Source organism: Corvus moneduloides, chromosome 1, assembly GCF_009650955.1.
Source record: "Corvus moneduloides isolate bCorMon1 chromosome 1, bCorMon1.pri, whole genome shotgun sequence".
In the NCBI taxonomy this organism is placed as follows: Eukaryota; Metazoa; Chordata; class Aves; order Passeriformes; family Corvidae; genus Corvus; species Corvus moneduloides.
In genome coordinates this window covers 122122876-122194964 of record NC_045476.1, presented here as the reverse complement: position 1 = coordinate 122194964, position 72089 = coordinate 122122876, and the positions used below count along the sequence as shown (strand labels likewise).

The 72089-nt window shown below is 38.8% G+C and overlaps 1 protein-coding gene across 1 annotated transcript; it reads left to right on the top strand.

Moving 5' to 3' along the window:
* The first annotated feature begins 14728 nt into the window (after positions 1–14728).
* Positions 14729–51462, top strand: ALKAL1 (ALK and LTK ligand 1). Its single transcript, XM_032125137.1, has 6 exons — positions 14729–14814; positions 15690–16033; positions 41637–41690; positions 45612–45692; positions 47868–47944; positions 50801–51462. Exons 2-5 carry the CDS (start codon positions 15700–15702, stop codon positions 47930–47932), a joined length of 534 nt encoding a protein of 177 aa, XP_031981028.1. The 5' UTR covers positions 14729–14814; positions 15690–15699; the 3' UTR covers positions 47933–47944; positions 50801–51462.
* The last annotated feature ends 20627 nt before the right edge of the window (positions 51463–72089 follow it).

The following is a 72089-nucleotide window of genomic DNA, read 5'->3' as shown; positions in this document are numbered from 1 at the left end:
AAAAAGTTTTTCTGCTGCATGTAAATTTGTATTTGAAGACATTATTGGGACTATAGATTAGGGAATTAGTCAAAACAAATTTGGAAGACAAAAGTTTTTTCCAATTTTTAGTCAATGGCATATAGACCTTCCTAAACACATTGAAGGAAATTAGTTCCTCTCAAAAATTAACTGATGTATTTTTTCAGAAGCCCCAAATTTCATCCATATTTGTGTTCCATTTACAGATTGGAATTTGAATTATTTCAGCTGACATCCTTTCTTCTAAACAATCAGTGTATATTCACCAAGTAAGATGAAAACTGATATTCTGTGTAAAAGCAGACGTGTTGATCAAATAGCCTAAAATTTCCTTTCTCATTCATTTAAAATGCATGTTTTTCATTTACTGCTTGGAGCAGTAAAGAAAACTTTGTGAACTTGAACCACAAAAAAATTTAAGCCTACTAGCTTGCAGGAGGAAACTGCTAAGCACAGACCAAGGATTTCAGGGTATTCTGCTGTGGAAATACAAGGCAAATGAAGCTGCCTGACAAGATTTATGAATGGTTGTTTGAATTCTGTAAGAGAATATTTTCATAGAGTTGTAATCCTTTTATCTTGAAAGGATTGTTGCTTAAATTACTGTTAAGAAAATCAAGAGTGGGAGGCAACAGAGGCTTCCCAGTATTAAGGGGATCAAAGCATGCTGGCGTCAATAGATATATTTATGTTGCAGGTTTACTAAGTTATTGAGGTATTTCAGAAGAGAAGAAAACTTCACTATCAATAAAAGAAATATTATATTGCTAACTTTAGTTTGAACTTATTTATCTTTTTAAAGAATGTCTTCTTAATTTTCCATTATCTAATAAATTTGCCGTCAACAGCAAATTGGGAGGAGCTGTCAACTTCCTCAAGGGCAGAGAGGCTCTGCAGAGAGACCTCGATAAATTAGAAGCCTGAGCAATCAACAACAGTATGAAGTTCAGTGAGGGACGTGCTGGATTCTACACCTGGAACGGGGCAACCCTGGATGTGTGTAGACTGGGGAGGAAGATGCTGGAGAGCAGTGCTGCAGAAAGGGACCTGGGGGTCCAGGTTGGTGGAAAGTTGAACGTGAATCAGCAGTACCCTGGCAGCCAGGAGGGCCAACCCTGTCCTGGGGGGCATCAGGCACAGCATCGCCAGCTGGGCAAGGGAGGGGATTGTCCTGCTCTGCTCTGCACTGGGACAGCCTCACCTGGGGGCAGGTCTGGATGCCACAGTATAAGATTTTAAGGTATTAGAGAGCGTTGAAAGGAGGGCTAAGAGCATGGTGAAGGAGGGGAAACCTTTTCAGGAGAGGGTGAGGTCACTTGGTCTGCTCAGCCTGGAGAAGAGGAAACACAAGGAAAGCCTCATTGCAGTTACAGCTTCCTTGAGAAGGGAAGCAGAGGGGCAGGCACTGATCTCTTCACTCTTGTGACCAGTGACAGGACTTGAGGGAATGGCCTGAAGCTGTGTCAGTGGAGGTTTAGGTTGGATATCAGGGAAAAGTTTTCCACCCAGAGGGTGTTTGGGCACTGGAACAGCCTCCCCAGGGAAGTGGTCACAGCACCAAGCCTGACAGAGCTCAAGAGGCATTTGGACAATGCTCTTAGGCACAAGGTATGACTCTTGCGGTATCCTTCACGGGCCAGGAGTTGGACTCAATGATCCTGGTGGGTCCCTTACAACACAGCATATTCTATGGTTCTATGAAATAATGTTCAATTATTTTTTTCTTTAAAAGAAAACAAAATACAACATTTTTCTGTACTTGTTTAAGGCTTAGGAGAAGGAGTGGTTTCCATATCTAAGATAACCAAATCTTCATATGAGGAGGTTTCCTTCATCTTTCACACTTCTTTCTTGTTATAACTTCCCTTTGTTGTACATACAAGGGGAGGAAAACAGTTTCTAAAATGCAGTAATTGTGGGTTTGTGTCGTTTGTCCTTCAGGCCAGTCACTTGTGCTTTGAAGGCACAGAATTACACAGAATCACAGAATGGATCAGGTGGGAAGGGACCACAGTGGGCCATCTGGTCCAACCTTCCTGTTCAAGTAGGGTCATCCTAGAGAACTTTGAACAGGATTGCATCCAGATGGTTCTCCAGTATCATCAGGGAGGGAGACTCCATAACCTCTCTGGGCACTCTGTTCCAGTGCATGGTCACCCATGCAGTGGACACCCGTGTGTCTCTGCCTCAGTCTTCTCTCTCCCTGCTACTCTGTACATTGGCTAGACAAAACTCTGGCTGGTTGGTCCAGCCAGCCAGGACTGCATTCCTCAAAATGCTGTTTATGCTTTTGGTCAGCTGAAAGCAACATCCTCAGGATGGCTCTGCTGGCCACCTCCACCAGTAGCTGCCAAAATGGAGAGCTTGCTCCTCTGTTTGAAGCAGTGATGTACATATTACAGCATTTTCAGCCTTTGCTATTCTATTTTTTTAGTATTCCGTTAATTTGCCCTTTGGTTTAAAGAACCAGGATCAGAAAGTCCTCAGAAAGAGCTTAGAATCATCTCAGCTCATGCTTTATCTTTTGTTTCTCAACGTTGTCAAATTGAGGAATGTTTTTTCTTAACAATAGGAACAGGAGAAATATAAGAACAAACACTGCTGACATGGAAGCCCTCCTTCAAATACTTTTTTTTTTTTTTAATTAAATTACTTACATTTATTTCCTCTTGCCTTCCTATTTTCCCCATACTTAATAAAGCTTGGAAAAGCGTTTAGTGATGGTTGTTTAATGCAGGACTAAAAAAGCTCTGCTCTATCAATTTAACCTCATGCCCTGGATCATATTTTATTGTAATGATGTGCAGTGAGAACATCATGACATTTTTTATAATCAGCTGGGGTCCCTGAAATTATCTTGCCTAATTTTGGCTTTTAGTTGCCTAAAACATAAAGTTTTAGAAACTTCATGGCAGAGAACAGCAAAAATTCATTATGGTCAACTGGAATAAGGATAACATTTCTCACAAGAAATAGCATTTTAAAATAGATGTACATATACATAGACATATGTATATATGATCTTTTTTTGCTTATACATAGATAGGCACATGTACACACACGTGTGTATTTCATCCTGGATCTGGATGAAAAGTTGGAAACTCGACACTTTTCATGGGAATGAGATCCTTCTAATGTATCTCTTGATTTGTTAGCTACCAAGCTCCTTTGCTTCCCACCCCTCCAACTGCTTTCCTGGATGCTCAGCTGCCTGAGGAGCCAGCTGCTCCAACAGGGAAGTGCAGGATTATGGGGAGCAGGCAACCTCCCCACCCCACTGCCAGCCAACTGACTAGAGCCTTGTCAAAGAAAACATTTATTGCTGCTGTTAAATTTTTTATGGACTCCTGCAGGATCCATATGTGCCGTTTAATCCATACTCTCCAATGGAGCAGCAATCCTTCAGGACCAAGAAGCAATTTCCCTCAGTAAAACAAGTAATTTTCTGTGGCATGCAGAAGTGCTCTTCTCAAATGTGTGCTTTAGCTGTGATTGCACTAATGTGTGCTCAGCACACTCCCAAGATGTGCCAGTGTATCAGAACCATACTCAAACAGGGCTCAAGAAAAACTAAAAGAGAGCCACAGAGGTCTTGAAAGCTGATGACAGTGAAAGACACTCAAGTATTCCAAGAAATAAGCAAGCAGGGCATTTCAGAAGGATAGGAATGATCTCAGAGAATGGGAGGAATCTGGGGGGAAATCCTGATGAGCCAATGTCTTCAGCTTTTAGACACAGACACAGAAAGCTGTAAGTGTGTCATGCTTCAGAAAACTCCAGAGTCAATTTATAAAAGCTCAGGGTTGTTGCATGAGTAGAGGATAGCTAAAGAACATCATCTGTGGTTATGCAACAGCAAAGCCAAGTTCATCATCTCTCATTTCCTCAGTAGCAAACCAAACCCTTCTATAATGCCCTATGCCAGAGAAAATGTTTTGCTTTGGGATTTTTTTCAGCTAGTAAATGACACAAAATCCAACTAAAATACCAAACAAAATCTATTTAACACAATTCATATTTGAGAAGAGTGTATGAAAAGAATCTGACCTGTCCATATGTGTTTCAGGTATGTATTTGGTGACATTTTGACAAAGATCTTTCTCCATAAATTATTATATTTGAGGTGGTATTTCTCTTGTAAAGACCTCTCCTTCAGTTTATAAATGTTGTTTGCTTGGGGTTTTTAACTCCCCTTTTCAGATGTTCAATTCCAACTTAACTCTCCCTGTGAAAAGACCCCTCCATTTTCCAAGCAAATACGGTGACTATAATATTTAAACCAATACCTCAGCTTCTTCCCCTTCATATGTCAAACACATGTTTTTTCCTTTCCATTATTTCCTTTCCTACCACAGATCACTCTTCTCTTCTTGTCTACCTCATCTATTCCAATTCCCTCATTCCTTCTTAATTTGCTTCAGTTTCTTCACTTTATGAAAAAGGTATGGAGCACAACTTCCTTCAGCCTATTCAGCCTATTCTGTCTTTCCATTTCTTTCTCCTTGCCCTTCTGATTTCACTGTAAGAAAATTCTTCCTTCCTTTTCACATTCAACTTTTTGATTTCTTTTTAATCACCTCCTCCTACTCTGCATTGACTCAGACTTTCTTTTCCTCCTCTTTTAACCCTTCTGTGCCCTGCATCTTTCCTCCTCCTTGCATCAATGCTCCTCACTGCACTCACTGAACATTCTTTTCAGATTTTTTTCTACCTCCTCCACTAGCTTGTTATCTTCCCTACTTAAATTCTTTCCTTGACTCATTCAGTGTTATTATTGTTAATAATAATAGTAGAAAAGAAGCTTTCCATAGAAAGCAAAAGAGGTCTCTGCCAATGAATCTGACAATACAAAAAGATTATAGAGACAGAGGTGAGGTGAATAGAACTGAAGAAGGCAATGACACCTAATGGGAAAAAGAAGTCCTTGTTTAGTTCTCTATCATTTTGTTGTTTCAGTTTGTTTTCTGCTGGGGAAAAATTGGGCTAGGGATTAAAATACCTGCAAAGCTCACTTTAGATAGGTAGCTGTTTCAGATAACCAAGTGGGAGTGCTTCGACTGTGTCACTGGAGCCATTTGTCAGAGACGTCCATATTCTTCTTTCTTTTCCAGAGTTGTCTGCAGTATTTATTCTTCTACCTTACGAGCTGACACTTTGTCATACAAAGCAAAAAAAGGTTTGTCTTTTTCTTTTTTTTAATCTAAATTGCTCTTCAAATGTTTAGTAGGGCTTACATCCAAATAAGTTAAACCTGCTGAAATCAGATTTAGTAAAGGTCCATATGTTGCAGGCAGGCAGTGTGGCAGGCTATCCCTAAGCTTAGTCTTTCTCCTGACAGCTAAGGGTCTTTGTCCGGGCCGAGGAGATCTGCTTATCTTAGATCCACTAGCTTTAGGAACACATTTTTTCACAGTGTTTTATAAACTGTCTAAACATCACAACTGGCAGATAAAAATCTATTTAATAGTTTTTCTATTTAGAAATGTAGGGAAGAAAGGGCTTGGGAAATGTAGTCATTGCCTAGCTTTCTGCTGGGTTTTGCATGTCTTGGTGTTGCCTACCAGTTAAGTAGGCAGCATAGGAGGAGCCTAGTGCAGTTTGCTCAGCAACATATTCAAATTCCTGCAATGACAATGAAATGAGAGTTGTGGAGGAAGGAAAACAGGAGATGAGACAGGAGATATGGAGCAGTAGCAAATGCAGTCCTGTGTCCACTTCCTGCTGAGTCAATTCTGTCCTGACCTGGGAAGGAAAACAGAAGAGAAGGGTATCCCTCAGAAAGATCTTTAGTTCCTTCTGCTCTCCATGCACTAATGAATTGCTCTGCCTGCCTTTGTCTTTTATATTTAGAAAAATATGAGGATATCTTTAACTGTTATACATTTGTCAAAATGGTTGAAATGTCCAGTGCACCCAAACGTTGTTGAGATGGTCAAAGAGCACCACAGTCTCACCAGGACCCACAAATTTGTGAACACTGTAAGACAGCAATGCTTCTGGAAGAGGCACTCCTGCTCTCCTTTGCTACCAGCAATTCACTGACATCTCCGTGGTATCTGCTTCTTCATATTCTTCCCAAGAGGAGTTGTGACGCATGCAGTGGGCCTGGTGGGGGAACCAGCCATTAAGAACTAATTTCAGCTTGAAATGTTTACTTGAGCCAGTTCAGCTTCTTTTTCTTTTCTAACTCCGGTTATTCTATGACTCTGTGATCATGGTGTGCCTCATATTAATCCTGTCCATGATTGGAAAGGTTAATAGATATTTGGGGTTTTTTTTTTCTTTATTTTCTGCTCCATTTGGTCCTTTCTATATCAGAAGTGGTCCTACTTTGACAGAGAGATGACACTGATGTAAAGTGGGTTACCTGAATTGTGGAGCCCCTTCAGTGGTGAACAGAAAGTGATCCAGTGGAAGCTATTAGGTAGGCACAGCTTAGCTCCCATATGGTCACACTGCCAGGACTTGTGGCAAAAGATGCAGTATTTCAGAATAAGGAATGTACAACCTCAGCAAAACTTCCAGTTTTAATATTAGTTTCAACTAGACTTGAAAATAATCTCCAACAACAATACACCATGTAATTAACACAGCTTGATTTTCTGTCAGTTAGTCTTTATTCTTTTAAAAGTGTTCAAGTCAATTTGGAAAAAGGATCCCACAGAAAAAAAGTGAAAATCAATGCCAAAATGAAAATCATTATTAAAATGAAATAATTAAAAAACATTTAAAGTGGTACTTAGCTTCTTTATTAAGTTGTTGTAGATCAGGACAAAAATTAATATATAGCAGAGATTTTGGGTGTGTTTAATTTCTTCTTCTTTTCCTTGGTAACAAAGGACATAGTAAACGTCTTTCTGTTTATTAGAAATACAAGGCACATGTAAAAACTGCATGAGTGAACACATTTGATATTTCAGCTGTAGTGTCGTGTCATTTTAAATGAAAAGAAAAAAACCTGGATGGATGGCTGAAAAGAGGAATGCGGGATCAAAAAATGTATACCAAGGAGAAACTGAGGCAGTTGAAGGAACAGGTTATGTGATGATTTTAGATTTAGGAGTAGCATGGCAGGAAGGGCACTAGAAAAGAGGACAAAAAAGGACACAATTGAAGAGGGTTAAGAAGATCTACTGCTTTTATTTTTTTAATATGATTTTGGAGCTGAGTTCTTCAACAGTCCAGTCTTGCAATACAGTAGAAAGGAAGCAAAATTAAATGCCTGTTTTTTTGAAACTTATCAGAAAAAAACCACATATAAATTACATAATGTGTAATTTATTAGTTGCGCTTATGATTGTCAAAAGATTTAGTTGGGATCAGGGACATGGCAAGGTCCTTAAAAGCATTTCAAACCTGATACTAACAAATTAAACAGTTTATTTATTTTATTTATAAGGTCCAAAGACACTTCTACATGATTTGTTATAAGGTGAATTTTCTCTGCCATTGGCAGAGATTTTTAAAAAGTAACTTTTATCAAAGGATGGACATCTTAAGAAACAAGGAAAATCTACTGTCAAATATTCCTTCAAACCATTATTTAATTTAATAAGAAAGCTGTGGGGTGGGGATGGGGAGGGAGAAGATAAAGCCATTGGTCCCACTGCCCCTGCTAGCAGAAGAGTGCCAGACCTAGAAGTAGTCTGTTAAAAATAACAATGACTATACCCAAGTGAATTTAGAAGTTATAGGAACACTGCTCATCTATTTCATTTCCATTGCTTTAACCCCATGTTCTCACCTGATGAGATAGGAGCTATTCTTTAGGCGTCCCTTTGATGCCTTGTTTGCCTCAGGAGGCAGAGAGGAGGAACAGATTGGTATTTTTCCCTTCCCTTTGAGTCACTGGAGACTTTCACAGCTGGAGACAATATGTCAAAAAGAGCCATTAGTAATTTATAAAATTCTCAGCTGCTTGGCTAGTGTATCATAATCACAGGTTCAGCTTTAAATCAGTCACCAGGGCTGGAGTCATCATGAAATTTTTCCTCTAGGTCAGGTAGGCAAAAGAATTCTGACATTCATAGCAAGGGGATGATCTGCTTCCTCAGGTTGGTTTATTTTAAAAACCCCCTACTCCTACCAGGCCTTAAGGCTTTGTCATTGTTCTGGATTTTTTTTCCTGAAGTGCCTTCAGACATTACAGGTTTGCTTTTGGCCTGTTACAGGCATTTCAGATTTGCTCTAGACTATTTCATAATACTGTGTCATGTGAAGTCTGTAGGGGCATACAGAGGGCAGGTCTCTATTGCACTCTTACAGCTTCAGGTGTTATGGACTGAATGACCATGATGTTTCTGTTCCCATATTAAAGAGATTCCTTTCTGATAAACTTGAGTCTTTTGCTTTAAAGTATTTTTTCCAAACTTAAAAACATATTCCTTATTTTTCTCCAGTTTTTGTTATTCTTCCTGAGGTCTGAACTGATGATTAAAGTACAAGATTTGATCAGCAGTCTCATCAGTGAGAAACAGTATTATCTGAGATCTGGATATCAGCAGCATTGCTTGCCCAACTCTTTTTCAGGCAGGAATCCACCCTCAGAGAGCTTCACTCTCTGCATTTGGCTGTGTTCTGGTTGATTGTAACCCTCAGTCTCAGCGCCCATGTTGGCCTACAAAACAGACACCCATTTTCTTTACCTCTTTCCAGTTTAAAAACCAATTCCTGCTGAAAATCTCTTACCAAATCAACACTGATGTGCATTTTATTCAAATAAACATTACACCACTAACATTTTTAGTGTGAAGCTCCTCAGAGAACCAGTTAATCCACTGAATTCAGACTGTGTTAACTTTCAAAGTTCTTATCTAAACTGTCAAGTGGCACAACGTCAAATGCTTCTTAGAAATCTTTTGCATTGAAACCATCAGTATGCAGCAGGTCTGGAAAGTTTGCCAGTCTCCTGAGAAGTCAGACAAGAAATCAGCAAGGATTCACAGGAGACCACTATCTATCCTTAAGGATATCTATCCTTAATGTAACAGGTAATCAGAAAATACCATTGCTGTAGGGAATGGCATCAAATGTCTTAGTTTCTGGTCTGGAAGTAACATGAACATGAGCTGGAGGACTTTTTCATTTGGGGTGGTCCCTACAGTTTTTCTAAAACTTTTTGAACCTCCTCTTTCCCCACTGACACAACATTTACATCCAAATTTTCTTTTTCTTTTTTAAAAGTTGATTATTCATCAGTAGAGGTCAGTGAGCTCTAAACTCAGACTACTCTGCTGCAGCACACCTGGATTGATTCTCCATCTTCAGTGAAGGCTGCTCTTGAATGTTTCCATCCACAAAAATCCCTAAGTTCAGGTTCCCCTGATGAAAGCTCTCATTGCAAGATGAAATTTAACATTTTTTTTTCTGAATTGGTGACTCCGTGATTTGAGTGTAAATTTTTGATATTGCCCTTGTTGCCAAGCCCTGAAAATGTCATCCAGTCCTTGATGTTGTTGAAAGGAAACATTTGGGTGATGGTCCTCGTGTTGGTTGGATGCATCTCCTCAGGATAGCCATGCCACTTGCACAGTTAATCATGTCACCAGTCAGCTTTTTGGTGGTGTCAGTAAGTTGGAGTCATGAATCTGCTGTCAAAAAGGGCATATGGTGAAGATGTCTTCTGTGCCAGGCAAGAGATTTAATTTAAACCTGCTGCATCTGCAAATAAACTCTTTTAGCTGCTATAATGACAGGTGTAATAAGCTGTCATTACCTCAGAAAGAGAACTTTTGTCTTTTGCAGTGCATCTGACAGAGCTGAGGATCTGGGTTCAAAAGAAAAAGACTCAAACCAGTGGGACAATTTGGTATCTATTTTTGGTATTTTGGGGTCAGATAACAGCAGGTGCCTGCAGCAGGATTCTTGTGAGGGAGGGTCTGCTTTGTCCTTCTTAAATGTAATTCTAGTCAAAATCAAAAGGTGACAACAAACCAAGCCACTATTGGATATTTTCTAAAATAAGCTAAGCTGTCAATCTTCAGAGTCATGGTAATACAAATAATTGCCTTCATATCTTCCATGTTGCAGCACTTGTGAAGAACTGCAAGCAATTCAAAGGGTCTTTGGTCAGACTGATTATTTCTCAGCCCTTGAGCCCAGCTGAGTTGTCCTCAGCACACCACTCTCAAGTCCTGGAAAATCTTACCAGGTTTTAAAGTCTTTCTATTTTTCTTCTTTGAAAATCTTGTAGAAGATTTTGTCCAGGGAACAATTTAAAAGGCAAGACATGTTCATTTCTTGTTATTAGGTTCTCAATATCACTTAGGCTAAGAGAAAAACTGTTTGGATTAGATTCTTGTGAAGTAACATCTATAACTCAGACTCGGTGCTTTATCCCGTGTGCCACCTTCAGCTGAACAGTCCCAGCTGCAGACAGTCAGTGCAGAAACAAAACCTTCACTATTGAAACTGCATCAGGAAAAGTAAAAGAATATAGAAGGACTTATTTCACAGTCCTACCAAACTTGGCTCCTCAGTTTTCTCTCTATATCCTCTTTGCTTACTGCTGAACAACTTGTAGGTGAGTTTTCAGGTTATTGTTTGAGATCTCTGTGTCAAAAGCTTCTTCATGTTTCCAGCTCAGCCTTCCAGAGGACAGGGGAGCCAAAGGGCCTAAAAAATGACTCATTATCTCGTAATTGCAGGTGCAAAATACCCCCCAAACCTTAAAGGTGGTGACTTCATGGTAAAATTTCTTAACGATAAGGCCAGTAAGGATCATTATCGCTTGGTAGTTACAAATACTTTGATATGTTTTCAATAATAAAACTCATATGCTATTCTTTAATGGGAAAGATGATGATGTTTATTGTACAGAATAACCACAGGAACCCACCACCTAAAATTCAACTAAGAACACGCCACAATTCTCTGGTGTGATATTTCTACCAAAAGTGTTCAAAAAACAGCATCAGGTTAAGAGATGGATTCAGCATTCACACTGATTCTCACATCTCTTTTAGTAACACTGTTTTACTTCTTTAACTGTATGGCCTTCCCGTCAGACAGTTCATTAGCATGCCCTGTGCCTTAAAAGCCACTTGCAAAAACCCCTGTAGATTCTCAGAAATAAAGGGCTGCAAAAGGTATTCAAAAGGCCCTCTGATCAAGTCTTCTGCACTGAGCCTCAACAGGCATGTACGTAATGGCTGTGTAAAAACGCTGATTTTAAGGAAATGCTGTTGTCTGAAAACAGCTGGAATCCTCTGCTACTTATCAGAAATTACAACAGCCATCTATAATTTACTGCCTTGGCTAATACATTCATATTTTTGAGGTGATTTTTCACTTCCTCACCTCTCCTTTAGTAACAACCCTGCATTAAATCCCTGCTCAACAAAGTCAACAAGAAAATTCACATGAACTTCGACAGAAACAGGCTTTCTCTGTTTTTCTTCTTGATTTAGATGAGTGGCCATGGAAATCTTCAGCTGACAGATTTATGTAGAGACAGCAAGATACCTACATTTTAAATCTTTACTTTAGTCTGTCTTTCATTTGAATGTGTGCTTTGGGAATCCATTTAGATAATTTTTATATTTCAGTGTAAATCCCGAGGTAAAATGTCACTTCTAAACCAATATTTACCAATTTTTCATTTAATGGATTTGTGATGAAGTGTTGAGCTTGACGGGAGAAATTAAAAGTTTCTAACTGAGCCCTGATGACATAGGTACAGTTGTCTCTGCCTTGAGCAAGGGAAAGCACTAGATCAACTCTCTGAGTCCCTGTCAGCCCTGTGAGACTTTGACATAACTAGTTTGCTTTTAAGTTCAATCAGATATACTTGTGGCTAAGGCAGACCAGAAAGTAAAAAGAACATGTCACAGGAAAAAATAATGTGATGTACCTGTTTAAATCTATTAGCTACAGGAAGCAAATAACCAGACTTATTTCGGCTGTCTACTAACAGGTTCTCTGTTCCTAAATAAGAAACTGAGTGAAGCCTTAAGAGGATCTCTTTGATGTAAATCTCATGCTGAGATTTTTTCTCCATATAATGATGAGGAGAAACATTAGAGCTACTAACAAAGGGGCCAATGAGAATGGGGTTTCATCCTGCCAAAATTGCCTAGGATTAGTAATTCTCTTCATCACCCTCTGGATGCAGTCTGGTCTTCCTTCTTTCAACTGCTCTCTGATGAATTCAAATATCAAAACGACTTAAAAAGAGACAAGGCTTTGCACAAAAATAGAAAACAAATCTTTTTGTTTGTTTTGTTTTTAAACAAGTCTTTAAGGTTCTTGAGCGTAGAAAAAATCTGAAAAAGCTACTTAAAACTTGTGAGTTAGATGTGCTATGGTTCTAATTGGTTCTTTTCATTTTAAGGCTTGTCCCAACTCCTACAAAAGTGAATGGAAATCTTTGCAGTAACTTCAAGGCCTGATGGACCTGCCTCTCAAGCTGCTCTGCAGGGACACCCACGCTCTTTTTTTCTTGACTTCTTGATTATTCTTTTGAATATACCAAAGGATAACATTAAAAATGGTAAGAAATTAAGCAATCTCCCTGTTTATTTTGTCTAACTGAAAACTAATTATGAAACAGTTCATTGCCCTCTGGGTGGGTATAATGTCCATCCAAGGAAAGAAGGATACAGGTCTTCCAAAGGAGAGAAACAAGTTACAGCAGAGGTAAAGGACAAGGGTAAACCTGGATGGCTCATAATGGTAAAGGGCCTAGTTGGGTTCCAATACAAAACTTCAAAACCCTAAATGATCAACATGTAAATTAAAGAACGAAATTTAATGGCCTTAGTATTTATAGCAGCATTTGTATCTTAGGAACCCACTAAGTTCCTAAGTGGGGGTGACATTTGACAATCTTTGCTGAAGGGGTTACAAACTTTCCCAAACTAGCAGCTCCGGGATGTTGTCCAGCAAGATTGCATGGTCAGCCATGGCAGTCTGCAGACTCCCTAGATCTTCTCTGGGGATGTGGGTGAGAAATGAGGGACTATTTGCTTGCCTTTTGCAATACTGCTTTTAATCCTTAGGTGTATTCTGCTATCCGCCTCAAACAGACATCCAATAAAGACTTTGGGGTTTTTATGAGCAGCAAAATTATTCTGTCTTAACAGTGCCACATGGATTTCCTTCCCATGTGACCTGCTCCCAGGACTAGAAGATGTAAACCTAGTCCATGATTAGTAATGAAGGTGGGCAGAGGAGCTTGAGCTAAGGCAGTTCCAGAGAAAAATTCAGTCCTATTCTGTGGTGTCAGTATGTGTCTCTGTGGGCAAAATAAAAGAATAATAAAACAATAGAAACAAATAAGAAAAGGAGAGAAATTTTGGGATTTATTTTGCAGCTGATTAATTAATATGCTGCTTTATTTCTCCCCTTTCCTTCTTCACTCAGCCTAACCATCAGCCTGACAAAAGTAAACTCCTTATATGCACCCAATAAAGATGCAAAAGCAGGAAATCCCATAGCGAGAGAATGGCACTTTGCTTCAGTTATCCTGGGAATCCACAGGTCAGACCAGAGTATCTAGTGCAGCATGCTGACCTCTAAAAACATTTGTGTGACAAAACCCTTTGTAAGTCTTTATTAGTTAAACATGGCTTGATCTCTGATCTTGTGGGATCACACCCCCAAAGATGAGTGAGGATGGCACAAGCATAGGCTGATGTGGCGAAGAAGCTGGTTCCCATCACCAGCAATGACACAGTCCCTGTGAGATACAGCCCTGAGTGTGTGCTGCCTGAGATAACCAGAGAAGGGCATGAATGAAGGACTTGGGGAAAGAGACATAGTTTGCAGGGAAATGTTGTATGGCAGACAGATTCAGAATAGTTTAAATCTTTTTCAAATCTAAATTCCCCATTTTCACATCTTAAAGGATATCTCATTTTTTTTTCTTTTTCTCCCACTCTTATTAAGTAAATATCTAAGTGGTAACTTATGACAGAGTTATACTTGCAAAATACCAACATAAAATATTGTCTGGTATAATCTGAAAAATGTGTATTGCTTTTCAGTCTGTCGAGAGCACCTGAATTCAAGTGCTCTCTGAAAGTTGAGATTCTATTCACTAATTTTTGGCTGATCTATTTAGGGCTTTAGGAGGCAAGTTTTTTAACCTGTGGGTTTAATGGTTTTGTTAGGTTACTACCTTTTTTGCAAACTTTTCATTAAGTCTCATTGTCAAAAATTAAAAAAGCTGTTTTGAAGAAGCAAACTTTTACAAGGTTTGTAGTTCATGAATTCACCTGCCGAAGACAGATTACCACTTTCCTTACCATCAAAACAGAACCGAATTTATACACACTTCAGACTTTGCTCATGGCTTCTTGGTTCAATAAAAGAAGGGGAGAATTAGTTTCCTTGTTGTACTCCCAAGGGAATCCCGCTAAGTTAAAGCACATTTTAATCTCTTGAGCCGGCAGCTTTATTAGTAAGCGTTCCCCAATCTTCAGGGAAATCTAATTTCACAAATAGATCAGAGTCACTTCAAACGCAGCTTTCAGTTGCCATCCACCGGGGGACAATCGGGGAGGAGGAAGTTTGTCAGAAAAGACCCTCTCTGAGCCCAAGAGTGATTACCAGAGGTGTCTCCATCGACTGCCACCCACCTAAAGTCGATAGTACTCAAATGAGTACGCCGGTGTGGACTATATAAGAGAAGCGCATGGCCCTGGAGGGCGCATCCCCCATTTCCGGGCGCAGCACCGAGCGCCCCACTCCGCGCCCGGCGGAGCCTCCGCGGGCACACGGGCTCTCCGACGGCGGCACAGGACCTCGCTCCCCAGCCCGCACGCACCCAGCCGGACTCGCCTCCGCCTGAAGGTAAGCGGCCTCCCGCCGGCTCTCTGGAGGGGATCTTGGTGTGGAACGAGGGGGTGTCGCTGCCCCGGAGCCAACCGCGGGTCGTTGCCCGGTTACTCATCGGGTTTGCCGTGCGCCCCGGCGGCGGCGGAGGAAGGGAGAGCCCCGAGCCGTCGGGGAGAGCCGGCTCCCTTGAGGCTCCGATTAACTCCTTCGCCCAAGAGGATTTGCAAGGCAGGCCAACTAGAACACAGTTTGTAAATAACAGAATTTGCCTCCCTCCCTCTTAATTCTACCCGTTTTCTGTAATTAGACTAGCTTACTTAGGGCATTAAGGGCTGCTCTCGAAGCCCCAGCCTGCGGTAATTGTTTTCGCCCTTTACACCCTGATTTGCGGCAGTTCCGATGTAACTCTCCGCTCACTGAACTCCATCCCCCTGCCGTCCGTGCTCGCTCCCCGAACCCCCCGCTGTGGCGCTCCTCGGGTGGAGCACAAGGTGGCTGGACAAGGCTGGCCCATTGTGGGGGCTCCCCCGCCGCCCTGCTCCGCCGACAGAACCAGGAGGCACCCGCGGGCGCGGGGACTCCAAGGGCAAAGGGAGCCGAGCAAATCCCCTGCAAAACCCTGTACCGCGAATATGTGCGGCGCGGTTAATAACCTTGCCCTAATCCGTGACTATTAAACGCACTCTCCGAGGAGCTGGGCGAGCGTGGCGGCACTGCGGGGTGCCGGCCCGTCGGGTCCTCGCTCCGCGCCCCCTCCGCCGGCGCTCCGCGGGCTTCGCCCGGCCCAGCGTGCGGGAGCGGCGGTGCCCCCAGGCGCGGCATGGGGGGCGGGCGGGTGGGGTGCGGGCCGGGCCCAACGCTGACCGCCTTCGCTGTCTGCCTCCTCCCAGCGCCGCAGAGATGCGAGGGGCGAAGAAGCGCCAGGCGCTGCCCGCCATCGTGCTCCTGCTGCTGGCCTCGGCCGGGCCGCCGCCGGGCGCCGAGGGCAGGGACGTGCCCGCCGCCGGAGCCGAGCGGGGGGCGCTCCTCGACATCCTCCTCCAAGCCCTGGGCGACGACGGCCGCCCGCCGCCGCCCCGCCCGCCGCGGAGGGACCGGGTGATCTCCCGGCGGTACAGCGGCAGCAGTGCCCCCCCGGCAGAGCCCCGCGCGGCCGCCGCCGCCCCCCGGCCGCCCCCGGCCGCCGCCGCCGCTCCGCCGCCCCCGCGGGTCTTCGCCGCCGCCCGGCACGGAGGTAAGAGCCGCCGCGCTGCCCCGCGCAGGGAGCCCGGGGGTGCAGTCCCTCCGGATCCCGTTCCTGCCACCTCCTCCAGCCGCCCAGCCCGACGGCTCCTTTGCCGGCGCATCCCGCTGCGGCAGGGAGCGGGCCAGCGGAAAGCGGGTCGGGGGATGCCCTGCCATCGTCCCGGAGCTGCCACGAGGTGGGCTCTGCCTTTGCTGAGTTCGACCCCCCTGAGGGCAGCGCAGCCCAGCCCCGCTCCTCAGCTGAAGCTGTGGGGGTATCCGAGACGGAAGGCAGGAGAGGGTCACTGGGGCTTCGGCACCTTCGGCCGGGAGGTCAGCTGCGGCCACCATTGATCCCTCAGAGCAAGCCTTCCAACTTCCCTATACTGCAGCGCAGCACTGGGGGCCCCGTTTCTCCCCAAACTTAGGACTGCTCCTCTGATCTGCACAAAGAGCATAAATGACCAACCTGAGCGACAGCTGTCTGGACGTACTCCTTTAAACTTCCTCTTCAACTTTGCTGCTTCTCGAGAGTGTGATGCACTTCTCTAGTTTTGCAGGGCAGGTGCAGAAGATCCAGACTGTGCTGGGCATAGGGCTTATTTCACCTTTCAGAGGATGCTCAGACTGGGGCAGGGAGCCATCTCCAGAACTGGCACGGGCCAGGCCTGGCAGTGACAGCAGGGACAGTTCAGGGCCAAGCACAGCTGCCTGCTGATACTCACACTGTCCTTGGCTAGGAGACTGACACTGCTAGGTTTGATGCAGAGCCACGCAAAAACATTTCGTACTGGAGCGGAGCTGCCTGAGGAGTTTGCATGGGTTAGGATGGTGCAGTTCCGCAAAAAAAGGAGAATCTAGTGACTGTCCCTGGCTGTAGCCCACTAATATTTTTTCTCTTGTTGCCTGTCACAGACCTTGCTGGAGAGAAACCAAACTGAGGGAACCCAGGGAAGTGCGGTTTCTTAGGGATTTTTGTCCCTGGAGAGCGCCCTTGTGGCTGATGGCTGGCAATGGATGAAGCTGAGATGCAGCCCTGCCCAAGTCTCACTGGTAGACTTACTCTTTTCTGTTCAGTAGTCCGTTTTAAAGGAAATTAAGCCTAGTTTTGGAAAATCTTGAAGTTGCATGACAAATTCAGAAGTTAATAGGTGAATAACTGATTGGTAGGGCAGCACTTGCACAGGGAGATTGCTGCACATTCTAAGGAAACTGGGCCAAAATTTATCAATCAAGAAGTAATCAATGCTCTGGCCTTGAAGCTTCTCAGTGTGATCTGCTCCAGGTATTGGACTGTACATCACTAAGGGGTTATATTGTTCCAGTGAACTTCCAGATATTCCAGTGAACTTCCAGATATTCTTGCCTTTTCAGACTGTAAAGTCTCTGGTAGTTATGGAAAACCAACCCAAACCAGATTGCCACAGATTTGTGTGCTGACTGGAAAAGATGGTGCAGGTTATCAGCATGCCTGGTCAGAGGTGTTTATTTACTGTGGCTTGAATACTTTATGTGCTGTGGGCAAGACCTCAGCCCAAGAAAAAAATGTTAAATGGTCTTTTCAAGGCAGAATACATGAAGGCTTACATTCTTCTTTTCAAGAGAATGAAAGACAGAATAGTATAAATCTGAGAATTACTTTCAGGTTTATACTTTGCAATAATTATTGGAATAACTACTAGTATCAGGTGGCTTGAAGAAAATTCTATTTTAGACAACAGCATCTCCTATGTGAGATATTTGCTCTTAACTAAATAATTCTTTTAACTATAGAAAGCATAAATATTTCATAATATTTATATAATTTTGAAGGCGAATTTTCTTGAATCTATCAGTTTTATACACTGTAAGATTTTGTTTTCTGTTAGTTGTTACTTTTAGTAATTATGTTGTACACAAAAGAAACAGCTGAACTTCCTTAGAGAAATTCTCCAGTTGTCCCCAGTGTAGGTGCAGTGTCCTATGGGCAGCCACAAAGGTAGCTTTCTCTTCAGCCTGAAAGAGCAGATCTACAGTTTAAATAATAGTCACATTTTTGGATTCATCTCATTTTTAGTTACCAATACCAAGGATACAAATTAGCACCTGTGTGATGGTGTGTACTTGCTTTGTTGGATAGAAGAATGTGACACAGCTTTTGTTACAAGTCATTAACTCTTTTTTTTATAACGCCTGTCACCAACACATTAATGGCAGCTTTTTACTCCAGCTGGTATTACCTGTTCATCAGCTGAACAGAGCAGCTTATCTTCCCCTCAGACAGGAAAGTCGTTGCATTCAGTGGAGTACTCAGCCAAGCATTTGAAACTGGAGTTACATATTTTGATTGTCTGTAGCTGCTGAAAATCAAACCCAAGTGTCTGATTTAAAAGACAGTTGAGCAGCTAATTACTTCTTTTGTTTGAAACAAAAAAGCATCCGGAATAGTGCTGTATACAGAACAGAGAATGCAAGACAAATAATTTCTGTGTGTTTTCTCTTTTTCTTTTTTATTTTCTGAGGATGCTACTCTGTATCATCAATGAGTTAAATAGCAGGAGTACTGAAATGTACTTCCCCTCCTGTTCTCTCATTCCTTCACTCTCAGGACTCTCTCCAGCTTTAGTCTAGCCACTCGCTGAGCCGCACCTCCACCCTCACCTTTCTTTTATTTCATTTAAGGCCTTGGTTAACTATTTGTATAGTGAGAAAGCTGACCTGGAGTACCACTGGGTGAATTCTAGGAGCAGCACAGGGTGAGTGGCTGCAGCACATATCCAGGGGTGAGGTTTGAGAGGGGATAGGACCTCCTCCGTAGTTTTATGGGGTCCCGCTCATTTAGCTCAGGCCAAATGGGAAAGCACAGCACCTATAGGGTGTCTTTGATGAGGCAGGAAAAAGAAGAGTGAAACCCTTAACTGTCAGACATGGTACATGTACCACTCAGTTATAGATGAATATGTAGGATATAAAAGTGAGAGTGGTTTTGGTCTGTGATATGCCATCTGGATGTGGCTAGCAGGTGGTTCACAGACAGGTTCTGGGCTAGAGCTATGCCGTGGGAATAAGAGTTGTGCTCTACTTCATGTGGTTTTGTCACAGAGCAAAGGGGCATGACTGAAGTAGAGTGGACACTCAAACCTGCCCTGCTGTGTTGGGCCAGTGAGATGCTGTGACCTGCCTGGAAAGGACTCTTTAGGTCCTTCTTCCCCCTTAATAATCAAGGTTATATTCCATGTCATGTGCTTCTTAACCATAAGCAAATTTGTGTCATGGTTCTTGTAGGACCCAGGACACTCACATATGCAATAGAGATACCAGTTTCACCATCACTTCAGCTGTCTTAACTTCTTATCTCTTTTATCCCTACATGTTCAAAAGTCTTATCTGACACAGATCTGTCCCTGTTTTTCTTGGTGACCTGATTAAGGAGAGTGAGCACTTACTCTGAAGAGTACCTTTAGATGAAATTCCAACAAACCAAAAAGCAATCTTTGTTTTTTCTAGGATTCCTGGTAGGATGTCACTAAAAATACAAATTGTTCCTTTGAATTATTATATCCAGTGGGATTAAATTTTCTGTCGTAACATCCTTTACTTGCCTGATTTCCATGAAGTTTCTATGCTTGAGTGTGATTTTTTTTTTCACTAAGAGATGTCTCAAAGTGTTTTAAGCTTAGTGATGAAAGCTCTTCAATGGGTAATCTTTTTTATAACTATCCCCTGCTTCTGATGCATAACTGTGGTCAGCTTTTTTTATGAAGAAAACATGTATTTTCACAAAGAGAAGATTCAGCTTCAGGTTATTTTTGGATGTCAAGTCAGGGGAACTAGAATAGTTTGTCATTCTTCTTAGATTTTCTTTGTTACATTTATCCAAACACTTTCCTCAAAACCAGAATAGCTTCCATGTAATTAGATTTAAAGAAATATTGAGAAATAAAAAAATCTGCATTGTCTGTTCTTTCCTTACCTATTGCCCACCACAGTGGAGAAAGGAGCTATCTAAACTTACAAGGGTTAGGGGGCTGAAATTTCTTTTTTGTCCTGGGAGACCAACAAGACATTTTAAAACATTTTGAGTAGTTATTTTTCAAGCATGAAGGAATGAAGATAAATATTGCTCTCAGTTTATGAGTATGTTCAAATTAGCCTCCTGAGCATATCTACTTCAGATTTAGAATAACATATCAGAGGAGAGAATTTGGCCCTCAAAATATTTAAACTTTGAGATTACACTTAGGAGTTCAGTTTTATGCCAAAATTTCTTACACATCAGCAGCAGAAAACTGTAAGTTGTCCTATGACATAGTGCTAGTTTAACCATTATTCATAATGAATTAGATTTGAAAGATACATTTGAGGTTTATTTTAGTTTGGGGTTAAATCAAACCCATGTATCCTATGTAAGGTGTAAGAAAAGTTTTGGTTTTTTTCCTCACTTAAAAAGATCTCCTGTAGGTGTGGTGATAGTTACAGCTGGAAGTCCCTAATTCTACAAGACCTGCTGTGCCTAATACTAAACTGCTTCAGTGAATGTAATTACAGATCTGGAATAAAAAAAGGAGACCATTGAGGAATGTAAACTTTGTCTCTAAGAAATTAAAATGTATGGCATGACATAACACAGAGTTCTTTGTAATGCTTAAGCCTCATCTGATTATTATTTCTGTTAATAAGCTAGCTTTTTTTTTTTTTTTTTCCTTTCTTACTGTATTGTGTTAATAGGAATTAACACATTCAGGAGACTTAAAAGAAGATGAGAGTTAATAAAAATGACATTCTCCAAAATCACATTTACCAAAACAAACATTATCTTAGAAATTAGCAAAATAGTGGTTGAAATTGGTTTAAAAAAAGAATAACTGTTACATTAAAACAGTCCAAATAAATTCTTGTGATCTGTAGTAATCATTCCTCATTCTATAACTGACATTTTTGAATCAATTATTTTTACAGTCAAGCTGGTAGGTAGGCTTTTCTGAAACAAAACAAGGCAAATATATTCTGCTTTTGAAAGCTTAGTATAAGCCGTATTCCAAATGGTTTAGGGGCTTGTTTTTCTTTATTTTTAATGAGGTGGACATGATATGGAAATAAATTCTAAGTTTGTATATTCCAGATCTAGTGACTAAAAGAAAATATATTCTCATAGATTAACAAAGGTAATTAAATATCAAATACTATTCCTCTCAGCAGAACATCTATATGGCAGTGTCCTTGGGACAGGGCAACTGGCTTGAGTGCTGGAGGGAGTGAAGATTGCATAGGGCAATACGCTTCCCAGGCCAGTGGTTACTGAGCCAGGATTGGAGGGGCTGTCAGGGTCTTGCCACACCATGAGGCAGAAATATAAACAGTCCCAGTGAGTTCAGTGGAAATAACCATTATCTCTGCTTGTACCACGGTTAGGTGTCAGTTCCACCCAAAAAATACAAGTGGGCCGGATGAATTTTCATTTCCTTTGATGAAAGGAAATCCCAAATGGTGCTGAGATTGTATACTCCTTCAGCCTTCAGTCCTATGCAGTGCTTGAATCAATCATGATTGTGATTGCTTTGCTATCTGTCACACCACTGCTACATTCCTTTCCCTGCCTGCATGGGTTTTTAGGGGTATTGTGTAATATGCCTTTTAGCAGCAATACTCTATGTTTGGCAAACATAATTCCCAGACAGTAGAGCCAGGCCACTGAACAAAAGACATCTGAAATCTAGGATAAGCCATAAGTCTTCCATATCATGGTGGAGAATGTCAAGCCCTTGGACCAACTCTGAGAGCTGATGAGGGAGTGAGCAAAGATAAAAAAAAGTAGTTGTTACGTACAGGGAGACTTAAAATGTAATGAAGTACATCAGAGCAATCCTTCAGATGAAGTAGTCTCCAAGGGGCTTTCCTCTCATTCCCTTTAATCCCAGCGAAGGGCACTCGATATCTGAGATGTGCTGTCCTGGCACAATAAGGGAGAAGCCTTGTTGAACTGCAGTACCCTGAGCAGCAAACATTTCAGAGTGCACTGTGCTGTCTCAGGAGCAAGATAGGATGTCAGCACATAGAAAAGCTCTTCTGTTGAGCTATTGCTTTAATCAAGATGAGGACATCTTCTGGATTTTGTTTTTGTCCTATTTCATATTTTTATAAAACTTCTATTTAGCGTGACAAGACACACAATTACTAATGTGTGCAGTTCTGGCTCCAGAAAAGTGAATGTCAGAATTTTCACTGTATTACACCAGGATTGGGCCTGAAGTATGCCAGGATTCCTCCAATATGCAGGGAAGAGAGCAACAAAGAAAACAGAAGTTTGTTTCAAAGTAGATCTTCCTGCATTACTATCTGTAATTCAGGAGCAGCATGCATTTTGAATTAGTCCAGCTTGGCCCTGAGCCTGTGAGCAAACTAAAGAGCTGATATATTTCGTGTGGTTTTCTTCTTTCCATTAGGCACAATTTGATTTTTCTATCAGAAAAGAATGGCAGGTCTCTGTGTTTTTGTGGTTTGTTATTTCAGGTGTTAGTCTGCCAGGGAAAGCCTCTGAGAAGTGGGAGAATGACAGTGCACAGGGTGTAAGGCTTTGTAATACATTTATTTTTGATAAATAGCCTTTAGCCTTGAAAATACACTGCTTCATGTGTGGAGATGATGTTGCTTTTTAAATAACTATGTATACAGGGAGAGAGATTTAAGAAGAGATGTATACATACATCCATACATCAAGGCACACAGACTCCTCTTCTAATTAATAGGGTTTGAGGGCAATTTGCATGAGAATGATGTGATGTTTCAGACCCACATGTGATTTAAGAGTTACCAGTGTGACTTACAAAGGCTTTGTTCTGGGCATAGGGCAGTGATATGGGTTACACATCATAAAGTCACCCCAAGACAGGCTTATATTTTTCAAAGTGCTTATCACAGTATAAAAACAATTGCATAATAGTAGTCACTGTGGAAATCTATAAGCAAAACTTCATAACCAGTGAGGTACCCGAGAAAGATGCACCATCTACAAAAAGAGCCACTGAAGTGCTGCAGAGAGAAGGGGGTGACTGGTTCCATGCCTAAAGTATATGTAAGGCCACTGTCTGCATTGGGATAATTTTATTGTTAAAGAAGATCTCTCCAAGTGATCTGAAAGGAGTTTGTAGGAAGGGGAAAATATCCCCCTTATTAACATCTGTTTTCCAGGGAACTAAAATTTTTGGAGTTTTAGCTCCTACATTTCACGGAAGTTAAAAAAAACCAAAAACTGAAATGTGACCATACCCTATGTTAATAATTTGTAACACTTGCTTTAAAACATACCACATAAATACACTTTAATAGTCACAGTAAATATCTTCTTTTTCATTGCATGCATTCAGGTGACATTGTACTGAAAAAAAAAAAGAAGGCTCAGCTGTTGCTTATGTTTGGTTTTGATGGTTGATGGTTAGGCTTTTCTGTTCAATTTAAGGATGACTGCTTCATTTTGTCACTTGTGAATTAGAGGTTACTACTTTTGTGGAAGTCCTACAGGCTATTTACTCAAGTTTGGTGGGTTTTTAATGTCGGTCAATTGGAAAACAGTTGCTCTAGTGAGGGGTTTAATTGGCTATTGATTGCCTACTGAGGGCATAGTTCTTTAGGTTATAAACAAGATTTAACACACGAAGGATCCAAGCATTTGATTGATTAGTGGCCATTTTTATATTATTGTATGTTTTGTTATGTCTGCTGTGCAAAAAATCATTTATGTGCTGTGCTCCACTGATTTTACCAAAACAGTGCATAAAAATGTGTTTAATACAAGCTTTAACACCCGTGAAAAATACTGTTTGAAGTTACAAACTGTGGCTACTTTTTGATCATAATACTTTGTTTTTAAACATACAGTTAAAATGTATGCAGTCAAGCAAAAACCACTCATGGTAAAGGCACAGTTTTGAATACAAAGAATATTTAAACTTTTTAAAAAAATTTTCTTGTTGATGTTTTTTTAAAAGCCTACTAAGTCTTTCTTTCTCAATCCAAGTAAATTGGTTTAGTTGCATTTTAGTACATGCTATCTTACTACATTATTTGAAATCTGTGTCTTTAACTTAAAGAAAAACGTTTACAGTTAGATCAGCAAAGCAATCATTGTCATGTTCCTTGCAGATTTTAGACAGAATCCTGAGTGACATAGCACAAATCTAATTAAGGCTTTGCTACTCAAATTATTTTCTCCTTTTTCACTCAAGCCTGTAAAATAAAGTGAAAAGCAAAATAAAACCCTACTGGAAAACAGTCCGAAACTTTTTCTTCCCTAACCTTTGCTGTTTATGATGTGTTTCCGTAATAAGAACCTTTGAAATGAAGTGTTAGAAAATGCATCCTTGTCAGTGTATGTGGCAGTGGTGGATGTATGCCCTGGATTAGTAAAACCCTTAAATCCCATTGGATTAAAATGAGTAAGGAGATAGCTGTGATGTTATTACTCTAATCATGATAGAGTAATTACTTCTTTGTCTGCTAATGACATAGCATGCCTAACACATGAGAGACTTCTCTGCTGTCACAGAAATTTCAGTTTAGGAAATTCAGGAGAAAGATTTCAGAACTTGTCTTTTACATAGTAGACAAAGAGTTATGGCCAAAACATACTAATTATGAGAATTTCTCATGGTCTCCAGGGAGATCTTCTGGGCCAGAAGACAATCTAGAGTAGGCTAATTGCTTGCATTTAATACTATGCGCCTGAATTTTGAATGGACCTGTTAGTCAGTAGTAATTTAGCAAGGTACCACAATTTGGGCTTCCCATTGTTATAAGATCAAGTTCCAAGTTTGTATGGGAAGTTAACATATACAGATTTCCCCCTTTATTCAGTAACAAGTCACTTTTCCAGATATCAGGCAATTTTCGTTCTTTCAGAAAAGGGATTACTATAAAATACATAATTTGTGTGTATAAGACTAGCAAAGGTACAGCAAATTTACACTCAGATCTACTTCTCGTGAACAGGGTGACTCCACATTACCTACATGGTGGAGTCACTCCATGTGTGTATATGTGATTCAGCTCTATGGAAATATGGAGGATCACTTATATAAGATGAAGTCAGGGCTTTCAAAATCCTTGATGCAAATCCAAACTACACATTTATACTGAAGTCCACTGTCCCAGAACTGAGCTGCACCTCCAGAAAAGCCTTGCTTCTCCTTCTTTACTTTTGGCTGGGATAGCTGTTCCTTTCCTGTCAGAACAAGGAGTGAAAAAAAGGAGAAAATCTGGAGATTAAGTGTTACAAACATGTTAAGTCTTATCTTAGGATAAAGAGAAAACCTCTCAAGTGTTAAGGGTACCACTTTCTCTGCAGTTACACTCTATCTCAGAATCCCAGAATATTATAACTGTGACAATGGTATTAAAAAATCAGGGAAAGGTTAAAGTTGCTCAGTACCAAGATATGGAAAGTGTTTTCTGCTTTTTTAAGGTCAGCTGTTTCTGCTCAGCACCTTTTGGCCCACTGAAATGTATGGTTGCATGTATGTTACACCTGTTTATGATCCTTGACGATAAAACCTCCAGTATTAGTATGTCTAAGTAGCTCACTATCTTTGATTCATTTATATGTAACACTCAAAATATTTTGATCTTAGTTATACGTTATAAGTGGTCTCCTTATGCAACTATGATAGGGTAAAATGACCTCAGCCTGAGTATAAGCCTGACATATGATCACTGGGAACACCTTTAAAGCCGTTGTTTGGGATAAAGTATTTATAATGGAGAAATGGTGTATTATTAATCCATTTGTGGTAGTTCTGTATCTGTTCGAATTTGGAAAGAAATAGAAACATTCCTAAAATAAGCACAGGAAATGCAAAGTACAGTTAAACATTATCATTTGCACAGCAATCAACCTGGAGCCTATGCATATTTAGAAAAAAGAGCAGGGTCTAATTAAGCTCTGGCAAACTCGATTCTATTTCCTTTCACACCAGTAGAGTTTGCCTGTGTTTGTCAGTGCTGAGTTTGGCTTGTACGCAGTTAAGCACATGTCATCAGTTTTCATTCAGTCCATTCAACTAGTTCATATATTGCCTTTGATGTATTGCAGCTGTTCTTGTGTTTAATTTATGCAAATATTCCAGAATCTACATTTATTACCAGCCATGATAGCTCAGAGTGCTTTGCATAGAGTCCTGCAGAGTTGCACAAAGTGAATTTCCTCTTAATACTTATCTATATGTAGTCTCTGTATCTTATTCTAAGAGTGGTTTTGCCTTCAGTCAGGAGCCCTCCAATAACTTCCCAGGCATAATTTGGAGTCTCTGGATTCATCTGAAATACCTCCCGTGATAGTTTAGTGATTCCAAGTAGCTGATAGGTGAATTAATGGAAATTGTTTTCTGTTATAGAAAAAAAAATTATGAATAGGGAAAGATAGCTTCAGTAAATAATGCCTTGAATAGTTTGACCAGTCTTTCCTATATGTCTCAATCTTTTCAGTGAATTATCCTTTTGTAAGTTTAATGAACAATTAGTATGGTAATGCAGCTTTCTTCTTGGAAAGGGGCAAGTACATATTCACAGCTTTAGTATTCAAAATAGCAAGGGTTTCATAATACGCTACATTTTCTCATTTGGATTGTTTGAGGGATATGCTATCCTGTTTGTTAGATTTTCTTAAAAAAAGAGGGATCTTTTGCATAAAGTCATACATCAGATCTGTAATAGTTTCGAGATTTTTTTCTTTACTTTTTGTGCCAGTTTGGACAAAATAAATATATGTTTTAGTGTTTTCCATGTTCACATCTCTGACAGAGGAGAAAAGAAAAAAGGTGAAGTATGCACATAATGCTAATCTGTATGTGTGTGGTGCTGTTCCAGAATCTCATAATGCTAAGTATAGTTGTTAAATAAGTTTTTATACTTCAAATGAAAACAACAGAATATGTTGACCTAGACCCTTATCCATTCTAGTTTTAACTGTTTTCTAAAGTGATCGCTAATAGCAATAGCAAAAAAGTAACCATATACACTACATTTGGCTTATTTCTTTATCTCACAGCGTTTTCTGATGGAAATAGGGATTTGCTGAGAGGGAAAAAAAGAAATCCATCCTTCTTAATGTTCTTTTGCCAAGCTAATATAAGGGTCTCCACAGGCAAGGATTAACTAATACAAATATGCTTTCTGAGCAGCTATTGAAGAATTACTAATACACATAATTACAGCTGAGTTCAAGATATCCAACCTTGTAAATACATCCTGTTATAATTTTGTTACGCTTGACTGAAGCCCTAGGAGAAGCCAATGTTTCAATCTCTTTGTTCAAGTCTTAATGAATTATTGGAAAGTGGCTGATTAAAAAGCATTGGATCAGAAGAGGCTGCTGCATTCTGAATGTTGCTCTCTTTGATGTTGTTTACCTCCCAAGCTGACTCATTTCCTTGGCCAACAATCTCGGCCCATGAAGTTGTGAGCCTACTTTGTTGGACCATTATATTGCGCTTGGAAGACAAATGTGGTAGGTAGCTGTTTAGTGAATATTTTAAGAGTTCATTGGAACTCACACTTTAGAATAGAATTCTCCCCAGAGGTGGAGCACAACTATATGGTAGCTAAAGGGCATACAACAAAATAAGTGGGATGCTCAAGGAGACCTTTAGTTTCTTCTTAGAAACCACAGTTTCCACACTTTTTTTTTTTTTTCCTGTTTGGTAAACCAGTTTGCTACCAGTTTCCAGTTGCCTCTGAAATGAACGACTCTTCAGCTGTCCAAGGCAGAGTCTATAATGTGAAAATATCTCACACAGAGGCTGCTGTGTGCCACTGGGGAAGAGCTGTGGCCTACACTATGTGCCAGCATATACTTGTGGAGAGCTCCAGGTTTCAGTTAATCAAAAAAGAGCACAGGCATGAGGGGTTAGGATGTGAGTGCATCTCATCTTGAGACTGGAGTCAGATCCTTGACTAGTTCCTCGACAGTGTGAACCTATTCAAAGACGTGGATGAAGTTTGAAGAATTGGTGGTCCCTTCACAATGTCTTAGCATTGTTCTATTACTTCCCACAGTGCACGTAGGAGGCAGTCCCCCCGTGAGCATTCACATTTCTCAGTAGATCAGTTCCACACTGCATTGTTGGTTAAAGTGAACTCAAATAAGAGCAGTGTTAAACTGCATCCTGATTTTTTTCATCTCCATTAAACTAGTTTCACTTAAGGTTCTTCTCATTGGATGCATCCATTACAATAATGTAGAAGGAGCCATAAGGTTCCCCACTCAGGCAGTGGTTGAAAAACACTCTTTTCAGATTGTGTGGAATTTTTCAGTTGAACCTGTCTTCAGGTCATCCTTTCATGCAGCCTCTCCTCTCTTGGAGTGGAGAGAGGGAAGTTAGCATGCTTGATTGATGGTCTTTTCTTTAGAGGTGACCTTGCACTATGGTTAAATTATTAAGCATGGCCTGCACAGATAGAAGTGACCCGGAGTTCATGAGTTCAGAACTTCTGAGGTATCTCATTGGTAACATGCCTTGGAAGGATCCTCTTCCTCTTCAGGTGTCTTCTGAAATACCACAGAAGGAGCATCAGAGCAGACTGTGCTTTTACTTCAGTTACAGTAACCTAAGGATTATTTTAAATTAACCATATAGATTTAATTTGAAGAGGCAAGTATACAGGCTAAGGATATTTGAAGCACAGTGATGAGGGCTGTAGCCCAGACCCAGGAATTCAATCTTTCTCATAAGAGTATGGTAAAGATTCAGAGGGTGCAATAGAGGAGGAAATAACATGAAAGCTGATTTTGCCAGACAGGTAAAGACTTATTCATGCTGAGGGAATCTCCAGCTGGGAAAATCCATGGTTGTTATAGCCTTTGTGCCACCAGAACAGAAAAAAGGGTAGGCTCAGGGAAGAGAATCTGGCTCAAAGAACTTAAAATAAATATCAGATGTCAGAGCTGTGACTTAATTGTTTAGCTAAGTAGATCATGTGAATTACACACAGATTGAAGACCTGGTTTTGCTCCTGTTGAAATCAAGGAGAGCAGAATCAGGGCATACTCTCCTTCCAGTGTTTTTCTGTCCTCAAAAATGTGTTATTTGAGAGTACACCAGCTCCTAGAATAATTGTACCAGTTGAGAATCCATAGAGCTGCTTCTACACAACTGCTTTGTGGTTTATTGTATAGACAAAAGCTAAGAGTCTAAACAGAATGCATTTCCTTGGCTGCTCTTTGTTTTTATTCCAAAATTTGACGTTCAAACAATGGCTTCTGTGGCTGACCATGGAAACTGGGACTCCAGGTTCAGACAGTGGTTTTTGACAGATGCCAGTCTCAAAGAGATACATCAAGATGTATCTGTATTTTCCTCCCTTTATTGTAGTCTTGCAATACAGCTCTGCCACTTTGGGAACTAGACCCATGCCCCAGCTCAAAGACATTAGCTTATAAATATCCCCTTGGGAAATTGTAGTTTTGAAAGACTTACAACTTCATAGAGATTTTTTTTTCTTGTAATGAACATGCAAGAGATGTTTGTTACTTTTGTGAATAAAAGGAGAAAACTTTTTATTAATCTCACCATTACACATTAATGAATGCTTTCTTTAGTATTTTAAAATTCTCTTTTAAAAAACCCCAAATAAAACCCAATATTTAAATCATGAAGGCTTTATAGAAGTGAGGAAACTATCCAAATAAGGACAGTAGCACCTGAAAACTTGAAAGGAATTTTAAGTTGCAACCAGAATTATATTTCTTGGAGCTGACTGACAATCTTACATTTATGAAGAACAGGATGGTTTTGGGAGAAGGCTTCACATGTGCAATTGAAGTTCATTTCTATTACCTGGCTAAGATCCTTCACATAATACTAGTGACAAGGTAAAATACTGGTAGATGTGACAGAAAGAAAAATGTTTGGAAACATCTACAGCCAATTAACAGACTGACATATATTTGTACAAATGCTGTCTGGATGATGAATGACTTGGTGGAGCATGTAACTGATGACACTGTAAAGGAACAGAGCATAGAGAATTTATTTAGTATCATATTTCTGGACATACTTGGAAGATACTATGGGAAATAGTCTGATTTAGATAGGGCAGTTTTTAGGTGCTGGGTTTTGCATTCATACTGCAGCTAGGGCTCAGCTTCTTCAAGTTCATGATGATGATAATACCATTACAGCAGTCTTTTCACCAAAAGTGAGCTGTGATTTCTTTTTCTGAGAAATTACAGTGTCTAAGCACTCAGTGATCAATTACATTTCGTTCACAAATGGTGAATTAATCAAAGAAAAATCAAAGTTTGAGGGGAAGAGGAGGAGCATAATATTCCCAGTGTTGAAAAACCTGGATAGTTCACAGCAGGCAAAACTATCCTCCCCATTCCCTGTCCACCTATCCTGACACTTCAGACATGATTAAATGTTTCTTCTGTAGCTTGAGTGAGTTAGCTCCCTCCAGCCTCAGGTTATGTCCTTCCCACAGTTCAGTGCCCAGTCTTGGAGGAGCCAACTCTAGGGATAATCTGTTGCCCTTAAGAGGATGTTGAACTGGATGTTGGCAAGCCCTTTCAGGCCGTAAATAGTCATTGCTCTGCTGAGGTGGGAAGGCCTCCCTGGAATTACTGTTCATGCCGTTAGTTGTCTTCATAGCAATGATTGCGAACTATTCCTGTCACTCTCTGTTCCCACTCAGCTCAGCAGAGTCCAGACGAGGTGCGGAGGGCAAGCAGGGCACAGGGGAGGGGAGAAGGCAAAGGGCAATGGCTTGGCAAGAGTAGGGCAGGGACGGGCAAGAGTGGGGGAAGTATCAGTCTGGGTCCTTACCACGGATGTGAACAGATCTGTATCATCCTCCCCTGATTGCAAGTCAACCTTTTCTGCTTCTAAGGCTACTGAAGGGCCTTGGTTAAAAATAGTTTTCCTCTATAGCTTCTGAAGGATTGACGTTGGTATGAGTAAAGGTAGGAATGTGTCTTGTATCCATTGAAAGTGCTCCAAGTGATACAAGATGAACACCAAATGCTCCTATGCCTGTTTCTCCTACTTTGGTTCTCTTACATCTGGATGAATTTTCCAGTCTCTGCCCTCGTACTATTACAGGTGCTTTTACTTTTGAACAGTATGGTTCAAACAGTATGTCCATCACAGAGAGTGGGGAACTGAGACTACATGAGCAGTTGTGGTATCTCAAAGATGGTCATTGGACTTCAAGTCAGAAAGTTGGGAAAGGAAAGAACTTCTGTACTCTTTCCAATTAGCAGCACAATAAAATGAAAAAGAGCAAAGTCAAGTAAAATCAGTATGTGTTTGCTTTGTTTACTCTTAATTATTTGATTTTGTGAAAGTTTCTGTTGAAAACCTGATTTCACCTGAAGCATAGAAAACCCTGGAGACAAAAGTTTGTCTCAGAGGACTTCATGTCACTTCACCTCCCTCCACTTGCATGAAAGAAGGCAGGTTTCCCACAGATTGTGCTTGGGATGGGCTGTGCCAGCAAGACTGCCATGATAGTAGCCGCAATAGCACAGCATCCTTGGCCAGGGCAATCTGCTCTCACTGTGTCCTGTGATGTTTAATAGAGAGGTACAAGGATTACAGGACTAAGGGTCTTGTTTTCTCAAAAAGGACTTCATTCATTTTCTACCACAGATGAATGGAGAGAAAACTGCAGCAGTGAAGGAAATTTAGAATACAAATGAGCACAAATTTAGAATATAAATTTAGAATAGAAATGAGCACATAACGCCTTCTGAGACAGCAACACAATTGTGGCTCTGGTGCTTCAGAAAGAGAAACTTGAAAAAAATGGACTGCTTTAAAAGTTATCTGTCTCATGATGTACACCAAAGTTCATTTGCTTTTCCTAAAAACAGTGATGTTTTACAGTCTGAAATATCCAAAAAGGGCCTGGATAATGGACACTTCTTTCATAAAAACTAGCTGAATCAGTAGGATGTTACTTACAGATTTGCCAGAAATGTGGCAAGGAGTTTGAGACTTTAATTTCTAATCCCATGTACTCCTTTGTAATCTAGTAGTAAGTAAATTGAATTAGTTCTGAAACTGACTCCATTTAATGATTTGCAGTAAACAAAGAATAGGGGAATTAGGAATAAAACATTGTAGCAAATAAATATATTTCTTCTCAAGGTTTAAGAACATGTTTTGGTTCATGGTTTACAAGCTTGTGTCATTTTTAGGTTAGATGTAGCATTTAATCAGAAGGACTCCAGGAGAGAGGTAGTAGTAGGGATTTAAGGAGAAATTATCCCTCTTAGGTGTTCATAAGCCATAACCCAATGGGGATGATAGGACATAAATCATAACTGAGATAGTTATTTTGAATTAAAATTGGATTTCACACTTCGAATAATTTGGCAGAAATCTATTGTATTTGTTGAATCCAGCTATCTGCTATTTCAGGAAGCACATCCGAGAATCTTGGTCATAACCTTTTCCAAAGAAATGGAATGTGCCTAGCTAATGTAAGACTTGTCTTGCCTGTTTATCAGTTATTAGAGATAAATAAGTACCCCTATATTCTTGAAGAAAGATTTGAGTCCCATCTTTTGTGTTACTATTTATATAATAGTATGTGCAGAATCTTTCGTACTATTTATAACAGCGTTGATAAAGTTTACTGCACCATTGCTCAAATAAATTTCATTAATCCAACTGAAATTAAGTGTCTCACATTTGTCATCTGTTTTCTTGGTATCCCCCTGAAGGTCTCTGTCATAACAGGACAGCTGAAAACTATTTGGGTAAAAAATGCCTTGCATAATTCTCTTGAAATTACATGAATGGGGTGTTGATGAGTGAGAGGGAGTATACAACCATCAGTGAGAGTGGAATTTGTCTCTGGTCTCTGTAAAAAGGCAGCACTTCAAATAAAATTTCAAGACTATATTTAGAAATCTTAAAAGAAATAACAAATATTCCATTCCAAGCAAAAGGTGAATAATGAGAAATTTGAAATATTTCAAATCTGTTCACATCTGTAGTGTGCAGATGTCAATCCATCAAACAAATTTTATGAGGACATACAAACATAGATCTACAGACAAAAACTAAGTGTGCTGAACTGGGAAAGCTGTATGCCTTTGCTCTCTGTATGTTTTTAATGTGCTCATTTTCACATTTTACTACCATCTGTAGGTGTCCTTATCTGGGTTTTTTGTCAGTTTTAGGAATCCCTTTGTACAATAATTCACACATTTTTTTAAATGTTCAGTATTTGCAATACTGCAATTTTGGTAGAACCAAATTGATTGCAGCTACACTCTTGTATGCCCTGTGGACATTAATCCCCCTGGGTTTAAGGGAGCAGCTGATGGAGATAAGACTTACAAGGGTGAGTAGGAGAGACGGGACATACGTGAGTAGACGTTCTGGGATAAGAATGAATGGTTGACTCTAGAGCAAAGAGAGGACAAAAATAGAAATCATGACTAAATGCCAGACTGATTTTGGAAGCTAGTGCTTCCTTTTACACCCATCTTTAGCACAGTTAATAACAACAGTGATTTTTTTAATGTAATACTCTTGACAGTGGTGACTGACATGGTAAACTTCATCAACCATTATGAAAGCAGACCCTGTTAGGCTTTCTCTTTGGGGTCATTCTGTTGTACTTCTAAACTGCCTGATGTCACAGCCCACTTCATTACTTGAGTTCCTGATGAATATTCCAGAATAAAAACTTAAAATTCTGTATGTACAAGACAAGATATTGTGTTCATATCTAAAGTTGGGAGAATTTGAAGATATATCAGTTAATCTGCATTTAAAAAATATTATTTGCCGTCCTCACATCAGAAAAATATTACTGGAATGAATACCAAGGAAAGTAAATGTTAAGTCACTGGTTTAAGTATCCTTACAAGCACTGTTTCAGCCTGGACAAAAAATTAAACATGGAAGCATTTATCAGACATGGGAACAGAACTAGCATTTTAGGACTTGACTAATGAGGTACAATCATATATCGCAATGTGCCTTCCAAATATTCTCTATAAATAAAGTTATAATTTGTATGGACAGCAGTTAAGTCCAGAGAGATTAGAATACTGTTTATGTCTACTCTTTGAGAGGATAAATTGACCAAGTCATTAATTATGTATTCTTAATTGCACTCTATGTGTAACCCTTAGGCTCTGGAGTACACTTTGTATTGTGGGAACTGAAAGGGCTCCCATTAGACAGGGTAATGGGTAGCCTGGTAAACTCTGCTCTCAGAGCAAGAAGGTATGCATGGGTACTTTCAGCATGTTCTACATTCAGTAGATGGCAGTGGTATGCAGTTAGATATTAATTCAGGAATTTCTCTTGAGCAGACACTCTTACCTCTGTGAATCCAAGAAGTTTTGATTTAGGGATTTATCTGAGGCTTTTTCTTCCCCAGCAAATACTGAGATACTAGATAATTCTTCACTTGCTAGAGTAGAAAGTGATAAAAAATGAAAAAAAAAATTGCTAATTTATTGTAATCCTCATTACATAGCACTTGGAGGAATCTGGTAAGTTGAATTTCAAACACCAATATTACAGCCAGAAAGGAATGTGTCTGTCTGGAGCATTGACTCATTTTCCATCTATGCTCAGTATGTACACATCAAAGTCTCAAAACAAAAGTATTCAGTAAGTGGGAAATGTGTGTGTAGTAACACAGTGAGTTCTCGGAATACTGCACACAGAAATAGGTATTTTCCGTTGTCTGAAGGAATGAATTGCAGATCTAGTGGAGGAAAGCAGGGTATGTGAGTTGGAGTGGGGGTATATAAACAAAAAAATTACTAAGACAATTAGAAATTATCATAAACTTAATTGTGGAAAATGAAGAAAAAGAACAAAACAAAAGCAGAAATGCAGTTTGTGTAGTAGAAATCACAGATGAGTAGTCTAAGAGAATTAAATTACATCATTTAAGTAGATATTTTCTCATATAGCAGTTATTTCTAACACAAATAATATAAAATGTTTAATGATTTGTGATCAGTAATGATGGAAGGAGTTGCTCCTTGTTGCACAAAGCAAAGGGGTTTTTTTTCCCCTCTCTGTGGGAGACTGCAATAAGAAAACCATTAAATCTATTAGTCTGTGAACTGAGTTGTAATACAACCACAAATTCATCCTAAGGATTTTGAGCACTCTTAAGGACCTCAGAATCAATTGGTGGTCCCTTAGTAGGGAATAAAAATATCACACATTTTTCAACAAAGAAGTACATACTCTGTTTCTGTGCTGTTTCAGACACCACATGAGGAACCAGAGAAACATTTCAATCTATATTGATATGGCTATTGTCTACAGAACAAAAAGTAATCCCATTCTGGTAGCAGTGGCATAGCAGTATAGAAAAAATAGCATTTCCAGCCTAGCCAAAGCTGCTGGAAGTCCTCAGTTTTTCAGGTAAGGACTTTGTCCAGCTCTGGCCCCAGAAGTAAGAGTTTTGTGCAATCTGGTCACAGCCAAAGAATAATAATGAAAGGAGGAAGTTAAGACCTTTTAATTGGTTGGGGTACTGAAGAAAGAAGTGTATGCTAATTGATTCAGCGATGCTTAACATCATCTGCTGCTGAGGGCTGTGCTAGGAGCTGCTCTCTCAAGCACTGGGAAACCACAGTGTGGAAAGTGCCCCAGCCAGGGATTGGGATCAACTCCCTGTGACAGCTGCCCACAGTGGTGACCACATATTTCTGTCTACCTCTAGCAGTAATACCCAGGTCAGAGCTCTAAGCACACACTTCATGCTCCATTTATTCACAGGGTATTTTATCATGCAATTCTCAAGTATAACACTGTAGTCAAACACCTGTGCTTTACTCCACGCCACACTGAATTCTTATCAAATGAACATTTTTTCTCTACTAGGATGCTCTTTGCACTGTTTTCTATTTTGGGCAAAACCCTTTTTACAATTTTTTTAAACTGAGGAAGTACATCTATTTCTAAAATTCGTAGGAATACTTACGTGTGTAGATGGAGTCATGCAGAGAAAGGATGTTTTGGGACATTAAGGTTTTTGATTATATGTTGGGGTTTTTTTTAAACACTGTTTTTGTCGGATTTCACTTATATTTAGGACAATCATGCTGAGGATATTTTCATCCTGGCATTGTAATGTCATTCTATTCAGTCATCTTCCTAGCATATCACTTTACTTGGATATTATTCTCTTGTTCTTGTTGAACTTCATCTCTGTTGCTTCAGTTCTTCTGGGAACTTATAAAATTCTTTATGAATTTACATTTGAAAGATTTTATTATCACTTTTATTACCAAACATTTTATTTTCTGTGCTAACTAAACCATCTTGACATTGTTGAAAGCACGCAAACCTCCTCCTAGTATTTCCCCTTGTGGTATTGTCACAGGAGGCAGGAGTTGCTATCTTTAGGCATGGTGGAGAATTTGTAGTAAAGGAAAGATCCATCCAAATAAATGAGACTTGTCTGTGTAAGTACTCGAGACAGTTTTGCTGACAGTGTTCCAATATTTGTGGGAGCATGATATTTCAACCACAGCAAGATTTATTTGTATACTATGAACAAATACAGCCTTTGTATAAGTTGAAACTTTGGAGAGTCTTGTCCTTTAAAATGCCACATTTATTTAAAACTCTGCTAATACTGTGTTGTAAGCAGTTTCCTGACATGAAATGTTCTTTTCTAAAAACAAAACCAAAAACCAAACCCCACATGCTATTTTCATGCCAAAACATTTTGGAAGCCTGCATCTGGGTTTATAATAGAAAAGTCAACTGCATCTTACTGCTGACAATTTTCTTCTGCCATCTCACAGATAGAAAGAAGAATATGCACAACTGTAGTGGGTTGACTCTGGCTTGATGCCAGACACCTACCAATGCCACTCCATCGCTCCACTCTTCAACTGGACAGGGGAGAGAAAATAAAATGAAGGTTTGTGAGTTGGGATAAGGACCAGGAGATACCACTCACCAAATACTGTCACAGGCAAAACAGGCTCTAATTAAAGATATTAATTGAATTTATTACTAACAAAACCAGGGCAGGATAATGAGAAGTAAGTAAGAGCTTAAAAACACCTTCCCCCCACTCCTCACTCCTTCTCAGCTCTATCTCCTCACCCACAGTGGCAGAGGGAGACAGGGAATGGATATTAGATGTTCATAGCATGTCGTTTCTGCTGCTGCTCCAGTATGGTATCCTTCCCACAGGAGACAGTTCTTCATGAACTTCTCCAGCTGGAGCCCATCTCATGGGGAACAGTTCACCACAAACTGCTGCTACATGGGCCACTCTTTCATGGGGTGCAGTCCTTCAAGGACAGGCTGCTCTAGTGTGGGCTGCCCATGGGGTCACAAGTCCTGCCAGGAAACGTGCTCTAGCTTGGTCTTCTCTCTCCATGGGGCTGCAGATCCTTGCCAGGGCTCTGCTCCATCATGGGCCTCCCACAGGTTCACAGCTTCCTCTCAGGCATTCACCTGCTCTGTCGTGGGGCTCCTCCATGGGCTGCAGGTGGATTTCTGCATCCCCCTGGACTTTCATGGGCTGTAAGGGCACAGCTGCCTCACCATGGTCTCACCATGGTCTGCACCAGCTGCAGAGGAATCTCAGCTCCAGAACATGGAGCACCTCCTCCTCCTTCTCCACTGACCTTAGTGCCTGCAGAGCTGTTCCTCTCACATGTTCTCAATCTGCTCTTCTCTGGCTGCAGTTACATCTGTGCAATAACTTCTTTTTATTTTCTTCTTAGATATGTTATCACAGAGGTGCTACCACCATTTCTGATTGGCCCAGCAGTGGTGCACTTTTTGCTGTCTGATTGACTCTAATTCTCTGAATAAAATAAAAATACAGAGAAGTTGCCTGTTGGGAGCATAAACTAATGGAGATCTTGATTTTTTTTGCCTGAGGATGTGGAGGTTTTATGTCCCAAGTCAACAAACTACTGTGTGGAGTTGGCTTACTTCAGGGCTGCAATCACAGTTCTTTTCATTTATACTCCATCAGGACATGAATTTTCCTGGCACAATAATAATGACATGATACTGGAGACAGTGCAAACACGGGGTAAAAATCAGCACCTGCTGTCACAGCCTTGCATTCTAAACAGACAAAACTCAGAGAAACTGAAGGCACAGAAAGGTGAAAAGACCCATTCAAAGTGGAGCAACAACATCTTGAGTTACAAGCTGAGGACAAGCTTGAGACCAGGCCGTGGTTTATTTAATCTCCTCCCTCTTTGTAATTTCACCCAAATTAGTGAAAAATTAAACATTCCTGTCAGCTGCTGAATAACAACTGAAAGAATAATTTTCTAGGGAATTAGCTTTACAGCAGTGGTTAAATCAACTTTGGAAAGTTTATAACAAACTCAGAGAGGAGAGGCGGATCAGCTGTTGCTTACTGATTCTTAGCTCAGACCTTGCTAGCTCTCCGCAGCATCCCATTTACCCCAGCCGGGATAAAACTTAGGCAGGATCAAGTCATCTTTTACCTGAAGCCATGAGATTTTCTGTGAAATGTCACAGCTTGATAAAGCTAACAGTACGGATTGCTTTAAAGCCAACTTTGCATTATAAGCTTAACCATTCTGTCTGTAAAGCAGAGCTGGAAAACTCTCTAAATTTGTCTTGTCCCTAGAGTTTACCATAAATATTCCTACTATTTGAGACAGAAGATCCAGTAGCAAATCTGTTTTAGCACCATTTAATAGTTGCCCATGGCCAGCACTGTCTGTGGAAGTGTGTAGGACCAGCAGCATTTTGCCCCAGATTAGTAAATATCTAAGGATACACATAGAGGCCCTAATAAGAAATAAATCCTTGAACTAAGGTTATTTATGATTATAAACTGAGATTATGCCCAGGATGAACACAGGGTCAATAGTTCAAGTGCCTTTTAACTCAGATGTACTCTGTGGTGGGCAGTGCAGACTTTGTAACCCTGGTCCCAAGAATGCCGCAGTATAAATATTCTCCCAGGTGATTAAAACCAGTGTTACTATATCCCATAGAGTATGTGCTGGTTGTATTTTACAGTTGTGTAAAATGGTCTTGAGGCAAAAATGAATTGCATAAGCTCTCTCCACTCAATATTTCCCTCTCATGTGAGTTTCACACTTAAAACATTTTATTTTTTCATTTTCCTGTTCCTTTTTTAGTTTTGCCCAGTGTGACTTTGAAGTGTTTTGATTTTGGTAATACTTTGCCAATCTTTCTTATATTAACGCTTTTGCTTTTCTTTTGTGAAATTTATATGTCAAAGGAATTTGACTCGTGTTGTGAGAATATGAGCCTTTGTTGTGAAAATGGACATCTTAATAGGTGATAGATAACACATGAAATAAGACTGGAGTAACTAAGAGCTTATTAGAAGCCAGAAAAAGCTAGTTCAGGGCTTTTTCCTGATGATTTTTCAGCGCTTTATAGAAGCATTCTGTATGGACTTGGTATCTTGCTTCTGGCTGCAGTGTGATCAGGAGTCAGTGACACATATTCTATTCAAAGAAGATGTTCATTAGTTGGATTGAAATGCTAAGTCCTTTGAGACCTCAGCCTCGAAGTTGTGTACAGACAGAGGGTTTGGCTACGCTGTGCTTGTGTTGGGCAGTTCGTCGTTTAGGGGGAGTTGCCTCTGCCATTAGAGCCAGAAGCATTCCAGTAACCTGTACTGCCCGTGATTCTTATACAAATGAGCTTAGGTTGTTTTTGTGCAGGGCTGGGGGCTCGCTGAGTGAGTTTTACCCGGCAAATGCGCTTGAAGGAAGCGAGCCGCGTTGCAAAGCTGATTGCTGCCCGCAGGGACAGCAGCCGCAGCGGGGAGCAGCAGGCACGCAGGCAGTGTCACTCGGCTGCTTTTCAACACACGACTGACCTAGATTTTTCCCTGTTGGGGCAGGCGAGGCTGGGCTGGTGTGAACCCTGGGCCAGTGTGGGTTACTCGTGGAAAGCAGGCTCTGCAGTGCTCCTTCTCAGGCTTACCAACGCAGCTACAGCTGCAGTCTTATGCTTGCAATGCATAGCTCCTTGCTGGAGCATCAAATCTGTCCTCCTGTTTCACCATCTGGGCATTAAAGGGTGGGGTTTTGGCTGTATACACGCTTTTCCTAAAGAATTTTACGGGGCAAATAGAGAATTTTATGGGGCGAAAGGCAGCTACTGTTCCCATAGGAAATCCTATGTACTTTGCAAGTGTTTGTGTCTAAATGTTCTTTGTCTGAGCAAGAACGGTCAGTTCCTAGCCTGTCCTTCACCAGGCTGTGGTTATTCATCAGTAATTGTCAACTTGCGGCATCTCATTCAAAACTCACACCAATTGTTTCCCCATTTTGCCTTTTTATAGTCTTCATTCTGTATAATTTTAAACTACCTGACATTTCAGTAAAATACTGGTTTTTGGAGAAGGGGTGGCATTTCTTCTGCAATAAGGAAAGAAATTAGTTAAAACTGATATTTTTAAGGAATCTTAAGTAAAGTAGATCTTCTAACCTTGATGAATTGCAGTAAGACTTGGGCATTTTAGCTTAAAATCCCAGCCTAAAAATACACCCATGTGACCTCTGAGAAACTGCCTAAAGCCAGTGGTAAGAATTTATCTTGGCAGATAACCAACATCTTCCTTTAGTATGAAAGAAAACTTGCTCTCTTCTGAGCTAAATGTTAATTCAGATGGGGAACTGAAAAAAAAATGTAGAATACAAAGATTTAAAATTACTTTAGATGTAAGGAAATGTTCTTAGTGAATAAATATATGTAACTGCAGGTCCTAATGCTGCAGGTTAGTCATGTTCCTTGTATAACAGCCAGAGAAGGTTCTTTGAATTTGACGTAACAGGCAGCTTTTTACTGTCTGCAGTAATAACTGCAGGTACCCAAAAATTTTGTAATAGTTTTTCAGTGGAAAATTCATGAGACTGGGGGGAGGCGTGTTGGTTCTGAGGATATTTACTTGCATCAAAAGTTTCTGCTGTAAACCAGAGGCAGCATCCCATTGAAAAAAAACGGGAAAGAAAAAGTAACTTTATTTTTCTGTGCTAGCTCCATTTTCTGTTCTTTGTGATTATTTGTATATTCTGAAGCTCTCTTGCACTTTCTGGAAAAAAAATACCATAAATGGAAAGGGACTAATTTAAAATTCACAACAGTTTTCACAGGAGAGGAGGACCATTTTTTGCTAATAGTGCAATGAAAATATCCATGGCCCATGTCTACTTTAGGTGATTTGTAGGAGACTTTTCTCTTCAGGTACTTGTTATTTCAAAACCCAAGAAATGATATTTGGTTTGTATTTATCTACTTATTTTACATAATTTGTTCAGGTACTTACATACTTGTCATAACATGATAATGTATTTATATTTTTTGTGGTCTTTCTATACTTACAGCCCCACTCAGACCTAAGATGTGCAGAAATAATTGTCAGAAAATGAAGGGGCATTATAGGATGACCATTTGGTATTCATCTGGGAATTACCTGAAATACTTCACAATGTTGTTTACATACCCACCCCCCTCCCCCAACTATGAAAATTAATTCCATAGTTAGTTTGGGAAGCTGTTTGGTCTCTGTTCATCAGACATCTTGGCATATTATGCTTTCAGGGCTTTTATTGTAATTCCTCGGCTACATAAATAATTTTTTTTTTCTTCTCTCCTCAGAAATTTTTCCAAGAGATTCCAGTCTAAAAGACAAATTCATAAAGCATTTTACAGGTAAGGAGGCTGCTTGTGTTTTCCTGCACGTGCATATTCTAAGTAGCTACAAGTGTCACACCATTAACTTTTTTGAGGCTCAACACCAATATTAACATTTCTAAAGTTAAATGTCCATATTTTAGAGCTAGGAATTGTTGAAGAACTCTAGTTTTATTGAATAATCAACTGAATTATCTAGTCTAAAATAACTTTTAACAGGTGGTAAGTGAAAACATTATTTAAAAGTCATTGTTTAACTTTTATCCTCCTGTAGTGCTTTCCATATTTATTTTCACATTCACTAATTTTAGAACTTCTCATTGGACTGCACATATCTTTAAGAAACAGACCTTTGTGACCAAGTAAGTTTTCACCAAATCAGGGAAGCTTTTTTGCATCTCGTATGTTGTGTACATGTGGATGCTTATTTTAATAGTGGAAACAGATAGAACAAAGAAGGATTAAATTAGTGTAAATGAAAAATAAAAATAACTTGCTGTTTCAGATATGAAAGTTTGTGATTATTACAGTCAGGTACTTGAAAACTGAGGTGGAGTTGTATAATGCACTTAACTTTGGGACCGTATTGTAATTACTGAGAAAAATATTGTACCCTCTGAATATATGCAATAAGAGTTGTCAGTGGCAAGGTGCTTGCACTGAACCTTTGCTCTCCAATTCCAGCTGTTCTGTAACTCAGAAAAGTGAAGGTCTCAAAGTATGACACTGCAAATCTCTTGGTGATTTTCAAAGTTATTTGCATTATTGAAACTAAAAGCTAGGGAAATAGTTGGCTGTTGGAGCATGAAAAAGAGAACTGGAAATAATTATGCATTTCCTCTTTGCTGGAAAGTTCAGGCAGTCCTTGACAAGAAAGGAAGGGATTTTTTGTCTCTTTTGCATGGGGGAAGTGTACCCCAAACCTTTGGGATAAGCACAACTTTAAGGATCTTTCTGGGCTCACTGCAACCTAACAGCATCTACAGGAACTGTGCCAGAGCCAGCTGGCCCTTCACCCTTGCAGTAAACAACAGTAATTTTGAACCTGACCATCTTCAGTCCATATGAGAAAGAAATTAGCATAGAGCTTCAAACTATGCTATGCTATGAAGCACAGCAATACTGAATATTCTCCTTCTGGGAAGGACAGACAAGAAAGATTTGTTTATGTTAGTACTTAATCCATTTCCTTTTCATTTTTAACTTTGGAAACTCCTCAGCTACCATAAAAAGCTCAACATAAGAATCTGGGGAAGCTAAGTAATGAATATGGAATGAGTTTCATTACTCAAAACCAGGGAAAAAACAGCCATGAGTTTTACAGAAGGTATTTTGAGAGTAGTAAATCATAGAAAAGTAAAAGGGAAAAAAAATACTTGAAGGCGTCTCTCTGGAGCCCTTCATTAAATTAATAGTCCTTCTCTGCATGAGTAGTTGCTATCAAAATTGCTGAAATTACTTGAGTAACATTAGCTGGAATGAATGAGGAAAGCAGGATCATTCCCAAATACTGAAAGTTCATTTTTTGGCTCAGAATTTCTGCTTACAGTCAGTCTTCCTTTCTTCCTTTCTTCCTTTCTTCCTTTCTTCCTTTCTTCCTTTCTTCCTTCCTTTCTTCCTATCTTCCTTTCTTTCTTCCTTTCTTCCTATCTTCCTTTCTTTCTTTCTCTCTCTCTTTCTCTCTTTCTCTCTTTCTCTCTTTCTCTCTTTCTCTCTTTCTCTCTTTCTCTCTTTCTCTCTTTCTCTTTGTTTATCTCATTCTCTCTCTCTCTTTCTCTTTTTTTTTTTATCTTAAGATCTTCAGTGATGGAGTTTTCTGCCTGTTGTCTTATTTTATTTTATTTTATTTTATTTTATTTTATTTTATTTTATTTTATATTTTATTTTCTTTCATAGCTTTATTAGATCCTGTAATCCCTAGGCATTTTCTTAAAATACAGTGGAACTTTGAGTTTTGTTATTCTGTTCCAATCGTAATCCTTCTACTAGCCTTCATTAATTAAACTTTGATTGTAGTCCTTACTAGTTCAAGAAGTAGTTAGTTCATCCTAAACTAATAGTGAATAAAAAAGAGAGAAGCTGAAATCAACATTATCTTTATAGTACATTATCTTTACAGTTTCAGGGTTAAGAAAATTACTGCACACTTCTCATATGCCAGGAATAATAGACACATTTTAAAGCCAAATAAGAACCATATGTAACAGTCTTTGACTATAGGAAAAATCATAAATAATCTTGTGAGTCATAAAGCAGTCTATCAATTTAGCTTGGAAATCCAGCCGACACAAAGTGTTTTGTAAGGCACAAACAAAATTAACAGCCTATTTTTTGATGACAGGGAAGAGAGCTGGAAAGCCATATATTATCTGAAGGGACATGGAATTTATTTAGTGACAAAAGCCAGTGTTTTGTCTCCATTTATGCTGGATAATTTCAAATTACATACTTTTCCTCGAGCCTAATTGCTCACTCAGATAAAAAAATGGCAACAATATTCCAGTTCAGACTTGCAAAGGCTGCTCTTCCAGTTTATTGAAAAGCTTGTTTGTGGCTGAAAAAATCTACTGAAATCCATGTACTAGTGTAAAATATATCTAACCTTCAAGTATGCTCACTGTCTTAGAGAGGAATCTTCTCTTGAGCTCATGGCAATTTGGCTTCACTCTACAGAGAGAATTAGCTTGATGTATTTTACCAGGCTCATAAACCATCTTCCAAGTTACGAAATAAGTATTTTTTCCCAGAAACACTTCCTGTCTTCCTCTGAAAGGAAACTTAGCCAACACAGTCTGCTTCATATGGATCATTTTGTGGCATTGCTTGAAACAAGCTATTCTGATTCAGGGTTCCTACTTGTGCTAAATTTAGATTGAAATTTAGTCTTATTCAGTTAATGTCAGTTTATGTCAATGTTTTCTGTCCAAACCACAGGATACTCATCCCCAGCTGTCAGTGATAGTCTTGCTAAGCAGGTTACGTGATGCAAATATTACATTTTTGCTCTCCTTTTCAACTTGAATGTCATCAGTAGTACTTTCTCAGGGCCATCAGTGGTTTTGGAAGGGGTCTTTCAAAACTTGTTACATTTGAGCCATATTTTTATAGAAAAATAGAACCATAGAATGGTTTGGGTTGTAAAGAACCATAAAGATCATCTAGTTCCAAACCCCTGGCCATGAGCAGAGACACCTTTCTTATCAAATATTGATGTAAACAGATGGCACTGTATAAGTGAAGGGAGCAGCACACTATACCCCGGACACACAGGGATTTGCCTTGCCAAAGATGAAGCACATCCTGCCCTGTGCAAATCTGTATGCTTTTTTACTAGGATTATTTTAACTGGAGATCAGGTTCCTAGATGTTATTCAGCTGTCATTTTTCTTTCCTCAACACCCACACTGTATATTAAGAATTTCATAAACCATCTATGTGCAAATTAAAAGCATTAGTACATAAAAGTACTTAATCTTTCCAGGGATTAGAAACTCGTATTTACTTAAGATGTTGCTTTTATTTATCTTTAGAAAGAGTATCCTCATTCCAGGTGCGTTATTCCTTCTACATTAGACTACAGACAACTGTTGAGTAAACTAAATTCTATTGTAATTGTCATTCTATTTTTCACCACATAAGAAATTTTACTGCTAATTTTCAATTACTGGAATTTCAAGGCTAAACCAGCCCATCACTTTCACATGTCATTTTTCTGGTTTTCATGTCATGAGCATAAAGGCACAGCAACAGAATTTCTTTCTGTTATTTCACTAGCATTATTTTACTTGTGTTGCATCATAGTTTAAGGTATAGTAAAAGATTAAATGCAAGTTTAGCCAAGAAAAAATGAACCTAATGCTATGTGTTGTTGTCATTCATTGAAGCTGCAGAGCAGTGTCACTGAGAGCTTGTTGTTAACTCCTTCTTACTTTCAAACAGGGCCAGTCACATTTTCCTCAGAGTGTAGCAAGCACTTTCATCGACTGTATCACAACACAAGGGACTGCTCAACGCCAACCTGTAAGTAGCAAAGTACCTTCTAATGCTAGCTGTGATACTTGTTTAAAAGCAACCCACTTTTCCAATTAAGTGTTTGATGTCCTGGTCCTTTTTTAACTTTAGCTCTACATTACAAAACATATCCAAGGTCTTCTGATATATAAAGATTTTCTGTTAATGCACTTGCTGTCAGCTGAACATCATGGAGTTCCTTCAAAGTGATGCTGGAATAAATGAAATGAAAACTACACTCTGAAAAAAACCAGTAGGGCATGCTTATGCAGAGGGCACACATATTCTCCTTCCTGCTCTCTTTAGCTTTGCTTGTGCAATAAGATAAAATCTGAGCCATTCTTTACCTTCTCTTAATGCTCAGTAGTAGGGTTATATCTTGGGGGTTTAGAATATTTCAGCTTGTGAAGATAGTTTTCTGTACAGTGAGTTAAACAACAAAAAATCATTTGATTCATCATTCTGTTATTGATACTTTCAGTTTTCATCAAACAACTTTCCTCTGTGAAACTACAGAAGCTTTGCTTTAACATAACCTGAATATAATTTTGTCAGAGACACTGAAGAATAGAAGTGTTCTTGGATAAAATGGATAAAAAAGCAAACAAAAACCCCAAACCAAAATGGAAATTCCTTAAATGGAAGTTACTTCAGCATTGTCTAGTGCAATGGACAATTCAATGAAAGTGAGTGGAAAATAAGCAGTACGTTTTAATTAGAGAAGGTGAATATCATTAGGGATGTGTAAGCACAAACTGTGGAGCAGTTTGGTGCTTTGGAAGCTTTTCAGGATTTAACATGAAAAAACAATGACACTTTCTGACTGCATCAGTCAGAAGCACTGTTCCTGAGCAGCTGAGATGCTCTCTCACCATAGCTCAGCAGGATTTAGCATTTGAAGGGGGATGGAGCAGCCCTCATCTCCATTTGCCTTTAGGCTTATCAGAAGCTGGAATGTAGGAATCCATGCCTGATCCTCAAAAAATATACACACAGCTTTCTAAGTAGACAGATGAGTATGCAAGGCATATATCTATTGAGCATGCGAATATTAATTGCACTCTGATGTATTGCCCATGTGCTTCACTTAATTTATTAAGAAACACAGTCATATTATTTCTCTTCTAATTAAATAGCTTTTCTTAAAGTTAAAAACAAGACTGTGATTCAGAATGGTGTGAAGAACTTATCTTTTAGTCCAACTATCAAAGCAAAATGTAAAATAAAAAGGGTGATTTCAACCAAAACAGAGTTTTTGTTCCCCCTTGCACCAAGCAAACCCAAAGCAGACAATGAGTTACATTCACCTGAAATGTTCTGTTCTAAAAAGGAGAGCTAAATCAGCAGAATTTTCTCCACCTTATCCAGCACTCAGGCTGATCATAGCCAAGATCTTTTCCTGTGTCTTTAGAGGGGTTTCATATTTTCTTTCGGGGACATCTTAGTCATCATGGGATGTCTGAGGATGAGTTATTTCCTCTCCTTCTGACATGGTTATACATTGTACAGATATTTTCTGAGGAACTGAAACCCAGATAGCACTCACTTTCTTGCTGTTTGGCGCAATTTATATTAAATGTTATTGAAATCCTTATCAAGCAAGAGAAGAAATGAACACCTAAGTATTTCTTGTTAGCAAATACCAGAAAGAATGGCAGTGACTCAGGGTCCACTTGAACCAAGTGGTTGTTTTAATCAAGGACACAAGAGAGAGGGATTGGAAGTGGGACTTTAGTGTCTTTAGTCTGATGATTGGGAGATGTACTTAAACATGGAAATATGGAATTAAATCAATATTAATACTAAATGGAATAAAATGTTTGAAACAGCCTGACTTCCGACTATGTCATGGTCTGATGGTTGGAATAGCCTCCCAATTAATGAATTAAATTCCTCCAGGTGCAACTGAGAGTTGTACCTGGTCTTCCGCATCCTAGGAGGAAACTGCCTGGTAGAATTTTAATTCTTACCATCACTCACTTTTCCTCTAGAGCACTGACGGTGCTACAATACAATCTAATATTACATCTTGCACACATAATTTCATGAATTTCCATCAGATAACAGTTTCACTATGTAGAGTGTCTGAAATTCTAGTACAAATTTTACATTTAATTTTATGCAGTTTTTGAGGCTATCTGGCAACTGAGATTCATTATTACTGTGGGTAATTTTGTTTTATAGATTACAAAAGGTGTGCAAGGTTGCTAACGAGATTAGCAATGAGCCCTTTGTGTACACAGTCCTAGGATGTTTGCTATGTAAGTATCATTTTCCCCACTCATTTTCTTATTTGTCAAATGATCTAGTGGTTTACTTCACACTTGTACCTTGTTATCAGGAGTGCATGCAAAAATGGTATTAACAGAGGCTATCGATGTGCAGCTTTGGCATTGCAGAACTGACTGGTTCCTCCTGGAAATACACAGAAGCACAAATACCTCTGACAGGCTCCGCTGTAATTAACTACAAGTCACTTGTGGCACTGCAGTCCATAATTATGCACTGGGTGGCTTCTCAGTGTTCAAAATTTCAAGAAGGAATCTGCTTGTTGAAAGAAAAATGCCCAAGGATATCATCAGCACATTTATTTCAGGCTGTTCTGCAGAGGACTTTGTTGTTAATCCGTGGAAAAACCAGAATATCTTGGTCTCAGGTCTACCAATGCGATCTTCATGGATAACCTGTCACTTCATTCATTTCTGGGACCCCTTTTCATTCCCATGTTGTCTCCTGAGAATTTCTGAAAAGTTAATACCACTTCATGGCGATGGAAGGAAACTGAGCATAAAGATGTGACAAAGCTAGAGGCTTCACTAAATAGTCTGAGAATGAAACCAGTCCATTCTTGTTTATGAATAGCATGTGAAATGTGTTAATTAAACAGCATTGTCACTGATAAAAGGAACATCTCCAAGTCAGCTGTTTTCTCCTGTTGTTTGAATATTAATAAGATGGTTATACTTTCAAAGGTTAATTTGAAAATAAGCGCTGATTGCTATTATTAACCAATCAGATGTATAAAATCAGTGGATTTTATTTATTTAAATTTTTTTAAAGATGGTTTCCTTTCACCACCTCCTCCTGACAAAAACTGCAAGTTTGGAGCTTGGGGGAGTTGCGTATGTCACTTCTTCCTGCATCAAGACTTCAATTCATACTAATCAAGAGTAAGAAAAGAAGAGTAGGATATGAGTCAGTGTTAGCTGATTTGATTTCTCAGTGGAGGTGGGATTCATTTTGGTGGCTGTGCTTTAAAAAATGTGGCACTATTTCAGTTCTGAGAAGAAATGACATAATTTCTTTCTCTTCCTCTTTTCTAAACTGTTTTCGGTCTCTTTGGCCTCTTGATTTCCAGGTGTTGCAGATGGTTTTGAATATACCAAGGACAATGAACCAGAGACTGACTAGGCATCTCATTACTTTGCCTGTATCTCCTTTTCATGATTAAAGGCAGGAATCCTTTTCTGAATGCCCTCTTAAAAGAAAAAAAAAAAAAAAAAGGTATTTTTTTGGGAGGTGCTTAAATTCCTATTTGTTTTTCAGCGTTCTTTTTAAAATCTCAGCTTTCTCAAGCATCCCACCGCTCTCTCTTTTTCTACAGTTTTAGCTTTTTAGTCTCTGTTTTTCCTTTATCAGTATCCATTTACTCCTCTGGATTCATATATCAGGGCTTTCAGAAAGATTTCTGGTGTTCCAAAATCTTTCTTCTTTTTCTTTCAAGAGAATGAGTCAAAGATCTGCCTACATATCTACAGTACAGAAGCATCTATCTCATCCTATTTCTATCTTTAAAATACAAAAGGATCAAAAGTTGCTATGATTTGCAAAGCCAGGTGTTTTAATTTGCCTGCCAAAAATACACTCAAAGACATGAAAAATAGAGAGGGAAGGTTTTAAATGGTAAGCCTTGCTAGCAGCTCGTGTGCACTCTGTTCACTTAAAGTTGTATCTAGGCTGGCTTTCTGTCTACTTTGTTAAAAATAGAGAAAACATTACAGGAAAAAGTAGAGCCGTGATCTGAGTGTTTCCCAGCTGTCTCTGTGCTCCCTCACCCTGTTCCTCCATCAAATACAGTGGATAGTTTCCATTATAAATAAGACATCCTCAGATCTTCATGTTTACTCTTATCCACTGATTCTTGGAATGGAAACATTCTTTTGAGAAGGCTGAAGGTGGCAGGAGTCACTCTCTCTTCCCTGTCAATAGGGAGTGCAACAAAGAAGTTATATGTGTTCATCCCTGAATAACATTGCATTTCTAGCGTGATTCTCTGATTGCTTCTCCTCCATCTTTTTGGCACAGGGGATCTGTTTTCCTCACCACCCCCACAGTAGCATAGAGAGATATGGCCATAGATCCTGTTGCCTGAAAGGAAATTTGCCTTAAATTTAACATCTGAGAGAGTCTTGGAGATTCTTGGTCGCTTTGAAGAAAGAGGCTCTCTCACTTGAAGAACTGACAGCTATTTTTAAGCCTTTTTCCTGCCAGTACTAAAATAGTCTGCCTTTTCCTCATTAAAAAAAGAGCTGCAGTGCTATTATGCGAATAATTTCCTTCCTCGCCTGTAAATATCCGGATATACAAAGGAGACGTGGTCTTTTCCTCTTCGAAAAGCGCTTTTGCTTGGGGAAAGCCAGTCATCTTCCACTGGCATCTGGTCGCGCGAGCCGTGGCGGGATGTTTCAGCACCATGGAGAGGTCCGGCGGGACGCGGCTCCGGGGCCGGGATACCGGGCACTTGCTGCCCTTACAGCTCTTAGAGGTTTGGGTGGGTTTGTTTTAATTTCCTAAGCCAGATCCCTAAAAATGGAAGAAAAGCATTTGATGAAACCCAGAATGTAGAAATCCACGTGGCTATGCGCATGGGGAACTTCCCTGCAATGTGCAGCAGCGCGGACCACTATGTGTTAAAGCTCTTGGCATGGACGCTGAGGATTTGCCACGGCAAAACTCATTAGTGTTCACAGGAGGGCAAGACCCACGGGCATTCTGAAGTTAATCTTAAGATTTATGCAATCCGCAGGAAACTGTGGTTTATGATCAGAATTATACTAAGCGGCCTGCTTCTCTGGTTTGAAACTAGTTATAAAATGGGATGTCCTTTTCTCTTGCAGACTTTCTACCAAGGAGGGAATTCTGATTTGCCAAGAAAGTGCCTTGAAATCTTCAAAAATGGAGAAGACATCTTTTATCTTTTTGATTTACAACATTTTGTTACTAGATGCATTTTATTTTCATATATTTGTCCAACATTCCATATTCGTGTGAAACATTATTTTATTTTGTAAATTTGTTGCCTATAGTTCAGACAAGCCAATTATTTAAATACATTGTACATAAAGAATACTAATGATATACTGATTAAATGTTATAACCATATGCAGGGAGTTGGTAAAATTTTGCTGTTTCTCTTGTTCCGTTGTATTTACATTGTTCTGCTCAGGCTCTTACTCTCATTATTTGCACTAACTTGAAATGCAGAAGTCTGTGTAACTGAAATCTGAATAAGCTGTAAGTGGGGAAGTTTTACTTGCCATGGAAGATATTTTATATTATGAAGCTTTGTTAATATATACATATATATTATTGCGCATCAGAACAAATTTGCTCAGAAATGCACCTTGCTTTCAGGAACATTTGTATGACTATTCTGGATTTTCATCAGTTACATTTGTACTGGCACTTATGGAAAGAGTTGCAAATAATGTAAATATAAAGACTGGAAAACTGCAATGCAGTTTTGGTGGAATAAAGAAAATAAAAATGAACAATTTTGTGGGAGGAGTTATTTGTGTATATTAAGAGGTTGCTTATTTCATATACAAATTTAATCTATCTGGTGAACTTGAAATAATTTTCCACTGAGAACTTAAAATGTGTGGGTTTAGTATATTTTACAGCATTTCATTTTCAAGTGGTAAATTTCATTCAGCCATTTATTCTTCAGCTGCATAAGGTGCAAACAAAAATGCATCATGTACGTAGTGTGAACAACAGAAACCATCTGCAAGTATGCAAAGAGGGTAATAAAATAGTCCAACAGAAGAGAAAATGCTTTAAAGTATAATACCATAAATCAAAGGGGTATAATGAATGAATTTGGCTGGTGACACATCAATCTTAAATATTTGTAGGGAATCCAACACAATATGCACAACTGCTGCATATTTTCTATTTAAAATCAAATTGTGTTGGTCACATTTGCTATCCATTTGTCTCAGCTCTTTTATTGCAAGCTCATGTGATTGCTTTACAAAGAACCTAGCATGAAGTGAGGGTTTTACAGTCAGGCCCAGAGTAATTGGCAACACACATTGATTATTATGCTCAAATCACAATTCTTGAGATTTATTGACCATTCAAGATAATCCCTTCAGATTAAATATTATCTCTATGCTTTTCCTCACTGTGGGCTCCATGAGCCCCTTAGCTTCTATGCCCAGCAGTCTTCCCTCTACAGAATAGCAGGAAAGCTGCCCTGAGATTCCACATCAAATAGCAAAGAGCTGCCTTCTTTCTATATGTTCAGTGTATTACCACACCAAAGCTGTGCAGTGTCCTCTGATGCCCTAAGCAGTCCAACCCACAACTTTTAGAAGTAGTTCCTCCATCTATAGTCCCAGCTAGAAGCTTGTCCTGTGCTGTTTGTATTTGTGATTAACTGGATTGGTTTTCAAATTTTCTGCAATATTGTTCTTTTGATAAGAGCAAAGTGTTCAAGTCTCCTTCTAATCCATGTTGGAGTCAATATTCATAATGAAAATCCTAGTGGTTTGAATGGTGGAAGGATATCTTCGTTTCTCTCTGAGTAACATACTTCATAGAAGGCATTACTGGCCAAAACATTTCAGCAGAGAAGAAAGGATGAGGCATAGAACAGGCAGTAAGGCACCAAGAAAAGCATTTGTCTTCAGCCATGCTTTTATATTTCAATTCTGTTTTGCTAGCTTCTCAGTTTAAAAAAAAAAGTTTCTCCTTTCTTTCCTCAAGGGACTGAAAAGAATTCAGGTGTTTGGGTTTTTTCTGGAAATTACTTTTTGTGATATCTGAATTACAATGAGAAAACCTAATTTGGGTTTTTTAATAAATTTTTTGGGCTCAAATCTAAAGTGCTAAATCAAGAGCTTCACCTTTGAAAAAATAAAGAAATCTTCTTTCTATTGAGTAGAAAATTATCAACTCCCTATCTTAGAGAAGATTCACAGATGTTACAAAAATGCAAAGCAGAGATTAGTGTGACAAGTTTAAATATTTATGAGGGAAAAAAGTTCATGAAATGATTAAAAGGATAAAACCTTGTAGTTCTTCTTTCCCAGAAGTCAAATGGCTTAGATTTATTTTTTTGTTCTGGAAAAATATTATTCTTTGAGACATTTGTGGCATGGATCCCTTCTTTCTGTTTGGCCCCTTTTTTATGCTCAGTATGCTCTAAATAGCTGGAAATAAACCCAACTTTTCTGTGCCACCCCTCTACACATTTATTTGTCACTATTCTTCATTGTAGCTTTTAGATGCAGGGATACTAAAGTTAGTAGCATAAAAATCCCAAAGTAGCATAGCACAGTCTCTTTCCTGTTTAACCTGAAACATAAGTTGTAGTCCTTCTAAGATCTGTTAATGCATTTTAGGAATCAATTCTAGAGGGTGGTTATTTGGAAACACAATAAAGAACCAAATGCCATAGAAGCTGAGAGGAGATGGTACACTCAAGTAAGATGCAGTTTTGTCATGTTTTCACATGATTGCTTTCCAGATTTTCTTTTTTTCTCATGCAAATGAATCAAAAAATATTTTGGCTTCAGAAATACTTCTGATTATGGCTTTACCCATTACTGTGTTGTCCTTGCATGCTCAAAATTTTTGTCTAATTTCTGTCCTGGTGGAGACTATTTGATAGGAACAGAACCAGCATCTACAGTAGTGCCTCATCCCAACTTTTATTCTGGTTAACTGTTCACCTTTTTTAACCAACTTCATTATTCCAGACTTTTGAATTTCTTAAAAATGCCACTGAAAACAAATACTATTTCTGGTCTGGCATATTGCAGAGAGAAGGCCAACAGCATAAGGCCAAGAGCAATTTAACCTGGATCTGTGTGAATGGAGACTACAACCCAAAGTTAAATTTTCTGTCTTTATTGCTGAGACTGTCTTAATTTTTTATCACAGCACTGTAAAAAATGTCCCAGTCTATGCTTTGGGTGCAATTCAAATGCAGGACAGAGAACCTGTTCTCATCTCAGAGAGGTTAAAGCCACAGAGTAAAACAGTGTGAGGAAAGTGTACATGAAAACAATGAACTTTTGATGATTGGTGAGGTGGAAAATGACTCCATTTTGAGCTGTCTAAATGCATCACTGAGAGATTTAACAGCAGAGAGCAAGACAGCCAAGCAGAGTTTTGTAAGGAACTCTTCTTGTGATAAGGGCTCTCATTGTAGAGGGGACTTTGAAAGCTTATTTAAAAAACAAGAAGAACCCGATGCTACAACCACATAGACAGTAAGTGATGGCATGAAAACCTTGTGTCAGAAACTGAACTTTTAACATGGAATGAGACATTAGTTTTAAGAAAATTATACCATGGAAGACCTTGAAAATGAGAATAAGCAAAAATATGGAAAACATTAACTGTCAGATTCACCTTGGACACAGGCACTTGTCGCCTGTTTTGAAGACCAGAAAAAGTGCTGGTAGAGTAACTGAGATGTAAAACAACAAAATGAATATATGTTCAGACCATGTATAAAAGATTTTATTAATAGCTGTGTTGGTTTTCAGCTGCAGGAGGAAATGGGTGAAGTTGAGACTGATTAGATAGATGAATACAGTGGGCATAGGAGATGTAGAAATCCTAATTATTTCAACCTGGCCAAAGAAACCAGCACCTCAGAGACATTCGTTTCATCCCACCTGATCCTCCTTGTCCACTATGGGATGCCTAATTCACCTGGGGCAGAAGCTTGGACTGGTCAGCAGATATAGAAACGCTGCTTATAGACCTGTCAGAACTACCCAGCACAAGGTGGTTTGGCATGAGAGACTGAACTGAAACAACTGGCTGGTGCAGAAGACCAGGATGAATTGCTGCCATGCTGGGAAAGAAAGTCTCTGCCTGAAATATGTCCCACTGCTCTCACCATCCTGTCATCAGGGGCTACTTGCACGGGACCTGAGCTGGGAAAGATTGCTATGGAGAAGTATAGGAGAGGTACAAATAAAAGGAATGAAGGTAGGCAGCACTTAATACTCTGGAGTATGGGTTTTGAATTCCCTAGGCTAATATTTGCTGCTGTTCTACGTTTAATTTCTTTCCTCCTCCATTTACCATACAACAGTGGAACATAACCCCCAATCTTACCTCCTCACTGTGTCCATGAATATGAAAGCCTTATCCCCTGCTCACAGACAGGTATTAAAAAAAAAAAAAAAAAATCAGATATAAGCTATTTTCATTAAAAGTCCACCAGAGAAAGAACAGGGTACAAATTGTGAAGGTTTCATGTAGCTTCACTGTAAGGCAATAATTCTTTAATATTTTGATGGAAATATTTATACCATTTGATAGCATGCCTTTTTCTTTTGGACCCAAGGATGTGTATTTTTTTCAACCATAACAGCATCACTTTACTGTCTATGTAGAGCCTTACTAATGTAATTACAATGCACAATGTAATGAGTGCAATTAATTTAGCTTTGGTGCTCATTTGTCCTTATCACTCCTGTAATTCTATGGAAGTGCAGTAATTCTGCCCCTTGCTTTAGTAGTTGATTCATTTGCTTACTTGCAGTATCAGAAATTTTTTGTGCCCTCCAATTGAAGACATTTCTTCTAAAAAGAATAGTCCTGTCATTGGACTGGCTGTCCATTTTTACACTGAATATGGTAATTTTTGCATTTTATATATGAAGTAACAAGTTCAAGGAATAATTACTAACTCATTTACTACAAACAAAAGTTATCTTTATTTGCAATATCCCCTGATAGTCATGCACTCTTACTTATGAAGCACATTTGGCAGTAGTCTTCTGTTCTCTGCAATATGAACTCCATTTATGCTGTGTGCCTCCCTTAAAATCATTGTCTAAATAGTACATAAATTAAATATTTCCAATTTATGTGATATTTCTTTTCTAGTAACATTCAATTTAATTAGAGCTGAACAATGAATTTATGCTTTCATGGAAATATTTCACTTCCACATCACAGAAAATACTAGCTTGAAGCCCATCACTATATCTGCACATAAAATGTAATATGACTTTTCTCATATGCATTGCTTCACGATTATCGAGGTCAAATTTATTGTTTCAATTGTTTCCTTATCGCTCAGTTTCTTAACGTCTGGTACCAATCTTTTGCAGGTTAGCTTTCATCTTTGGTACCCAAAGTGACTTATCATCAACAAAAGTACTTAAAGTTGATCCATTTTTGATGGTGCTTCATAAGAGAGAGGTATATTTTGCATTTGGTCATAAGAGAGGGCTAAGAAAGCAAACAAACTGCAGCCTTTCCTTTATTTTCCATTTTGAACCTTGCTTCTCCCAATAAATATGCCCCTGCCTTATGATGTTCTCCCTGAGGGTCTATATAGCTCATTCCTTCCTGAATCCCACTTTGAGTGCTTAGGTAGTGCTATATGGAAATGCTGCTTAAAGTTATTTTGTCTCTAAACTTCAGTGAACTTGAGCTATTCAGCACCTTCCATGGGAATAATTTCTCCTCACATGATCTCCACATCTTTACTGCCATTCCCATACAGTGTAAATCACTAACTCCTTGGTGTAAGTCCCTGTCAGAAAAGTCTGTATGGAGATAGGGTCTGTAGGAGTTGACTGGACAAACTTTAGGATGATGTTTTGAAAGTATAAGACCCTAATTAATTTCACTGTCAGATTCTGAAACAGTCTTATAATGGCAGGTTTTAACATTTTTTTTTTAGAGGACTCAATTATGCTATTATAATAAATTATGTTTATTAAATTATGTTAATTAAAATATGATAAAATGCCTTCCTCTGATAGGTTAATCCTGCATCTTAAGAGTTCTCTCCCATTCCTATACCCCAAAGAAAAGCAATAAATAACACTAATGACATCAGAGACCGAAGTTTGCAAGACGGGGGAAAAGGATCTTAAATTTTGCCTTCTATTGAAGAGTTCCTTCACCTTTTCCATACCCTGAGATGAATCTGTACCTCTCTTACATGAACTGTGCAGCTGTCAGGGCACATTAACCAGGCACATGGTTTATTTACAGGTGATAACCAGAGACAAAGTATAAAAAGGCTGGCTCTGAACACTGGAGGTTTGAACATGCCCAGTCACACACAGACCCAGGGTACAGAGCACATCAGTCACCAGCTTATATTTTGTTCTCACTTCAACAAGGAATGTGTTTTTAAGTTGTTCTGGGGCTGAATTGCTCTTGGCAAGACTGGATTTTGTCAGTTTGTGGAGTTATATTGCATTTTCCCAAATGAAATAAGTGTATCCATGATACTGCTTGAATTCTTGCAGTTCATCTGTACAGAGACTCATGGCTGAAGGCTGACACCAAACTGGGTGTCAGAGTTCTGAGGGAACTGCCTTGTTCTCTGCTGTCTGATATCCTCAGGCCAGGATGGATAGCAGTTCTTCAGACCCAAAGCAAATTTAATGGAGAGTGTCAGAGTCATTGTCACTGCTTTGCTTACAGAAGGCTTTGGATTAAAACCTTTCTCTAGTAGTTTTTCATTAAGACTTGATGGCATCAATAATAGTAACAGTTTGAAAGAATTTTTTTTCCAGTTTTAGTTTTCATCCATGTTGAATAGTAACAAACACTGATTGAGTCACACTCTATCTTTTCATCACAGTACTGATTTTTGAAGAAGCAGCAAAAAACTTGGAGACTTATTAGCACAATGCAAAGCAGCATATTTCAGGCATTGCTTTTAGTTTATTAGAATAGAACTGAGCTAGAATCTTGTTAGACTCAAAGAGATCCTGGAGACCTCATAGTATGGTGAAGACTAATGTACTTTGAAAGAGAAGTAATCTTTGTTTTCATGTGTATAAATTATTAGTGGAAAGAATAGAGATGAATTCCAGACTGGCTTAAGTTTGAAAGGAAGGAGTGATTGTTAGAACTTCCAAAATTATATTATATTCCTTTACATTTGTAAACAGAAATGAAATAGATACCAATGGAAAAACTCCTCTGAGTAAATCAGGGAGGAGGAAAGAAACCTATGAAAAAGTGATCATGGAAATGACAAGAACTCCTGGAAATGACTAAAATACAAAATCTAAATAGAAGCCATTCTAGAGCTCTGGAGGGAGAAACATAGGGCAAATTGCACTTCAAAAAAAAAAAAAAAAAAAAGAAAAGAGTTCAAGATACATACTCATTCATGCTATCATGAAGTATGCAAATAGAAAACTTAGAGTGTACTTATCTTTTTCCTAATTAAAAAAACCCAAAACCAAAATGAAATAAGCAACACTCTAAGAGCTTCCACAGATATCCAAGGCAATGGCAAGTTCCTGTATGGAAACTGTGAGAAAGTTGCAGTCTCAGGTGTAGGCTTAGTAACATGCCTCTCACCTCTTTTGGTGAATAAAACACAATTGTTTTGGTTTGCTTTAATTTTACTTTTCCATCATAAAATAATGAACTGTATTGTTATTTAACATTAGTAATACATGTGATGGGAGGACAGGGAAGGGCAGAGAAAAAGGTATGTGTCGTTTTCAGAGGACTCTCTAGTGGACTGGGGAGTGCATATTCCAAGGCTTCTTTCCAGTTGGTGCTCTGCCCAGAATAGAAAACCCTAAACCAGAACCACAGTATGTGAAGCTGCTTCAATAAATCTGGCTTAAACAAGTGTTTAAGTTTATTAAGACTTCACTGTCTAAAAGCTGCTTGGAATTATTGCTACAGCTGGATTATAACATTCTCTCACTGGTCCAGTACTCTTTCCTCCATGGAAACCTCATAACTCATGTCTACTTCATCATGATGATTGCTAACTTTGAGCCAAAGGAGGCACATGTACGATAATATTTTTGTCATGTGGAATTTTTATTTTTAAATTAACATAAGGTCTAATAATAACTGGCAACATGATATTTGCAAAATATCTCAAAGAAGATGAAATCTAGTCAAAACTTCCACTAGAAGAAGCTGTCTGTACAGTAAATCTGTCATTCCTAAATAGAATTCCTGTCACTTGTTAACTAAACTAATGCAATGGTAAGAAAAAGACTTGGAGGTGCCCTTGAAACTTGACTCTCCCTCTATAAGATTTAGCACTCCTCCTCAATGATAAAAATTAGATTAATTTGTTTTATGTTTTGACATCTAATCATATGGAAGAAGGGACCTGGAGAATGGGGAGAAAATGTTGAAACTTGCCTCAGCATAGAAAAACCAATAACAGCACAGGTTTTAAATAAAGTATTCTGATCCCACATGTCTTGGAAAGTGCATTCTGGTTTTAAGCTTCATGATGTTTCTGTGACTGGAGCCTTTGGTAAGAATTATATACTCTCTACCTTTTAACCATCTCCCAGAGCAAACTTGGATACGTAAATAAGCAGAGAAGTGCAGTTTAACAGGCTGAGAGTCTGGAGAAACAGATTAGAAGTGGGAGGAGAGCGTGTCTATTCACTTCACTGCCTCTCAGTCTATGAGATCCTAACTGACAATGACTATATTAGGAGCTCAATGTGAAATAAAGACTCTGTTCAGATTTTTTCCCCCAAACTGTAAACACGTTTATCCGAGTTTTACGTGTTGGGTGAATTCAATCAGCTGTTTTTTAAGAAGGCAGCATGTGCTCTTTTCTCGTTTTAATAAACTTTATAATTTCCTCAATTTCACCTGTATTTTGCTTTCTATGCTCTATATAATCTGCATTTTGTCTTTGTAGACAGATTGCAAATAGCTAACAGGCTGATCTGAAACAAATTGCCAATGACAGCCCATTGTTAATTGGGAAAGTTGTTGAAAAGGGGCTCCACATCAACTAATGTTTTTAAAGCTTATTAAATATTTTTGATTTATGATTTGGAAGTGTGAAGTTGTTTCCAGTAACAGTCATGTTAAGTAATCACAAAAATGTAATCATATGGATTATTTGATGTCCACACTGATTTATAAGACAGGTCTGCTTTAATATTGCTTTAATATTAGCAAAACTAAGGCTACACATGTAGAAATATGGAATACAGACCATAAATACAGGATGAAGAATTACTTCCTGAAAACTCTGGGAAGAGTTCTAGGATCATATTAGGTGTGCTAAGAAGTTTTTTACTGAGAGAAAAAAGTGGTGCTACCTTTGTGATATGTCGCATCACAGTGTTTAACTTATCTTTTCACCTCTGTATCTGTAGTTTATCTGTACAGCTTCAAGATGTGTAGATTTGTTGTGTAAGTGGAGAGAGAGCAGGGATGGAATACAAATGTCTGGGAGCTGGAAAGTATACGTTAGAATGACAGAATTAAAGGGCTCAGTCTGCCTAGTTGATTTTTAAAGGCTACCAAATAATGAATAGATTTCCATGTTTAATTACTTTCCCAAGAGTAAGGCACAAAGGGACTTCATAAATTTGTATGGAGAGGTACAATAAAGACTAAAAGCTGGAAGCTGGTGTTATGCAGATTTAAGTTTGGAATGGCCCTAAATCACTAATGATCTGTTGAGGTATGTTCAATTCTCTGGAAGCATTAGGAAAGAATTAAAGATGGAGGGTTTTCCAAAAAATGTACTCGGATAATTCATAAATTATTAGGCTTAGTAAGTAGCTAAACATATTAAGATGTGTTGGCCTGAAACACATAAAAATTTGGATAATCTAGTGATCCTTTCTGGCCTTAAAGTCTATGCTTTTTACTCTGCCTGTTTCTTTTAAGTAAGACTTCTGGACACTGGCAATGGCTATACCCTATAATTAGGAAATCCTGTAAAACATTTTAGCCCTACCTTTTCCTGCAAGAAAATGAAGGTCTTTTGATGCTGTACTGATAGCATAGAGTATTGGTATATCTGACATTTCAGATGTGAAGGTACATCTATCAGAAACTTTTTTGTTCTTCCAGGATAAATTATAAAAGCTATTTTGAATGACAGTTCTCCCCTATACCCTAAATTATTAAAATTAATAGTTTGTTTCTTGACAGCTTTTTTCTATACACAGGACAGACATGGACAAGCTAACTATCCCTGCTATATGACTGAGTTAACAGGCAATGACATATCACATAGTGTTGGCTTTCCCTTAGTGGCTTTGTACGTGACAGGAGGTCAGATAGAGAGAACAACTGTTTTGTGTAACTTAACTTTTTCTGAAATTGACAGAACACAGAGAATGTTCCTTTTTTATTTGAAAATATTTTAAACACCTGCATGCTTTCCCAACATCACTCTAATGCTGTACTCAGTGACTGTGAGTCCTGAAAAACTGCTGGATAGAGAAATGGGAAAGACAATGTCTCTCCAGAGTGATACAAACTGCAATCCACCCAGGAATTCTTGCTGTACTCTGATATTAAATTATCTGAGGATGAAAACCAGGCTCTGACTAAAAATTCCAATTCAATAATTTTGTAAAAAATCAAGATGCCTAGTATTTTAAAAAGAGTTTTCTCGTATTTGTTTTTTATTGGCCTGACTTCCCCTAGAGTGATTTACCTAGAAAACAGAAATGTACAACAGTCTTTGGCCTGAGTGGTCACTAGAGAAGAGGAATACCAGCAGCATTAAAATACTGCCATGAATAGCAATGAAGATGGTATTTTGTGCACTGCATTTATATCACTCACCATCACATTGGCAAATGTTTCTGATGTCTAGTACAAAAATAGAGAAATAAGGGAGTCCTGCTAGCACTATTTACTTTGGCTGTCATGGAATAGGCTATGCATCTTCTTCCATGCTGAAAAACCTCTACATAAAGGTCTGCTAATGTCTAGAACAGTTCCCACAGTCTTGGCTTGTGATGAAAGTAACACTCTCTATGTGTCCTTCATGGCTTTCTTCCCATTTGGCCAAATCTGAGTCCCTGCATGCCAGAGATCTGCACCATATGTCCTTTGTATATCTGAATGATGACAAGGATCAGCTGATATAAAACATGAGGAAAGACATGAAGGCCATGTTTGCAAGGGGCTGGTGACTGCAGGGGGCAGCTTTGCACTAATTCACATCAGTGGTGTGTGTCTTCAAAGAATGTGAAGCTCTGGTTATGTGCAGGAGAAGAACGGCACATTAGCATTATGTGTGTACCATCTGGCACTCAGCAGCACTTGTCCACAGTGCTCAGACAGACCTGCTCTGCAGCAGCAACATGTATATTGTGACCCTTTGACTTTATGGATCATTATATAGATCCTCACTTAGGAAAATGTTTTACTCTGCAGCACAGATGTGATTTGCAACCCAATTACTCCAGTCACACGGATTACTCCAGTGGTCTGGATCATCAGGGTTGACTGCACTGTCTTATGAAGACAATGTCAGAACGCTGCAAGAACAGGTAAACAGTTGAAAACAATAACATAGGGTGGTTCTTAGCACGTGATTAAGCAACCTTATAGGCAATACATGAATAATTCCATACACCTCTTTTGGTAAGGTACACGGAACTCCTGTTCCTCTGCTGTACTTGTGTCCTGTTGTGTGCTACTATTAACCAGAACTCTCAGAGCACACCACACATTGACATTCTTATGTAAGTATCACAACTGGCTTTTTGCTACCCACAGTTCATGTGATGTAAATTCTTAGCTTCTTCAGAATAGATCAATGAAATGCTAGTGAGCTGCTAGAAAGAATATGTAATACCTTAATTGAAGTTTTGGGTTTGCTCAGTTATTCCCCATTATTTTCTTCTTTTTGGTGTGACTAGGCAATGCTTAATATTCTAACTGCTATTTCCAAGTGAAATTCTGTTGTCAGGCAGCACTTGTGTTTCAAAGTAGTCTGGATGTATCAGAGAGAGTTCAGAGTACTTTTCTGCTGTATCTTAGCAGAGATGGGAAGATTAGAGTCTACTTTCAAAATGGTAAGGAATTTTAGGAAATTAATATGTACAATAGTCAGAACTTCTCGCCCTGAGGGCAGAAAATATCATTCAAAATGAATACAGTAAATCTGAACAAACCATCCCACATACAAGACAATGGTCTATCTTTCATTTTCCATCTCTCCTATGGGTGTTTATCCATCAGTGACTTTCTTCATTTGTTGTCTTTGAAATACTAACTATTAAGAACAGTAAAAGAATACAGTTCAGCAGCTTTGGTAGTGCTCTTTGCAGAGTAAGCTCTGCTTGCTACTAAAAGCCAAGTTAGGGACTGGAAAAGACAGCTGAAATTGCAACTGTAACCAGGTAAAAGGAGCAGTGTGTGAAAAGTTGGGAGATAATTGCACTGACTTTGCTTTTCTTTTTCCGTTTCTATGTCTTTTTGCTTACACTGTCATGGAGATGATATGTGGGCACATATGCTGAAAAAGAAACACTTGCTTCACTGTCAATAAGGAGGATGCAACGAGTTTTTCCAAAGGGAGTGAATATAAATATTTGAATACATTCTGCTAAGGAAAGTCTTTCTTCTGGCCTTTTATTTCATTTTTTTTCAGCTTCCCTGTTTTTCTGCTTGTTCTGTATCCTTTCTTTAGGATATTTACTCTGTCTCTCCTGTCTTATGCAGATGTGTATATCCCTGCAAATGTATTGCACAGGAAATATTACCATGTCAGAAGCAGAGTTGTGCTAAAACTGGCCCTAGAATTATTGACAGGAAGGTATAAAAGGCCAGAGAGGTTTTCTCTGTGTGACATTTTTCAACCTCTTATTTTTCTTTCTTTATTGCTTTGTTCAGAAGATGTCTTGGAGCTACAGTAGATGGTGAAGTTCTGGGAAAAGAAAATATTGTTAAAACAAATGAGTTATTCAGCTGCCTCCTAAATTTTTAGCATTTGTATGAGCATCATTTTTTTTTCAAAAATGGCAGATGAGGTAAAACATAAAACTGAAGGAAAATCATGATCTAACTTTATTCATTTTCTATTTTCCTATTAATATAGTGGAAGCTTTACTGCTTGAATATTTAAATGCTAATTGAACAAATATTTAGGAACAATATATTGTAGGCAACACCCCTGCTATCAAAAAATGTGTACCATGTCTTAAAAGCCAGTCCATCTGAATTAGATTCTGCTCTCAGAAGGATCTATTCTCGCCAACTAAATCTTGCAGAGCTTATCTCTTTTTGCTGCACCTGGTCTGGGCAGTGGACTTGAGCTGAATATGGGCCTGTGATCTGAGGGTTATTCAAGCCTAGGTGATTAGAGCCTCAAAGGGTAAATGTTATTAGTATATTTATGATTTAAAGACAGATGGTGCACAGCTGAGCTGAGGGAGATTGGAAAAACACAGTTGGCAAGGCATGTCTCTTTTTACTTTGGTTAATAAGATATTTAAGATTGCACATGCTATTGCAGAGCTCTCTTTTATTACATAAGAAATATAGAAGACAGATAAGGTTCAGGTTTTCCACACATGGGACTGATTCCTCAGCTGTCTCCACAGAGGCCTGGAGATTGATGCCCTGCTCTCTTCCCTGGCCCAAATTCTTCCTAACCCAATCACTCCCGTTCCTTTTCCCAATCTACATCAGAAATTGGAGCTAAAGAGTGATTGCACTTGCATTCCTTTGTGTAAGGGTAGGATGATGGGATCACAGGGCTTTCCTAAGATTTCCTGGCCATTCTTTCTTCTCTGCCCAAAATGTAAACCCATGGAGACAATTCAGGGAGCAGTGGCCCAAAGAAGAAACTGCTGCTGGTGCTCCACAATTTTGCTTCACTCCTTGGAATAATTTGTTTAGTTCCTATTCTGTAATATAGCCCATGCTTTGCCCAGAGTAGTCACTGCTTTTGTTCTAGGCTCAAAACCCTTGTCTTTCTGGTGCTCAGTAGTAGAACAAGCACTGAAAATATCTCTTTGTACCTTACAATATTTATCCTTTTAAGCTCATGACAACTTGAAAATATAGGGAACAGTAAGAGAGCCATGCTTTCTGTGGTTCAGTAGGAAAGTGTTTGGTAAGATATTAATTTCTCAGTAATCTGTTTTATTCTCTAAGCCACCTCATGTAGTGTTATGTTACTGAGTCTGAGCAGCAGTGCATTTTCACTTGTATGTCACTACTACTGATTTCCTGCAAACTCACTGTCATTTACCTTCTTAGACTGCTGATCAACTCAATCATTTCCCTATTGCCAAGTGCAGTATCCCTGGAACCAGATATGTGAGTAGATTTTGGTCAGCTTGATAAAATGTTGGAATTGTATTTGCACCAAAAATATTATATTTTATTGAGCTTACTGGTTAAAATAAAACAACCCATGCTCCATGCATTTGACCACTGGGATGAGAGAAATATGACAGTAGAGTAACCATGGCAAAAAGCCAGTGGAAATTAAGGTATTATACTATGTTTGAGTATATACTGCTGGAAAGACACCAGTTGGTTAGAAGGCTGGTAGCAGCTAAAGTCGCAGAATAATGTGTTTGTATCTCTTGAGCACACCTATATTATATATATATATATTAAAATCAAGTAAGAATTAATACCTCAGTTGAGATTCTGACTGAGACTCAAACAAAAGCAGTGGTAAAGCTTAAGTCAAACTAATTACAAACTCATCTAAAATTTCCTGACTTAAATATGTTTTTGTGCCTATGTTTGGGGTAGCAAAATGTTCATGTACTTCTATGTATGAGGAAAGAAGAAAGCAGCAATGTTTAAAAAGAGCTTTCAGATGGATTATGTGATTTTTTGTTTCCACTGAAGTGTAGAAGAATTCCTACGGATCTTGTTTTTCAAATTATATTTTACCAAACTTACAATTGTAACTTAAAAGAAACTGGCAAGTTTTAACTAGCTTTTCAATATTTATTTCAGCAACATAATTGATGTATTTGGAGCAATCTCTTAAATATTGAGATATAGTGGTTTCTACAGTTGTATGTAAGCATGATTCCTCTTCCAAACCTGTCTGGAACACTGGAAAGTGGAATTCATTGATATGAATTATCAAATGTCTGAATTCTTTGCAGTTCTTTGCATCCTTAGAGGTTATTCAGAATAGCAAATTGATAATGAAAGCAATAGCTAATATATCAATCATGGTGTAATAGCAATTAATCTATTTTCTTCTCAGGCACACCATTTAGAAGGGCATGTGCACAGCTTAGATAATTAATGCTGATTACTCAGACATCTGAGATTTTGTGATACCTCTCCAAACTTCAATCAAGCTACAGTGTTGCTGCTCATGAAATAATATACTTCTGTAATTTATTTCATTACTGTCTGTTTAATATCATATAACAAGTGAGAGGCTTTGATCCCATTCATAGAATGTATGTCAGGGCTGCAACACCTCCACATAAGCAAACATTCCAGCAGTAATCTAAGGTCTATATGAAACCCTTGTAGCATGATTCTTGGGATATCCTGTGCAGGGCCAGAAGCTGGACTTAATGATACTGATGGGTCCCTTCTGACTCAGCATATTCTATGTTTCTATGGTACTAAGCAATTACACCATCATTCAAGTTTCTATAGGCCTTGTCCTTCATTTTCATTCATCCACGTAAATTGTGAGCTGAATTTCTGCTTGATCTGGTCACTGACAAATTTGAACCTGAAATTTGTAATTAAAATCTCAAATAGTCAGTAGAATTGTCTCGGGAAAAAAATAAACATTTAATTCTTCTCAGTCATGTGAGTGTTTTGGCTCAAAGATTTTTTTTTAATTAAAGGCAAATAAATCTCTCCCCACACACTCCTACAACTGACTTTGTATTCAGAATTATTTAAAGAGTGCAGGAAATGCCAGTTTGTCTTTTCTGGGAAGATTCTGAAAACCAAAATAATTTCTACCATACACAGTCTTGAAAATATGTGCAGCAACTGTACATACTGGGTGGAAATAACAAAATCTATTTTATGTCTAAAAATTTGACATCTTCTCTAAATTTGCATCATTGATATCCTAATTAGGCTGAGCAGAACAAACTAGTTTATACACTGGAGAAATAGAATATTTAGTTTAAATCCTATTCAAAGTTAAAATGCATTAATATGCCTTTAATCTAAGGTTATTCATCTGCTTCACAAGACTGTGGATGAGATGGACAAAGATCCCCTTGTCCCTCAGCACTTACTTGTCACCCAATCCTTCCTTTTGCCTGGGGAAGACTAAATTTCTCAAGGTGTTAGTGTTTAAAGCAGAAAATTCCCAGGAGTGCCTTTTCTTGGCACATACAGCACTCTTGACAGAACTGGTGAGCTCCATTAGCCTAGATAGCCAAGGGACTTGCAAACAGAGTTATGTCTCACACAGGCAAGTGCTCTCGTCCTGCCCGCCCTGCAACGGGCCATGCTTGCCCCTTGCAGTCCAGAAGTCATCTAGGCATTAACACAGCTCTGCTGAGGCAAGATGTTTTAGTTTGGGCAAAAAGCCATGCTAAATTGAATCTATAGCTTCCAGGCCACAGCTGGCCTCTGTCTGTGAGTCAGAATGCTGGCAGAGGAACTCTCAGATGTCTTTGGGAAATGTGTCGGGTAGATTTATGTTTCTCTGGACCCCACGGAGAAGAGAGGCATTCTGTTAGGTAAGCATATAATGCTATCCCCCAATAAAGCACAGCAGGGGAGAAAAATATAGCCTCTAAGGTCAGTTCTGATCACTCTAAAGTCCAGGCTGAAATCCTTCAATTTCTTGGGATGTTTCATAGTCATTTCCAAATTCATACTTCTCATTGCCAAATTAGAGGCTAAGTTGTAATGTTGACAGGGTTTCCTAGCTCTTTTTCTTGAACCAGTTCCATTTAGAGGTGGACTGATGGCACAGAGAAAAACCAGGCTCTTTCAGTGATGTAACATTCAGGGTCGCTGGTGGGGGCTGTTCGGTGTTTCACATCAAGTGGGAGAGCTTCACTTAGAGATTATGTATAAGCCCTAACATGTAACTCCTTGTGGTTTTAATAGACTGCAAATTTCTTCATATGATATGACAGAGTTGCAAACAGGAATTTAAAAAAAAAGGTGCTAGAAACCCACTTGTAATTTCTGTGTTAATATACAGGATACCCAGCATTCTTTTGATTTTAATGAAACAAAAAAATAGTCTACGATATTAGGAAAAAAAATTAGGAAGAAGAGAAGTTTAGCAGTTATTTCCCCACAACAGGTTTCTATAGCTGAGTGAAAAATCTGTTCCTTTCCATTACGCCAACTCTAGTTAATTACCTAGGGATAAATCCTGCAACAGATGTTTTAACTTATATCAACTTAGCATATTGCCGCAAGGCTTTCATGCAAATTTTCAGTGTTTCGAGAACATTACAGGGCTTGACTAAAAGCTCAATGTGGCCTTTATTAAACAATTTAATAGCAAATACTGACAAGAACGTTTGCCTTAAAATAGTTCAATACAAGTAGCTCTGTAGCAGGCAATGTGACAGGCCCAGTTCTTTGAAGTCGTTAAATTTGGTAACCATGTCATTCTTTTTGCCTTTAATAATGTAAGGACAGCACCATCAACTCCTTTGTGAAATTGTCCATGAATATAAAGTACCTGACACTTCTGACATGTTCAAATTCTCCTATGGAGCTTAACACCCTGCAGCACCACTTAAATCTTGGGAGCTGTCATTATTTTAAACTCTTTCCCACCATCAGGAAACTGTCCTTCACATGGTAGTGTGGCTAATTCACAAGTTTCAATTGCAGCTTTGAAACATGCAGCAGTTTGGACCTAAATAGAATAGTGAACACTGAACGTAGCTGGAAGAAAAGAAATATATCCTTTTGTTTTAGTGTTGAAAAAGAAAAAAAAGAACCATAGTTTTACATGCAAAATGCTCTCAAGTGCCATTTGATCACAGACCTAAGGTACTCTTGCAAAGTGATGTAGAAGTATCTCAGACAAAATGATTTATCTGTCCCTAGTTGCACACTTAACATCTGAAGGAAGGGTAAATATTATTAAAAGAAAACATTATAGTTTCCTGTTATGCCTCTTGACTCAAAATTCTTTTGCCACTGGCATAAATCCATGCCGTCCTTTTCTCCTGTGACCTGCATTTATAGCTTTTTAGACATGAGACAGTCATTTATTAATGCTAAACAGACATGACTGTGCAAAAACACCTTACAATGTTTATACAGTGTATTGGGAGTTAAGCATCTGTTAAAGCAGGATATCTGTAAGAAAGAAGAACTTGATGTATCCTGGTTAGAGGAAAGTGAGTTTTTCTTTTTTTTATAGTGCCTGGTGGCTGTCTGCTCTTGAAGGATCAGGAGATCCAGTCAACATATTCCAATAAAACGGATTTTTGAAAGACTTTTTAACTCCTGGAAACCCAAAAAACATTCTGAACTTCTTGTAAGGCAAGAGCTGTAATGATCTCTGTCTGGCAACTGGATGGCAGAGGAAAAATAAAAATGATCTGGTTCAGGCTTGATATCTGCAGCCCTCAGTAACACAACTGGCACTAAGACACACATTGAAACAAAGACTTCATGTTTATTTATATAGGCTTGAGCTGTATATTATTGACCTGGGATATGAGCATCCCATGTTTCAGTGCTGCAGCTTATAACTGACTCTTATAAAAGGCTGAGGATATGGCTCAGGGAAAATGGATGCGCATACAGTTGAAATTGGCGCAGTAGTCCCAGATACTGCAATCATACTATGAAGTAAAAATTTAGATGGCTGTTCAGATTTAGAAAGAATAGACAGTTAATAAATGTATTTTTAATGATAGGAAAAATCCAGAATATTTACTATACGGTAGAAAAAATTACTCTTTTACTATTTGCTCAAAGAGTGACATTACATGTAATTTTGGACAATCTTTTTCTATGAACCCACAGTTTGGCTGCACAATTGATACACAGAAAAGATAGGACTATTGTGCTCTAGGAGGAAAAGAGTATCATGCTTCATACCATGAAAAACTTTTGTCAAAGGGTCAAAGGTAGCTTGGTTGCAAATTCCATCTCTATAGGAAATGTGTAATTACTTTTTTTTAGGGACAGAACAGTGAGCTGATTTGATTCAGTTATGATCCACCTTTGATTTTCTGCTTCCTCGGGCAAACAAACAGGATAGGAGATATAGGTGAAATTTTGGACAGTCTGCATATTCATGAATGAAACGAGCCAGTCTTTGGTGGGTTCAGTACTATTCAAACAAAATGATTACCAGACTTTTCATACTCAGGATTTTAGTTTCAACTACTTCTGTGTTACAGAAGTAACTTGTAATGATGTCATTTTTCCATATTTTAGAATTTAATAGGATGTCTATAAGCACTTTTTTCCAAGGTGTGAAATTTCTTGATGTTTTCAGGGTATATGAAGTTGGAAGGGACCTTTGGGGTCACATAGTCCAACTCATGGTTCTTCATTAACAGGTTGTGGAGGCAGAAGGGAAGCAGGAAGAAATTATCTGAGTTAAGCAAACACAGTAGGAATATTAGGCATGTTGGGGGAGTGGAAGCAGGGTTTGAAGGCTAGAAAAGTACAGCTGTCTGCCTCTCATATGGGGAGTTGCAGTCTCAGGAGAGGAAAATCCATCTCATAATACCGGGCATAGGAAACAGGCAACTCTCAGAGCTTTTTGTGTCATGAGAGAAGAGAGAGGAGAGGAAGGGCTAAATGGCCAGCCTCATTTTTAGCCAAAATGATGATGATCTTAAAATAGCTGTGAGCTGATAAACATAGTCTGCAACTTTGTTTTCTTGTGTTTTTCTTTAGTAATTGTTTCCATTACAAGAAACACATTACAGTCCAATCTTCAGCAGAGCTGAGCTCTCTTATCCTACATATCAATGAATACTAAAGTAGTGTTGGTAATCTGCCAACATATAGTGCCATTCCCACAGCAGCAGTCCAAACATAGTTAGGGTGCATTGATTACTCCTGAATGACAGGAGACTCAGATCTGGGAGACCAAATAACTCACACTCTCATTCTCCAGCAAATTGTTAAAATATGCCTTTTAGATCTTGAATTGATTGTGCCAGTGTTGTATAGGGAAGAATCTCCCTTAGTCAAACAGACTGCTAATTTAGAGGAAGGCAAAGTGATTTTTTGAAGGTTAGGATGGGAGGAGAAATCTTTTTCCTGTTCCCGTGAGGAGCACCTCCAAAAGAATCATTTTATTGTCGCATTTTCTTGAAATTGGGCAATCATTGCTGGTATTTGAAGAACCTTCTGATGTACTATGATATATTGTGTTGTTTAGATGTTTTCAATATATTAATTGTATTACAAATATACCTGCTTTCTTTTTGACTGTTAGTCTATGAATTTTCCTGTATTTATTTCTATAGCCCTGGTTCAGATAATTATGCTCATCAGATCTGCTTGGCAAGTATTTTTGTTTCTCAGTCACATCTAAGTCTGTACCAAATATTGTTAATTCCACTGAAATTGCATCCTCAATTGAATCTTATATTCTTTTTAAGATTTTAAAAGATCTTGAATTTCATATTTTGATGTATTTTCTAAATACATATAATTTTTAATTATTAAAAGGTGTAGTTCACAAATGTGAGAGATTTCTTCTTCTAATTTTTCATTGAAGTCACAATAATTTTGTATATAGGCTATATATTTCTCTGATTTTAGGGTCACCAATTGTTTAAAACCAGAGCTACCTCCTATCTACATTTTGATCTCCCTTGAGTTGAACTCAGCATTTCCCAGAGTTCAGATTTTACTTGATTATTCATTCCTTCCACTTGGTAGTACAATAGCAAGTTATATCTCAAAGCAAGTTCTTTAACCTACATGCCTGAAACGTATTGTAATCAATTGCCTCCATGTGAGAGCTAAAAACTGCTTTTCTCAACAGGTCATTTTCCTCATCCCCACACAGAGCCAAGTGGAATCAATCTTGAGATCTTTTTCTTCATTGCATAATTGGTCTGTGCCAGCAGAGAGGGAAGAGCCAAAATGGATCACGCAAACAGATACATGAAAAATTACTGCAGGATAATCTCCTTTTGTTTCTCTCACATTTATGAAGCTGTTATCAAAAAAAGTATTGATTTTTCAAGGCAGAGGATGCAGAAATTTTGTTTATAAATATTGATTGTATGTAAGAAAGTGACGTATTGAAACACAAATGACACCTAAGGAAACTTAGTCATAAGGTTTTGTAATATTATGAGGTCCTGGTGGGAATGTCTTTCTAACTCTTTGGAACAATTTACAGAAATAAAATGTAGCTGCTCAAAGAATAAAAGTTTTAATTTTAGATCAACTGCTGAAATACAGTTTTAATTTGAAACAAATAAATACTAGGGGTTCTTAAATTAGAAG

Excerpts from the sequence above, each read along its gene's own strand:
- ALKAL1 (XM_032125137.1), top strand. The coding sequence starts at position 15,700 with ATGCGAGGGGCGAAGAAGCGCCAGGCGCTGCCCGCCATCGTGCTCCTG. Across the intron at positions 16,034-41,636 it reads CGCCGCCGCCCGGCACGGAG|AAATTTTTCCAAGAGATTCC; the intron begins GTAAGAGCCGCC and ends TTCTCTCCTCAG. Across the intron at positions 41,691-45,611 it reads ATTCATAAAGCATTTTACAG|GGCCAGTCACATTTTCCTCA; the intron begins GTAAGGAGGCTG and ends ACTTTCAAACAG.